This window comes from Musca vetustissima, unplaced genomic scaffold, assembly GCF_032173495.1.
Source record: "Musca vetustissima isolate MV318-11 ecotype Yass unplaced genomic scaffold, APGP_CSIRO_Mvet_v1 utg68223, whole genome shotgun sequence".
In the NCBI taxonomy this organism is placed as follows: Eukaryota; Metazoa; Arthropoda; class Insecta; order Diptera; family Muscidae; genus Musca; species Musca vetustissima.
The window spans coordinates 1-57,047 of NW_026884432.1; the positions used below are offsets into that span (position 1 = coordinate 1).

General features: G+C 33.8%; 1 protein-coding gene across 1 annotated transcript; it reads left to right on the forward strand.

Annotated features, from left to right (window-relative positions):
• The first annotated feature begins 2,357 nt into the window (after positions 1-2,357).
• LOC133331441 (headcase protein-like) lies at positions 2,358-48,360 on the forward strand. The gene is made up of 3 exons (XM_061539833.1): positions 2,358-3,168; positions 3,235-4,198; positions 48,357-48,360. Exons 1-3 carry the CDS (start codon positions 2,358-2,360, stop codon positions 48,358-48,360), a joined length of 1,779 nt encoding a protein of 592 aa, XP_061395817.1.
• Positions 48,361-57,047: the final 8,687 nt, after the last annotated feature.

Consider the following 57,047-nt stretch of genomic DNA (forward strand, 5'->3'; position numbering starts at 1 on the left):
CTTTTGGCTTCGATTTCTCAAAATTTCAAATGGGCTAATAAGATTACGAAATTAACTGTATTTTTCACCATATTAATTTTTGTTTTTAAGTCATTTTTTGTTTTAATAACTTTTGATCTAAATTTTTTAAATTTTGAACATTTTTTATATATTTTTTAATGAATTAATGCATTTATGATATGTATGAATAAAATACATACATATTTGAACATAAACACTGTAAAAAACCATGTCGTTCAAAAATGCCAACCTCTGTTCAAAGCTGCCCCCTGGGGGGGCAGTTTTGAAAACTTTGAGTTCGTCCATTAAAACAGTAATAAAATATATTTATCAAGCTTATAGTATGTCATATGTATATTCATTTTAAAGGTTACATATGTACCTATTAGTTAAAATTTATAAGAAACCAAAAATTATAAAATAAAAAATTTTATAAGGCTTGAAAGCAAAAAGTGTTCAAAGGTGCCCCCCTCTCCCCTACTTCATAAATTAAACCTATCGAAATCTAAAAAAAAAACTGCGTTAAGGTCAAAAAAGGGTACACATTGTTGATCAAATGAAATCTGACTTTATCAAATATTTGCACATTCTGATATTTTTACATATCTATGATTAGGTCTGATGATGTGACGACACGTCGTTTCATTCCTCCAGGTAGCACCCCCACAAAGTGTGAAAATTTAAAAAAAATTCTAAATCGCTTATCTCTTCTTTTTGAAAAAAAACCCTTTCCTTAATCTCAAGGTGGGATATATGGGTCCACCAAATAAAGGACACATCACAATAGTTTTACTAATCCTTTACCTTGTCTGAATATGGAATCCGGTGTTTCCCTCACAAAAGGGTCAAAGTTTTGACTCCAAAGTTTTTAAAACTAAAATATCAAAACTACAATTGTTATAATATATGTATGTAGACTTTGCGGACATATTCTTGTCGACAATGCCGAATGTAACATTTTATCAATCATGGTTAATGTTTTTGGTCTTAACTAGCCAACCACAATGATTAGGATCATAAGTTCTTTAAGTAAATCCATTTTTATAATCTTTAACTTTGAAACAATAAATTTTCAAATTGTTGCCTAATGTTTATTTAAATCAGTCTAGGTCGTACAATATTTAATATTTCATTTTGATTTCCGATATTTTAATGTACCTCGACTCAATTCCATTAAAAATAGCCATCCTTTGATATATAAAGTTCTTAGTAGGAGGGATAACTGCTCATAAAAATTATACTATCCACTATTTGGAATTGTCCTCATATTTTGGAAGTAAAGTCCAAATCGTTTATAACGACATCATTTGTAACGAAATATCGGTTATATAGACTTTCCCAAAGGCCCACAAATTAAAATGTTCCAAATTAAATAAGCGTAATTTGGCTATTTGGAATTTTGTGAGGTTAAACAACTCTTAAAATAAGTATTCAAATACCCATTTACAACATAGTTCCCATATAACGATAAAACCTGATTTTAATCTCCGCTTATGAATATCGAATATGTTGGTGTTTCTTTTTTAATTTGAAACATTAGCTACTTTATAATGCCCCTTAAAATTGTAAATAGAAATTTTAAAAACTTTTCGAAACCGGTCATACTCCTCATACTAGATCAACACACGTTCTCTTTCGTATTCCGCCCGAATTTCATGAATGGAGAAACATTTCTATGGTTGTTATTTTATTTTGTATGATCCTTTAAATTTTATTTTATTTTATTTTTTTTTGAACTTCTTTTGAAATTACAGTCGAAATCAATAATGTGGTGAATTATGAAGACCTACTAAAACACATTTCTTTTTTTGCAAATTAATATTTTAGTTTTATTAGATTTTTGATAAGATAGTGAAATTGACAATTTTCCATAAAAATTCAAGTATTAAACTAAAGTTCTACTCTTTCTTTGCAGAAATTAAACAATTTTCAAAATTTAAGACTTTTGCAGAATGAATATCATTTAAACACTTTTAATAACAGAACAAAGTATTTTTTTTTTTATAAAATTGAAATAGAAAAAACAAGCAGTGAAAATAAGAGCAATAAAAATACCCCCTTTCAATAACAAAAATAACAAAATTTGGATTTCATATTTTTATACAAACAACACAAAAATGTAAAAATAGCAACATTTTATCACCAAACAACAAAATGAATTAATAAAACGAGTTTTGCAACGACAACAATTTTCAACAACTCCATATTGATAAATAAAAAAACGAAGTAAAAACAAAAACCTACTGCATTCGTATTATTTTGATTTTGCAATAATTGTTTCTGCATTGAAAAGTCAACGGGAAAATTCCGTTTCTTCGTTATCGCCACACAGTTAGCCCCCCATTTAAATGCTACTTATGGCGCCACGTCGCAATCACAATACCAACAGCATTGTAACGCAGCAGCAAACACCGCAACAACAATCAACCGCAAATCAAACGTCGTCGTCATCATCCTCCTCAGCATCTTTGTCATCGGTGGTGGCAGGCGGCGGTGCGACATCTTCACCGTTTTTGGTGGCCAATTCTGGCACGGCGTCATCAGCGGCAACGACGCTTTTTAATAGCTTCTATACGACGTCAGCACCTACGCAACACAACGAGGAATCTGGGATTAGCAACAGCATCAGCAACAACAACGGTAATACGAATAACGGCGCCAACAATATGTCACCCATGCAAACCGCAATAACCACCAGCAACAACAATAATACATTGACTCCTAATCATAACAACAGCAGCAACAACAATAAGGGAGATCAATATGTTCGTTGTTGCCATCCTGGCGGTGAGTGCTTCAAATCCGATTCTCCCCTGATCAATTTGGATGATCTCGCCGATTGTGTGAAAGTGATTTGCAACAATGAGAATTGTAATGTGGGTCAGTATATGCATCGGGAGTGCTTCGAAAATTGGGAACAGTCCGTTCTACAATCCCTCAAGTCAATGGGTGGTAGGGCCCGATCATGGTCTGATAGGCAAAGGGCACAAAATCTATGGACTAAGAAAGGTTACGATTTGGTCTACAAGGTATGTGGCTGTAAATGTACTCGAGGCCATTTACGCAAGGATTTGGAATGGGTAGCACCCAAGCCTGCCGGTCAGCAACAATATTCCATGAATGGTGGCCAAAGGATAATGAATGGTAATGGTACCACAAATGGTGGATGTCAGGAGGATGATGATAAGAAGAAAAAGAAAAATAAACGGAATCGCCAGCAGCAGCAACAACCAGCCCAGCAGCAGCAGTCGCAGCAACAAACAACGCAAGCGAATAAAACTTTGGCACCTTTGCAGGTCAATGGTCAGCAGCAGCAGCAATCTCAACAGCAACAACAACAAATGTCCAATGGAGTTTCTTCCAATGGAAATAATTGTGCGCTGGAACACAAAACCACCGATAACAACCAAGTTGGTCATCACAATTCTTCTTCTTCTGCTACTTCAAATTCCACATCTTCTTCAATCACTAACAATAGTACACCCAATGTAGGTGTCATTGGTTCGGGTTTGCATCATCAGCAACAGCAACAAAATCAAATACAAAACAACACCCAATCTTCTTCGGGCCTAGCTGAGCTACCGGCCACCGTCATGTCCTCAATCAATAATCTATTGAATGGCTCCAATAATATTTTGGGTTTGGATTTACGCCCACGCACCAATAGCCTCTCATCGGCCAGCAATAGCCACAGTGGTTCCACCTCACCCTCGGCCATATCCTTCTGCAGTGGTGCTGGTGAACTAACCATGGTTCCAGCACCAACCACCATCACCATATCTTCCAACGGTCTGGCGAATGGCACCAGCGTCACCACCAATCAATTGGCCACATTACAAAATTTAAATTTAAATGGATTTTATCAACCTCAGGCCAACTTAAACAATCAGCAGCAGCAACAACAACATCAAACCTCATTAATGCAACAACAGCAGGCTCAATCATCTCTAACTAAAAATATTCTTAATGGATTACAATCGTCTGTCCTGTTGGGAAATGGTGTAGGCGGCGGTCTAGGATCTTCTAATCCGGCTACTACCGCATCAGTAGTTGCAACCACAGCTTTATTGATTAAACAACAACAACAGCAGCAGTGCTCTTCTGCCAATGGTCTCAAACATTTGTCACCATTCGAACAGCAACAATTGCTGTTGCAACAAAAAGTCAAAGAGGTGGAATTGTATTCGGAGAGAGTTCGGTAAGTGAAGACTTTTTTATTTTTCTTTAATTTTAGAATTTTTATGAAATGTTTAAAAACTAAAAACCTTCAATTTCCTATAGAAGACATTGTAAATGTCTTTAATAGAGGAGCTTCTAGTCTTTCTTTACATAGGCCCTTTCAAATGACTTATATAGAAAACTCTCGAAACACTCTCATCGAAGTCTTTTAAATGTGTGTCTAGTGTGATAATTCTTGATAATTCTTTCCAAAAAAAATATTTTTAAAAAATCCACGCCTTTTTCCAGAACATTCGTAAAGTGCGTACATACATTGAAGTAATCCCCGATCAAGTTCCTACTCTTATTTATCAACCGAAGTGGCTGTAATTTGGCATTTCGGGGTCTGATAGGATAAAAGACTTCCGGGCGAACAATCGTTGATATAGGTCTATGGTTTTTTGGCATATGAAGGTTCCAGACCGGTTTAAGGTATTTTGAAGGTCCTAGCCGAATTTTTTCCGCGGCTGCATTTTTGGTTTCTCAGAGGGTAAAATACCTCCCATCTGAAATATATGGAGACGATCCACTTTTGAACATAACTTCCTCCATAGTGATGGGTATAAAAACTATAAAAAAAAAATATTAAAAACTTCTAGAAGACCTTCTGAAAACTTCCATAGAATCGAGGGCTTTTGAAGAAAATATTTATGAAAATTCTACTAAGGAAGAGAACTATCTCTGTTTATTTTTAAGGCAAAGTCATTCTACACTCGTTCGGTCTTGTGGCACATTTAATTAAAATTTAGTTTCTGTTTTATCGTGTCATTCTTGTTTTTGTTTTTTTTTTTCAACACTCCCCATTATCATCTGCTTTAATTTTTGTTGTTATTTATTTATTCGTTGTTATTTTTTTCTTTGTTTATTGCCTTAATCACTCACCGAGTTCTGAGAAATTATGTTAATTTTATTTTATTTGCTTAATTAAAAATTACAAATTTCATTGTTTATTATGCATTTCCTTTTCGTTTGGGAGTGAGTGAGTGCAGAATTCGGTAGGTCAAGGTTGTTGTGTTTTATTTTAAAACATTTTTTTTGTTGGCATTTCGATAACAGGAAATTAAAATGCAAATAAAAATTCGACTAAAATTAAATAGATTATTTGTTGAGTGTATAGAGTAATTACACTCACCAGCTCGAAGGACCAAAACCAAACCTAAGGGAATCTGTGGTACACCACATTTTGGAATTAGGGCATACTTTTTTTCTCTATAATAGACGTTTTAATACAAAAATAATAGAGGTTAAACGTAAATATTTCGAACGCACAAAATACAATTGTAAAATAGAAATAGAAAATTTGGTCCTTCGACTTGACAATATTTAAAAAAAAAATTCTTATAAACATATGATCTATAAATTCGTTTCAAATTATCAATCACAAAACAGCTCGAAGGACCAACATTTTTATTTTTCATAACCCAATTTTTTTTTATTTTAAATACTTAAATTATGAAAACAGCTCGAAGGACCATAATTCATAATTTTTTTATTTTAAAATCTTAAATTATGAATAATATTTTTGCAACTACCAAAACAATAGATGATTAGAAATTATGTGGATACATTTTAAGCGTGTATTGTTTTTATAATTAGTTGTTTTTTTTGTGTTAAAAAAAAATAATATTCATAATTCCGGTTTGTTGAACAGCTGCTGGTTTTTTCGAGTGTTATCATTAAACTTTTGTTTTCGCGTAACATATTTTTATTTTGGCATATTTTCTCTTTTATGCAAGTTACTAATCGGGGATTTTTTTTTAATTTTATAATTTCTTCATTTCGTTAAACCGACAAACGTTTGTTTGAATACCAAAAAACACAACATTAATTTTTTCAAGGTTACTGCAATATTTGTGCTAAAATTAAGATAATTCATAAATTTCGATTTAATAAACTGGTTTTTAATAAACAAATAAGTCCGATAAAACTCGTTAAAATTGTATTGCAATGCATCTATAATAGCAGAAAATTTTTATTTTGGAATTCAAAAATCAATTTTGCATAATGAAGCGCCACACTTTGTGACAGTGGGAGGAGTAAAATATCAAAAATATCGATAATGAATACAAATCACGTAATTTAATAGGATTGGAAGAATAATTTAATAGAGCGGGTAAGAAATTATAGATTTTATGGCTGGCATTCCATTATCACATGAGACAAAGGCCAGTTAATTTGTCTGTGAAATTTAACTAGAATTTGGAATATAAAAATTTGAAACTTTCACTTTCTTTGTGACGAAGTTCTAAGGATTATTTCGATATTCCTCAGATAATTATTTGTATTCTGTATTTAGAAGAGATTAAATGCTATGAAAGAAGATATAACTTTGTATAACCTCTAGGAGAAGATCTTTTGAAGATGTTCAATGTATTATAGCCTATAGAACCTTATTCGAATACATCCTATACTTTACAATAACATTATAGGGTCCTCGATTTTAGAAGACGATGCTTTTTGATATAGGGCAGGGTCTAGTTTTCTATAGAAAATTATTTTCCGACTAAGGTTTTGTGAATATGTGTTTTGATGGTGTAACAGAACGATCGATATCCATAGATTTTTAGAATGTTTTGGATGGATAAAGAGATATTTTGGATAATTGTAGGTTTTCATTATTTTATTTTGAAGTACTTTTTTTACATTAGATTATTATTAATAATTTTAATGGATTTTCAGAGCTAAAAGACTATAGATTTTTACAGCTTCCACTATAATGTGGAGTTAATATTAGGTTGGGGGAAAAAGAAATCCATTATTTTTATGTGAACTTTAGGACTTTATTTAACGTGCTTGGGAATGTCCGATTTGAACCAAATATTCACCGTTTTGTTGCCATTTTAAAGGTAACTTCTCCGATTTTATTGACATTTTCGACGATCGGCGATTGTCGACCGGTATTTCTTTTCGCCAACATAATTTTTAGGGGATTAAATGGACCAAAAAATTAATTTCTGTCTATTTTTCTGGTCGCTCCAGAGGCCGCAATTATGGCCCGAACAAATCGACAAGGCCAAATAATAAGTATGGCTCTTTGCCCACGGTGAAGGGAATCTGAACAAGTAATTAGAAAGGCTGTACTGAATATTAGTAATATTGGGAAAATATGTCAGTGTAAGGAAGGTGTACTTTTGACCTCAAATCGGACAAGAGGATGCAACTATCACGAAATATGGCCCAGGCTTGGAATAAGCATCCACAGAAAGTTTGAGTTCCGTAATAGTTGTGTTAGGGTATCGTATGGTCGGCCCCGTCCGATTATACTGCTCCGCTCACTGATTTTTTTATATTATTGGAATGAATTAAAATACATTCTTTTCGTTTTGTGCTCATTTTACGAATGAATTTATGGCGATAAATTCTTTACTAAACGAGCATTCGCCAAAGAATGTTTCATATACACATAACAAACGAGTGAGAGCACACAACAACGATCGTACGTTTTATTTGGTGGTTGAAATTCTTTCTGACATTCTCTCACGAATGAAAACAAACATTCCCGAATTGTCGCGAATGCTCAAAACAGCAACAACAAACGTTCGTGAACTCAATAGTTGTTGGGCATGTGTATTGTTATTCCACACACTTTCTGTTACTCACACATTCATTTGTTGTGTGTTTTTATTTTTTTTATGATATATTTGTTTGTGGTTGTTTTTAACAAGCTCGCGAGCATTCGCGAACATTTGTTTTTTGAGTTTTTCAAAAGAATGTTCTTCAGTAACAAATGCTCGCGAACGAACGAATCGACGATGCTTGCAGCGAAATTTTATCGTACGTGAATTTGTCGTACAATGCGAACGTTCGCGAGAGATTGCAAATGCTCGTTAGAAAGAGTCTATTTTGATCATTCTCCGCACCCTGGTTTCTAGGAATATTTTATCTAGAATTGCCAGAGTAGTATTTATGGATTCTTTTTAATATTTTAAATTCTTTTTAATATTTTAATTGTTGATTTTTAAGATTTTTTTGTCAAGTTGTTGGCCTATAGCCTATATCATGCTACTTGGACAAGTATCATTTGGTATTTTGGACAAGTTTTCAAATCGAATTGGTTTTAGTTTGACATTTTGTTTTTTTATTACCAAAAATATCAATATTGATCCATTTTTAGGGTAGCCCTCCTAAATTTCGTTAATTTTAACAATATTCGCAGTAATTTCTTATTTTGGTTTCATTCGGTTTGGTTTCATTGTGAAACTATCAGGTGATCGAATTTCACAAAAACTCTACTGCAGACAAAAAAACATTTTTTTTTCATTTTTAATATTTTTTTTACCAGAAATGATAAAATAATTTTGTTGATGACGACATTATATTCTGTGTGATATTTATAGAATTTTCAACTACCCAATTCATTCAATACATAATTTTCATGTGTGACTCGTTAATATTTTTATTATTTTTTTGGTTGGTGTACATATTTTTTTATTTATCTGTCAAGATATGATTGCACAATGTTTGTATTGTATTTTTTTTATTATTATTTCAAGTGTGTAGTTCACTTTGTTTCCAAGTAAGAAAGTAAGGTAAAAATACCTACTGCCAATAGGTATTCATTCTTTAATGGTGTTGTTGTCAGTAATTTATTTTTTTGGCTAGCAATATTTACGTCGTCTGATTTATTCTTTTTTAGACCATGTGGCGTCGTCTCTCTCTCTTGTCTTTCGAAATTCAATGTCAAGGTTAATGGTGAAAATTATTATTATGGCTTTCTATCTCATTCACATTTCACTTTAAATGTATTCAGTTGTCATTTTTTTTTGTTAAGCTCTTAAAAAGGCCATTACCTGTCAAATTATTATTTTGAATAATTAACCACAAAATAATGAATTTATTTTCTATACACCATTTTCAATTACAAAAGTGTTAGAAGGCATTATTTGGTACTCATTATTATTATCAAAGAACATTAAACCCATTCTCCCATTATACACTTTTATTGACCTTGACCAAAAAAGTAATTTTTATTATTTCTTAGCTAATATAATTAAAGTGGCCAATTTTCTTGGTAATTCGTAAGCACTTCTCCTCCCTCTTTAATTTGTTATTTCTGATTTGTATAAATTATAAAAAATTGTATGCAAATTTGTTTCGCAAAAAAAAAAAAAAAAAAAAAAAAAACAGAAAAATCTCAACCCTCAATGATGGGTTTTCTTTAATGATAATGTGCATATGGTTGGCTGTATTTTTTTGCGAATAGCAACAAAAATTACCATTGACCATTAACGTTGTACCATTGTACCCATTGAAATCTGTTTTAAATATGCCCAGATGTTTGTTTATTCGCTTCCATCATCGTCATATAATAGTCACAACCATCGTCGTCATCGCCATCATCTTCATCATTTCATTAAGTGGAAATTGAAAATTGACTTAGTTTATTGTTGGGGTCAAGGAAAATTGCTTTAACTTTTTATGCGATATGCAATGATTGCTTTGCTCAAATGGAAATAAATATTGTTTTTTATATTTTTATTTGTTTATTATATATTTTATGTACACAAATAGTCGGGATAGAGAAATGATAAATTATGGCAATTTGTTTTTTTTTGTGTCGATATTTTAAAATGGGTTTTTAAAGTAAATGAAAAATCAATATTTGAAATTGGGCTTGGGAATTTTATTTCAAGGAGGAAGGTACTTAATGGAGATATAGAATTTTGTATAGGGTAAATGGAAAATATTTTCAAAGGACATTTCTTTTTCCGAAAACATTTTTAGGTGGTTCTTTTTATATCCGAAAACATCTGTATATGTTGTCTACAGATAGAAAATGATTTAATATACCTTCTATAGATAAAATATCTTGAGATATCGAGGGTCAACAGAGTCACATGCATGTATTTCATTTTAAACATTTTTGGAAGGACTATCAAAATCCATAACTTGTGTTTCTAATTATAATTTTACATGTTATTGATCATGATTTCTTAAGAATATTTCTTTAAGGACCCACAAACGATATCATTGATGTTTGAACATATTATTTTACGATTTTTTTCAAGGTCGAACTGAGCAGCCATAAGTCCTGATTTCTTATAAAAATTTATAAAGACTATAAAGCCATAAAGATGGATTTTTGAAAAATAGTTTTGCAAGGATCAAATGGTCCATTAGCGCTTATATTGAAATACATTTTTTAAGGACAAACAGAGCGTTATTTGTGAGTTGTTCAGGGACCACAGAGATTGGTTTTAAAGACAATATTTTTTAAAGAAAATATTTATTTAAAGGCCTAGGGGGTAAAGAAACTATTTTACAAAGGCCTAATGTTAAGATTTTTTTTTTTAAGAAAAGAAGATTCCAAAGGCCTATGATTTTTTAAAGAAAATAATTTTCTTAACGCCTAAATTTGTTGAAGAACATATTTTTTCAAAGCCTTAGGGCGTAGATTTTTTGAGAAAATATTCTTTTCAATTACCTATTTTTAAAGAAAATATTTTTTAAAGAGCATATTTCTTGAAAGGGGTAGATTTTATAAAGAAAATATTTGTTCAATGAACTAGGACCTACATTTAAAAAATATTATTTTTCAATGGCCGTTTATTAAAAAAAATATTTTTCAATGACCGTAGATTTAAAATAAACAAATGTCAGTCGGTGTTGCCGACAGATATATACATAATATCACCCTATGGATTGCGCAGGAGGTATTCGGAGTTTTATTTTTTTCACTGAAAATGTTGACCATTTGTGTGGGGGGTACCAGAAGGGGTTGACCAATGGGCACCATCTTCAAACTTGATATAGACTTGCTAAAGATAACAGGTTGTGCAAAGCTTCGTTCAATTCGGACATTCCTTTCGCCTTTGTGGGAGAAGTACCAGAAGGTGTGGAACAATGGGTCCCATCTTCAAACTTTATATATTATTGCTTATGATAATAGGTTGTGCAAAGTTTGGTTGAAATCGGGCATTCCATTCCCTTTATATTGGATTCGTAAATATGAAAAATTTAGGTCATTTGTGTGGGAGGTACCAAAGGAAATGGATCAATGGATCCCATCTTCGGACTTGATCTAGAGGTGGGAGGGGTAACAGAAGGAGTGGACCAATGGGTCCCATCTTCAAACTTGATCTAGGCTTGGTAAAGGCAATAGGTTGTGCAATGTTTGGTTAAAATAGGCCTGTTATTGGATTTATAAATATTGAAAATTTTGTTCCTCTGTGGTGGAGGTACCACAAGCAGTGAACTTATGGGTCCCATCTTCCTACTTGATCTAGGCTTGGTAAAGATAATAAATTGTACAAAGTTTCCTTAAAATCGAATAGTCCGTTTGCAAAGTTTGGATGAAATTGATTACTCCCTTCGAAAGTTATCGTGCGACGGACATCGGACGGACATGTGTAAATCGACTTTAAATTTTCTGAAACGTTTTTGGTCCAATGAAACATGGGGTTTAAAACCGAGGTATAAAAATATCCTCAAAAATAAGAAGTAGTAGAAAAATGCCCTTAAAATCTCCAAAAAAAAGTCCTTCCAAAAATACTTGCTGGAAGGTCTTTTTGTAGACTATGGCGTAGATTTTTAGGGCTGTTTTAAGGCCACTTTTGGATGGGCTGAGGCGTATATTTTTAAGACTACTTATATAAACTTATGGTCCTAATTTTGGAAGGATTAATGCATTCTAAACATTTCCAAAAGTGCTAATAGTTGTGATGGTTATACAAGATTTTTCTAATGACTGTCTGCATAGTATCTCTATTAATTTTTATTGTTTTAATTTAAAAAATAATCCATTTCAACATGTTCTGCAAGTTTGTGTTAATTTTTCCTTCTACCGTTTCTGTTCTATACGTGTGTACCCCTAAAAAAACCCTGACACTTTTTCATTTGTTTACAATTTATCATCTGGTTGGTTTCCTGTTGTCAATACCAAAAATTATTCCCATCTATTCACAATTCTTATGTTTGCTAAATTTAAATTGGTGTAGTTGTTGTTGTTCTTGTTTTTTCTTCATATAAACAAAAAAAAAAAACAAATTTTGCATTTATTGGCCCAGTTTTATTTTTCGATTTAATACAACAACAAGAACAACAAATTATCATTCCTGTTTGAAAAAAATATGAGTGTGTATACAGTCAAACCGGGCACAAACGAATAATTTATACTCTCTATATATAAAAGTTACGTGTATGTTCGTGATCGCTAAACTCAAAAACTACTGCACCGATTTTGACCAAATTGTATGTACAGGCACTATGGGGCGTGAGGAGTGTTTCTGTGTTGCTTGAAGTTCATCCGACAGATGCGCGCTATATAGTTTCTTTGCCTTTTGTCCGATTAGAGATTGGGTGCTAAATTGATGTAATTCTGATAGGGCAAAACAACATTTGTTTGAAAAAAAAAAATGTGAATGTGTTCACAGTCAAACCTGGCACAAACGAATAATTTATAATTTAATATAAATAATTATAAATGTAATATAATTAAGTATAAGGCTTCATTCATTATGGATTATATTGAACAGATCGAAGTCGATTTTCTTGCATACACTCTTGCTGACATTTTTACGAACTTAATACTCTTCCAATTTATTTTTTCATGTTGGATGGGAAGCATTCAAGCATCCAACGGAATAGCTTTCGATCTTAAAAAATGTAAGGTATGCTTTCACCATTGAATTTTATACCAATTCCCATCGACTCGTACTTCAATGGCGACAACGAGAAGTCGATTTTTTTATTATTATATTTGACTTCGGTCATAACGTATCCCCATAAAATTCCTCCTTCACTTTATGCGGGTCCCACTGTTCCTAAAAATTTATAAAAAATATATTTAATATTGAAGTATAAAAAACAACACGTGCTCACAATTAATTTGTTTATTATCTAGTTCTAATGTGAGTGTTACCCCCAAAATATGTTTGTCATTGAGTCCCTACCTCCGAGCGTACACTAAAAGCAAAAAAATGAGAAAAAGACAATAAAATAAATAAAACAATGCCCTGCCTTTGTTTAACCAAATTGCAAAAAAAAAAACAAAAAATATTTTTAACTGTGTTAATATATATTTTTTTTTGGGAAGGTGTTGTTGTTTTATTTATCTTTTCCGTTGTTTTTTTTAACCAAAAAACGGGCTTCATTGTTGATTTTGCAAAAAAAAAAAAAAAATGCCAACAACAATAACAAATTAATAACGTAAAAATTAGCGATAATAGGTGTTTATTTGTTTATTTGCCTTTTTTCAATGTTTTGCCTCTTTCACAATATTATTTACTTGGCAAAAATTTCATATTCTGTCGTTCTGTTTTGTTTTTCATGTTCAAGGTCATTACTTTTGTTTTCACAAATTTTAGCATATTTTTTTGCGTTTCGTTTGCATACTTTTTTGTTTGCAAAAAAAAAACAAAATTTTTTTGAGTGCTTTATTTACCATTTGGTATAAAACTGCAAACCAAAAAAAGGTAGATTGATGGACAAATTCTTGAGAAGTTGTCAAATGTAAAAAAAATATTAATTTTTTTATGAAACGACAGTGAAGTTGGTATCCACAAAACTAATATTAGCCGTACCATATCTCAGATTAACTTATTCCCTCTCTTCTGCACTCCTCGTACAAGCTAACAATGTCCCTCTCTCTCCATGCTGCATGGCGAAAGGATTAAATCACGTTTTCAAATTTCCTCTTTATCTTCTGGCTGCGTCGATCGTCTCAACATTGTTTCATCAACCTAATTAAAAATTCTCAACAAGATTTGCAATGTCTGGCCATGGCGCTGCTGCTTTACTACTCTTACTTAGTAGATGGCTGACTGCCACTGACTGTGCCCCGCTGAATTACTAGCTGCCAGTGCCTGCCTGCATATTTTTTCAGTTGCCTTTTGCATATTTAGTTTGTCTCGGCTCGTCTCGCCTCATTCGTTAATTTGTTCACAAATCTTTTTCAAGTTCTTTGCAATAACATAAATTTTGAAAAAAGTTTTTTTTTTCTCAAAGTATTGTTTGTGATTATTCCCAACGGGTGGCGTCGTCATAGTTACGCGTAGTGCACCATTGTCTCAAGATAGAATTGAAAATAGGACGTGAGTTGGAATTTTTTGTTTGAAATGGAAACGTGTATCATTTGAAAGTTTGTATTTTCGGATTTTGAACATTTGATATTGAAATTATTGGCTGAGAGGTGTGGTTTAGATTGGAAACGAACATTATTTTCTAAATTCAAAGTCGAATTTTGAATTTGAATCCTTACAAATATAAAACCCTTCCCACAAAATCCAAAACATTATGGATAAGAATAAATTAATACGAATAAGAAGAAAACATCGTAAAGTTCGGCAAGGCTGAAGTTTTTGTATCATCCACCACCAGGTGGTGCACTTTTAAAATACCTACTATAGTGAATTTTCCTCTAAGAGAAAAATATTAAATTACAGACTCTCAGGTTGGAAAATTGACCTAGACCTCAAAATATAAAAAACGGTCGGTATTATATATGAAACGATTTGACATACAAAGAAAGACCCAAATTTTATTTTCGATTCTTGTAAAAATGAATATAGAGAATAATTTAAAATGATTTTTCTGTCGATTTTGCATTTGGGTTTCCTGATATTGCACTTAATGTACTGTATCTACCGAATGCAAGAATTTAGCGGTGTCAAATTTTGTGCATATCCTATTTAGGATAGTTGCATTAAATCTGTAAACAGAAATTTTTTCTAAGATTGCGGAAAAAATTCGGGGCTCAAAGGGTTAAGAGTCCTAAATATTTTGCACGGAATATTAACTGAAATAATAGATATATAAAAAATATACAGTAAATTTCGTTTACCTGCATCGTTTTAGTTACACTATGACTTACTTATCAAATACCATTATAGGGAATATAACTATGGCACTCGTTTCATCGATTTTATTTAGTTCCCATTACGTATCGGCATTTAGGCATGCACAAATTTATTTTAGCTGCACAGTAAATATTTCAAAAGCTAATTCAGAACAATCTACAAGCATTTTCCAGTTTCGGGACTCTGTGTGGCATGAAATCCGTACTCTGTGTATTATCATCAATCTATTCGCATTATGAATTGAGACACATGACACCAAATCGGTTACGCAAAGCTCTATGGTAATCGTAGGCGTATGTAAAAATATCGTGCTGCCATAAATGGAGGTTCTCAGTGCTATTTTAAATATGTTGAATAATTTTCTATTGAGTAGCTCTGCATTTTGTTGTTTTTTTAATTACCTGCATTTCTTTAGTTACAATTATGTATTTGAAATTTATACATTAGTACCTTAAATACCTCGACGATTTATTTAATATAGCTGCAAATATTGACTTTAGCTGCACAATAAGTATTTGAAATTCAATTATAAACAATCTACATCTATTTCACAGTCTCGGACCTTGTGTGAAAGGAAATCAACACTTCCAAAACAATTTGACACCTAAGCGGCTTGGAAATCTCGGCTAATAAGGAGGTTTACATTGGTATTTTGAAAATTTCGATGTGTCGACACAGGATGCTGAGCTCCAATCGTTGGGCATTCCTCTAGCCAAATTGCACTAATCAGCTGATGCTACTCCTGACCAGCATCTGATCATTAGTCTTGAATAGTTCGGCTGGTAATCCATCGGTACCTGCTGCTTTATCCGCCACTATTTGTGATACCAGAAGCTTTTGAAAATGCTCCTTCCAGATTCTCAACACGTTTTCTGTATCTGTCGCCAGATTTCCTTCCTCATCGCCCCATTAGGATGTGCCTGCACTAAAGCTTCGGTTTGGTGTTGTACTCGTTAATAAATACTGACCTGCTCGACCTCCATTGAAATTTATTTTTTGCTTCCGATAATGCGTAGGATGAGTTGCGCTATGCTAATCGGCTTCAATTGACTATGTTAAACGTATTTCCCTAAATAATAGTTTTTAAATCAATCGTCGTGAGGAATTGCTAATCTTGGGAAGGAATGCAATTCCAGTCCTTATTTTATTTATAAAGATAAGCCTTTGTTAGTATGAGAGATCCCGATTTTTTCGTGGTGAATTAATTTAAGCAATGAATCCCACGATCAAGCCGGGCATAAAAATTCTTAAAGAACTTTCTTTGCAATGTTTATTTCAATCATTATCAATACATAATATATAAAATGGAAAACTATGAAATTTCCAAGATTTCCTTAAAAAAATGCATTCAGTCGCACTTTTCTTTATCCATCTAACTAACATTGTATTATGACTTCACATGTCAAACATATTCAACTGTCAATTCTCATGATATTTCAATACATTTGTTTTATTTGAAGAGAAAAAAAAACAGTATTTCCTTTTTTATTCGTGGCTTGGATTTTCAAGAAAAAACATATCATGAAAATATTAATCGTTTTTGCGGGAGAAGATCGGGTAAAAAGAAAATAACCCGCACAATACCCACGACTCCATCAGACACACCGAGACTTGCATCAAAAGAAAAACATCAATACGGTGGAGAGAGAAATGTCTGTAAAATAAAAACCCTACAACCCTGAACAAATAACAACAAACCGACAACAGCAACTACAACAACAAAAACGTCAGCAGCAGGGGGAAAAGCATTTTTGACATGTTGGCGTGTATTGGATGTTAAACATATTTCTTTGGCTTTTTTCCGTTTTCTTCAATATTTTGTTTTTTTCTCATTTTTTCTTTTTTTGTTGCTGTTGCTGTTGGTGTTTGGTGTTGCTGCGGCTGCTGCCCGACCCGACAATGTGTTTGTTGCTTGTCGTAACGTATAAATATTTTCTTAAGGCAGACAGCAGCCGACAACAACAATAAAAGCAGCAACAACATTGGCCCAGCAACATGCATGTTGTTTGTTCGCTTGGTCCGTCCCCCCCCCTCCTCATCCTTGTGTTCCTTCAGTCGATAATGTCGATTAAAGTAACAGAAATATGATTTGTTGTATGCAGCTGCAAATGCATCTTGCCAATATATATGGTACACCCAACAACATAGCACAAAAAATCAAAGCAGCAGCAACAACAACAAAGAAAAGCGAATGAAACGATTCAGGCGATTTTGCGTTTTTTGGTCGGTCATGTGTTCAGCTATAGTTCCTTTTTTTAACAGATTATTTTTTTCCTTTTGGTATGTGGTGGTGTTCCCTTTCTTAAAGCAAAATGTTTTCCATTTTTGTTTTTTTTGTTGTTGCGGATTTTTACCATGAACATGATTTTCAAATCAACTTTTTAGTCACTAAGGCATGTCATGTGTGAGAGAGTGTGTTTCTTTTTGGCTAAAGTAAACTAACCAAAGAATTGAAATGAAAAAAAAAAGAAATCTGAGAATTAAAAGCAAAAAAAATTGCTTCACTCCAAAAGGATGTAAAGTCGTCGTTCACCTATTTCGACAGATTTGGTCTTCAAACGGGCATTTTTGACAGCAGCATTGAGAAATCCAACAAGGAACAAAATTGTTATGACATGCAAAGGAAGCGAACAAAAAACTTTAAAATAAAATGCAAAGCAACAGTCTCAAGGAAATGACAAGAAATGAAATGTGGCATTGGAAGAGAAAAATCTTTATTTTAAACAAACACAGACCGAAGAAACAGACGCGTAGGAGGAGTGAGTGAGCTAAGGAGTTTGAACCGACGAACTCATTATGGAAAAGCTAAATTTTAAAATTTTTGTCGTTTTTTAACATATTTTTCTCTAATATAATCATTTTCAAAAAGCACAAATGCGTTGATCCTTGAAAAATGTTTCTAAAAATGAATCTTGTACCTAAAAAATATTCTTAAAAAGGATGATGTGCTGGACCTTGAAATAAAAACAGTTTCTATAATCATAAAATATATTTTCTTAAAAAATACATATTAAAAAATTAATATAATGTAGTGTTTGGCGGGTTATTTGGGATACCATTTGTATTTTGTTTTTGCAAAATAGTCAGGCTTAATCCCAGTTTGTTGTTTTTTATAAAAAACAACTATTTATTAGTGGGGAATGTGGGGTAAGGCAGGGAAGACTATAGTTTCGGATCTCGCCACTGATCCTCATCAGTTCCCTTAGTTTTTTGTTGGGATATTCTCCCCAGAAGCTATTAATAGCATTCTTTACAAAAAACCTTTCAAACCCAAATGTCTCTTGTGACAATTCGAAGTTCTTACGTTACCAGCGATACGATCCCAATGAGAAGTTCGTTTCGTTGGCGCCTGACTTCGTGGTCAACAAGGCATTTACAGACAACTACAATACATTTCCCACTGCTATGTGTCGTCACTTTGTGACGAATGCACATAACGTTGTTGTTGGTATTGCTAGTTAAAGCAATAAACCAAACAGTATGACCGTGCCTCGTCTACAACTTCAGTAGTGTTTGGCGGGTTATTTGGGATACCATTTGTATTTTGTTTGTCACAAAGTGACGACACATAGCAGTGGGAAATGTATTGTAGTTGTCTGTAAATGCCTTGTTGACCACGAAGTCAGGCGCCAACGAAACGAACTTCCACATCCGAGTACATACGACGCTACAGAATACAAATTTTGTATATTTTCACACAAAAGTAATATTGACCGATCTTGATCAAAACAGGCATGCTTATTCTTTGGCCTGATCGCCTTCTCCATGTAAAATTTCACGATGTTCGGACCATAATTGCAGCCTCTACAGCGACCAGAAAAACCGACAAAAATTAAGTAATTGGTTCCATTTCAATATTAACAGACCTTTACCAATAGCTGTGGCCTGTATCGTGTTTACAAATTATAATAGACATACGGACGGACGGAGGGACACACATGTCTAGATCAACTCAGCTAGTCGAGATATGATGATTGGTATACTTAAAAGTGAGTCTAGGACCAATATTTCGCGGCGTTACAAACTTTTGGGGCTGCACAAAGCTATAATACCCTGACAACATAGTTGTGTAGGGTATAAAAATTATGTTTTTATCTACAATCATTTATTCAAACGTCCTTCTTAAAATTTATATTCATACCTTTAGATTTCCTATAGAACCAAGTTCCTGATCCTTAATTCAGTTTTTTAATTCCCCACCTCCTCATTGCTGTATTTTCCATATTTTCTTATTAGGGAAATACTTTTTCTGGTAGCTATTTCCGCTTCCTTAGTTTCTTTTGTTGTAATATACTAAAAATAAGACAAAAACATAAAAATGTTTGTTTTTGAAATTATCTCATTTGTGGGCCATATATGTCTGTCATACCAATACATGCATACATACGAGTATAAAAACAAAAACTATTAAAAAATGTCGCCGCAGAAAATTAGTTTTTTTCTTCTGTTTAATGTATTTTTCATGAAATTTTATATCATTTTTGTCTCGCCATGTCAAAGCTTCCTCAATGCGGCCTCTAACTGTAACACAAGCAGCAACAATAACAACATAACACCTCCAACTAAATAAAGAAAAATAGAAAAGAAAATAACGCGGTAAAGACAATAGCAGTTGTGTTGAGTAAGATTAGTAACAGTCATCACACAACACCCTCTACTAAACACTTTATTGTCATCTTTATCGTCACTGTCACCTTATCATCCATCCATTGACAATACACACACACTCTCTATATTACCCGCAATTAACAAAAGTGGGTATCCCCTCAACCTGCTACAAGTCTCTGCATATGGTTAGACTAAACTAGCGTGGCAGCAATCAGTTACACTATAACACTACGTCACGACACCACCACCACTCACTCACTCAGCCCAGACATCGTGTCATATTATACCGCAATTCTGAAATTATTACACTAGGTTCTATCTACAACAAAATGCAAAACAAAAAATTCTAACCGACCTATCCCATTTCTATTCTATTAATGGGGTTTTTTCTTCTTTTGCTGTAATAAAAAGCTTGGAAATATTTTAAAAATCCCCCATCCAACACTCTTCCCTTCCTTAGAATTTATTCTGATTGGGGCGGGTGCATTGCTTTTCTGCTGTTTTTTTCTTCTTTCCTTTCTTTCTGTAAGTAGTGTATCATCAACACTTGTGTGCTATTGCATTTTTATTTGCAACAATTAGAATTGTGCATTTTTTCGATTCTACTCTGCATCTTTCTTTTTGCCCCACCCCTCTCCCTCCAGTTCAATTTTATTTATTTGTTGGTTGTGTTGTCGTGCCGTCTTAGTCATAGACAGTAGCCAGCCATCCCGCCAACCCATTCATAGTATGTTTAAAAATTATGGTGGCTGTTCATTTCGGTGGTTACCAAGAATCAATTTTATAATTCATTCAAAATGCTAGGCAGGCAGAACTCTAGCTAGCCATATGTTAGTCAGTCGGTGGGTTTAGTTGATTGTGTGTATCCCTCCTAACTATTGCAATTGAATGACTGAATATTTTAACTTATCGCCACGAAGTTCGCAAACATCTCAACCCCCCCATGGTCCATATGTTTGTTTGCTTGATTCTGTAATAAATACGAGAGCCAACGGACTAACGAGACAGTCAGCCAACCAACCGACCAATCAACGGCAATTGTGACCACAATTATTGCCGCAGACATGTATATTCATAAATCCCATATCAGAACATTTGCAGTGTTCCAAAAGGCGCAGAGGGGTGGTGTAGTCAGCAGTGTTAATATTTAATGAAAAATTACAAAATATTAAATGCTTTCAAAAATAAAAAAGTCTCGCCTCTTGAATGAATAAAAAAATGACAAGCCTTGAAAACGAGTCTTAAAAAATGTTCCGCCATTTAATTCCCTGCTCTATAACTATTCTTTACAACTATTAACAAATTCGACGGCCCTTAAAACAGTGCCTAAAAATGTCATGCCTTTAAAAATATTTGTAAATTATTTTAAAGAAAATCCAATAAAATTCCACGCATTAAATTGAAGTTTGGAAAATTATTCTGATTTTTTTAAAACTGTCTTCGTTTTGAAATATATTAAAAAAAAAACAGTGATCGGAGCAGTATAGTCGGACGGGGCCGACCATATGATACCCTACACAACTTCCACGGAAATCTGACTTTGTGTGGTTCTATATTCTGAGCTTGGGCAATATTTGCACCCTGTTGACCGACTAGAGGTCAACAAATATTATTAATATTCAGTACAGCCCTTCTAATTACTCGTACTTCTCCAGATTCCCTTCAAAAAATTAAGTTTTCGGTCCACTTCATCCGAAAATTATTATCTTCACCGAAAATTATAGTCGTTGTCCTGGACCATTACTGGAACCTCATGGAACATTTCAAAGCGATCAGCGCTATATTTCCGCCCTCTAGTGTGGTAATGGGTTACTAAGGGTCCATTTGACCCGCTAAATATTGGTCAATCTTTATCAAAACAGGCATGCCTATTCTTTGGCTCGATCCACTTTTCCATTTTATATTTTGCGATGTTCGGACCATAATTGCGGCCTCTGGAGCGACCAGAAAATCAGACAAAAATAAAGTTTTTAAACCATTTCATCCCCTAAATATTAACTGATCTTCACCAAAAACATTAGGGGTTTCCATTGGCCAGAACCCATCCTACATGCAACATTTCGTGAAGATTGGTCCATAACTGTGGCCTGTATCGCATTTACAAGTTATAATGGACAGACGAACGGACGGACGAACACACATGTCTAGATCGACTCAGCTTGTCGAAATATGACGATAGGTACAGTTTAAGGTGGGTCATGAACCAATATTTCGCGGCTGCACAAAGCTATATACTCTGACAACATAGTTGTGTAGGGTATAATAAAAAAATAAATATCTAATAGTCTCCAATAGTTTTATACCCTTCACCACACTACCACAGTGTGGTGAAGGGTATAAATTCGTTCAGGGTATTGAATTAGGTCTAGAATGACGTGTGTTAAGTTTCCTGAAAATCGGTCGAGATTTCGATATAGCTCCCATATATATTTTCGCCCGATTTAATGTAAATGGTACCAAAGTCCCTATATACATTTTGATTTGCACGAAATTTGGCATAGTGTACTGAATTAGGTCTAAAATGATGTGTGTTCAGTTTCCTGAAAATCGGTCGAGATTTAGATATAGCTCCTATATATGTTCGCCCGATTTTATGTAAATGGTGTACCAAAGTCCCTATATACATTTCGATTTGCACAAAATTTGGCACATTGTACTGAATTAGGTCTGAAATGATGTGTGTTAAGTTTCCTGAAATTGGTTCAGATTTAGATATAGTTTCTATATCTGATCAAATGAAAAATTTAGTATCGGTTGACATGTTTATGGACCCAATTTCATTTTACTAGCCCTTTAAAAATGCGACGTCGGTTAGGATTCATCTGTTGAAGTGGTGAAGGGTATCATATAGTCGCCCCGTCCGACTTTACAACTTTCCTTACTGGTTAATATTTAAAATACTATTTTATGGATATTTTTAAATCCTTCCAAGGCGTAGGTTTTTTTAAGAATAATTTTGAAGTCCCATCCAAGTGTAATTTTTTTAAGGTTAATTTTTTTTCAAAGTCTGTCATGGTGTAGATTTTTCAAAGGTTACAGTTTTTCAAGTCCACACTCTGTACTTCGATTTCTTTTTATATTGAAGTTTGTAAAATTTATTTTATGAAATTTATAATTGTGCTTGTAGTAAATTAATTCCACTCATTATTGTCCCATCCCTCGTTAACAATGTTTGCAAAGTTTGTTTTTTTTTCGTTATTTTGTAATACAATCAATTATATTGTTGCCTGCCTCCAAAACTCCATAAACCAGACTATTGGCACGTACTCTGTACGTGTTATGTAGATTGAGGGAGAGAAAAATGCAAAAACAAAAAAAGAACGAAAATTTAAATCCGTCTGAATTAAAGCGAAGAAAAAACGGTTATAATGAATAATAAGAAAATTAATACGGCGAACTTTACAGACTGTGCAAAAACGGGAACTCCCTACTTGACGGATGAAAATCATTTTATACAAAAATTACTACTATTTACTCCATATATCACAGACTTTAAAGGGTGAAGATTTGAAATCCGAAACAAAAGTTATTCCCATCCACTATATCGACTCTTCACTGTACTGCAGATTTTTTAATCCATTTTTTAATTCAATGTTCTTCATGTGGTGGTGAAAAATGGCAAATAATTACCGGTAATTCAAACCTATTGATTTACAGATTAGTATAGTATTTTTTTCAAATTAATTGCGTTTTAATGGAAATCAGGTGTTGAAAAATATGTTTAGAAAATTCCTTTGACAATTGTTGTTGCAGCATTATTTATTGTTTATTTTAGAATATTATTGTTTTAATAAAAATTACCTTTTGAATTTCAAACAGCATTTGCAATTTTTCTAAACAGGAAGTTGGATGAAATCAAACAACGTTTGATGCGGATATGTGGGCGGATGTTTCAGTTCATATGAATTTTTACCGGTATTAATTTTCTTTGCCATTATTGTTTTCTACGATTTCTAAGTGTTTTGTAATTTCGTTTTTGTCATCACTGTGCTAACGGAAATGTGTGGGCGGTGGTATTGTGAAAGGGAAATGTTTTAATTTTTTTTTGAAAAAAGGTAGTTATTTGGACCAAGTGCCTTCTCTGAGCGTAGACTTTTTAAATAATATTTTTTCAAATTGTACCAAGGAGTAGATTTTTTGAAGAATATTTTTTCAAGGATCCTAACAAGGCGTAGATTTTTTAAAGACCCACCAAGGCGTAGATTTTTTAAAGACCCACCAAGGCGTAGATTTGTTAAAGAATATTTTTCAAGGATCCCAACAAGGCGTAGGTTTTTAAAGAATAATTTTTCAAGTCCCACCAAAGCGTAGATTTTTTAAAAAATATTTTTTCAAGGATCCCAACAAGGCGTAGATTTTTTAAAGGATATTTTTTTAAGTCCAACCAAGGCGTAGATTTTTTAAAGGATATTTTTTCAAGTCCAACCAAGGTGTAGATTTTTTAAAGGATATTTTTTCAAGTCCAACCAAGGTGTAGATTTTTTAAAGGATATTTTTCAAGTCCAACCAAGTTGTAGATTTTTTAAAGGATATTTTTTCAAGTCCAACCAAGGCGTAGATTTTTAAAGGATATTTTTTCAAGTCCAACACAGGCGTAGATTTTTTAAAGGATATTTTTTCAAGTCCAACCAAGGCGTAGATTTTTAAAGGATATTTTTTCAAGTCCCACCAAGGCGTAGGTTTTTTAAAAAATATTTTTTCAAGGATCCCAACAAGGCGTAGATTTTTTAAAGGATATTTTTTCAAGTCCAACCAAGGCGTAGATTTTTTAAAGGATATTTTTTCAAGTCCAACCAAGGCGTAGATTTTTTAAAGGATATTTTTTCAAGTCCAACCAAGGCGTAGATTTTTTAAAGGATATTTTTTCAAGTCCAACCAAGGCGTAGATTTTTTAAAGGATATTTTTTCAAGTCCAACCAAGGCGTAGATTTTTTAAAGGATATTTTTTCAAGTCCAACCAAGGCGTAGATTTTGTAAAGGATATTTTTTCAAGGATCCCAACAAGGCGTAGATTTTTTAAAGGATATTTTTTCAAGTCCAACCAAGGCGTAGATTTTTTAAAGGATATTTTTTCAAGTCCAACCAAGGCGTAGATTTTTTAAAGGATATTTTTTCAAGTCCAACCAAGGCGTAGATTTTTTAAAGGATATTTTTTCAAGTCCAACCAAGGCGTAGATTTTGTAAAGGATATTTTTTCAAGGATCCCAACAAGGCGTAGATTTTTTAAAGGATATTTTTTCAAGTCCAACCAAGGCGTAGATTTTTTAAAGGATATTTTTTCAAGTCCAACCAAGGCGTAGATTTTTTAAAGGATATTTTTTCAAGTCCAACCAAGGCGTAGATTTTTTAAAGGATATTTTTTCAAGTCCAACCAAGGCGTAGATTTTTTAAAGGATATTTTTTCAAGGATCCCAACAAGGCGTAGATTTTTAACGAATATTTTTCAAGTCCCAACAAGGCGTAGATTTTTTAAAGAATATTTTTTTCAAGGATCCCAACAAGGCGTAGATTTTTAAATAATATTTTTTCAAGTCCCACCAAGGCGTAGATTTTTTAAAGAATATTTTTTCAAGGATCCCAACAAGGCGTAGATTTTTTAAAGAATATTTTTTCAAGGATCCCAACAAGGCGTAGATTTTTTAAAGAATATTTTTTTTAAGGATCCCAACAAGGCGTAGATTTTTTAAAGAATATTTGAAATTTGTTTTTTGAGCCTTCTCAGAGCTTTGAAATTTGTTTAATTGTTTTTCGAGGCCTCACAGAGCTTAGAAATTTATTTAATTTTTTTGAGGCCTCAGAGCTTTGAAATTTGTTTAATTTTTGTTCAGGCCTCTCAGAGCTTTGAATTTTTTTTAAATTCTTTTTCGAGGCCTCTCTGATCTTAGCTTCGAGACCTGTCCGAGCTTTGAAAATTGTCTATTTTCTTCGAAACCTCTCTGAGCTGAGCTTCGATGCCTGTCCGAGCTTCGATTTTTTTCTAAATTTCTTTTGAGGCCTGAGCCGCGAGGTCTCACTATCTGAGCAGACAGGCCTCGAAGCTCGAGCTTCGATTTTTTTTTATATTTTTTCAGTCCCATCAGGCTATGGATGAGCTATAAAAGGCGTCCTTCTATATAAAAAATCTGTTAGGTGGTCCATTAGAAGATATTCTTTGCTGCAGATATTTCGAGAAAACATATTTTTCTATTTCCTTCAGATCAAAATGAAAAGAAAACATTGATTTTGCTGCAATTTCCTGGAAATCAAAAATATACATTGAAATCTTGAGACATCTCAAGTCAATGCACACAATATTTTGTTTTATTTTATTTTTTTGCTTCTTCCGTGCTGCTGATGTATAAAGACGGATGGATGGGCAACAATACAAGTGTTGTATGTAACAGCTTTTCGTGTGCAGAGCAACAAAAAAACATTGAAAATGAAATTATGAAATACAGACATAGTGCTCGAATAAAAATGATGATGGTTGGCTGGCTGGCTGGCTGCTGGAATACAAAACAGAAACAGCAACACAAAAAAACAAAAAATATTGATTGCAGTTTTCTTTTAGCCAAGGCTAAAAAGCAAACAGGCAATCTAAGCAAAAAAATTTTGCTCGCCCTGTCAGTCAGTTATAGTCATACAGGCAGACAGACAGATAACCGACAATATGCTTTCCTTTACTCATAGTGTGTAGGCCTTTTTCTTTTGCATAATTTTTTTTCAATGCTTTTGTAGGAACCCAACTGGAGTTTCTGCTAAAGAATAGAACTTGGCAGAAAAAAGCGAAAGAAAAAAATACTAAAATCGGCGACTATACTCTACTGCATTCAGCAAATACACCACCACATGGCCATGGGAAGCCTTTCAAGTTGTCGATTTTATGTTTGAGTATTTTTTTACTTCTCTATATTCTTCCTTTTTTCGCCTCCACACATAGAGACTCAAAGTCAAGGAGACAATGGCGGCGGCTCCCCTTTTTTATTCAGCCAGCGCACAACAAGCAACGTCAATAGTAGGCCCTGTCAGGGTTATGGCTGCATTACAGCATCACAACAAGAACTGGCAGCCTGGCTAACTACCCACAATAGAGCCTGCGATAGAGAGTGAGCGGTGTGGGTGTTTGTTCTACAATAAAATGCATACATCCAGCCGGCCTGCCTGCCTGGGCAATTTCAGACAGTCATTCTGTCGGCTGGAGTTTCCATTATTTTTTGTTTTTCCTTCATGTCTACTTCTTTTTTTGCACCATTAGAGTTCTATGATCTCTGTGTTGGTGTTAGTTTTCAATGTTCCTCTGACATTGTATAAACACAGTATGGCATGGAAAATGTTTTAAACGAGAGAGAAAATGAAAAAACAGCACCGCACAATACTCGGAAGGCATTGGCAATGAAAAATCTTTTTTATGTGTGTTTCTTTGGCCTGGACTTTTTTTCGCCGACATGGCAAATAGATTCACTACTCTGGAGCCATACACAAACGTGGCGAATCGACCGACAGACAGATAGGCAGGCAATCCGACAGCCACATTCGCATTCAATATTGCTGTGGATCTACACACACAATAGCGATTTGCAATACTTTGTACACACAGAAAAAAGAAACCGACTCGAAGAGGGCCTATGTTGCAATGTGTGATGCCTTGGCGTTAGCGGTTGTGTGCAGTAGCCGGCTAGGATGATGAGGTTTGGGCCATGGCAACAAATACAAGAACAAAATAAAGTACTATTATTTTTTTGCTTCTTTGCTGAATGACAAAAGGAAAACAAGAAGGAGAAATAGATTTCATTAATGCCTTTTAATATGCAAACTCGGATGTGGGAGAGAATTTTGAAACTGAAGCTATTGGAAGAGGGTTTCAAATTCTACTAAGGCGTAGATTTTTTAAAGAATATTTTTTCAAGTTCTACCAAGGCGTAGGTTTTAATTTTTTTTAAGTTCTACCAAGACGTTGATTTTATTTTTTTTTTAAGTTCTACCAAGGCGTAGATTTTTTAAAAGAATATTTTTTTTAAGTTCTACCAAAGCGTAGATTTTTAAAGAATATTTTTTTAAGTTCTACCAAGGCGTAGATTTTTAAAGAATATTTTTTTAAGTTCTACCAAGGCGTAGATTTTAATTTTTTTTAAGTTCTACCAAGGCGTTGATTTTATTATTATTTTTTTTTTAAGTTCTAACAAGGCGTAGATTTTATTTTTTTTTTAAGTTCTACCAAGGCGTTGATTTTATTTTTTTTAAGTTCTACCAAGGCGTTGATTTTTTAAAGAATATTTTTCCAAGTTCTACCAAGGCGTAGATTTTTAAAGAATATTTTTTAAGTCCTACCAAGGCGTAGATTTTTTAAAGAATATTTTTTCAAGTTCTACCAAGGCGTAGATTTTAATTTGTTTTAAGTTCTACCAAGGCGTAGATTTTAATTTTTTTTTTTTAAATTCTACCAAGGCGTAGATTTTTTAAAGAATATTTTTTCAAGTTCTACCATGGCGTAGATGTTTTAAAGAATATTTTTTCAAGTTCTACCAAGGCGTAGATTTTTTAAAGAATATTTTTTCAAGTTCTACCAAGGCGTAGATTTTTTAAAGAATATTTTTTCAAGTTCTACCAAGGCGTAGATTTTTTAAAGAATATTTTTTCAAGTTCTACCAATGCGCAGATAGAGCGTAGGCTTTATAAAAAATATTTTTTCAAGTTCTACCAAGGCGCAGATAGAGCGAAGGTTTTTTGAAGAATATTTAGTCAAGTTCTGCTAAGGCGCAGATAGATTTGTGCTGCCCTAAGAAATTGTAACGCCGGGAAATATTGGTCCTAGCCCAACTTTTAAGTATTCCGATCTTGACATGTGTGTCTGTCCGTCTGTCCATTATAAAAAGGAATATATACTTGTAATATTTAAGTCCATACAATGTAAAGGATTTAACTTATTTAATAGTTTCCTGACATTTTACACAATATACTTCTATCTTCATGTTGACCCACGTTGGGCGCCAATTTTGTTTTTCATGTTTTCAGCCTGTTCTATAGCTGAATATTTTGCTAGCGTTCTTTTTTACGATATCTTTAAACTGAAATAAGTCGATATCAATGTTTTCAATAAACTAGAAGTGTTTTTTTTTTTAATATTTTGTATCGTACAAACATTTCACATCACGTTCTTTAGTGACGAAATATTTACCACAATGCCGTTCTTAAGCGCGACACATTCTTTTAAAGCCTCCTTCTTTTTTTTTTTTTGAGGAGTTCAAAATGACAAAAAGCGTAGTGCAGTAAAAAAACTTTAATAACGCTCTGAATAAAAAAGAAATAACAACAACAGCAACCGACAGCATCAATAAAACCGAAAAATAATGATTGCAATTTTTATGGCAACCAAATGTTAATGATGATGATCATGATTCGGTGACGATGAGAAAATTGTTGGTAAAAGGGGTACTGTTCTGCAGTGTTGTAGTGTGTGAGCGTTAATGACGATTATACGCCCAAAAATAAGAGCATCTCAACAAAAATACAGGCAGAAATTACCAAATTTGCAAATGTTTCTGTTTTTTTGTAAAACCTTCAGTCATCTCATAAAAATTTATGCAATTTTATGGCTTCTCTCTGTGATGGGAATGAAGAAAAAGGAAATTAAGAAGCCTGTGCGGACGGACAGTGATATCAACAGAGCCATATAGGAAAGAAGAAACAGAAGCATCTAAAATATTTAAAATTTAAAAGTAACGAATTTCTGGAATATTTATTTAATAAAAATTAAGAGAACGAGGATGCTATTAATATGTTGGACTTAGCTATGGTGTTGTTTAAGAAGTTAATAATTTGTCATTAAATTATATACTGACCGAGGAATTTTACATTTTGAATTATAGATATAGGTTTCCGAAACAAAAAAACTGTTCATTGATATCGAAATGGAGTGATGACTTAATATTATGCCCACTGTGCATATAATAAAAGGCGTTTAAAACCTCCTCACAACTTCGGAATATTTCGCCCACTGTGCAAAGTTTTAAAAACAACAAAATCGCCTTTACAATACGATCAATTTCGGGATGCAATGACGTCGTCGACGATGTTGATGATAATGACGGCAACGACCCCTTTTAACAATGTAATGAATTAAGTGAGATGAGTACGAAAACTTTATGTGGAAATTAGGAGTCCTCCCCTGGAAATAAAAAAAAAATAAACCGACATAAAAATTGAAGTGACTGACCGACCGATCCGACCAGCAAGTCAATTTTCTCTTCACCACTCCGACGTTGAGAAAGCAACGCAAGTCAGGCAGCCAGCCGACTTCATCTTAGTCATTTTATCATTAATTTAATTATGGCAATTCTTTAAATTTCTTTTCGCACAACAATTGACATTTTATGTATTTTTACTGAATGTTTTATTTTTTTATTTTGAAAAAATGTTTCGACTCCAAACGAACAGAAGTGGCTTAGGGCAATTCTTGTGTGAAATTGCAGTTAGTTGCAAATATCATTTCTCAAGGGGCAACAGCAGCAGTAGAACCAAAAACTGGCGTCATGGTTTTATGAAGAGATACCCTTTTGTGTTCGGATGCATGTGAAAGACAAGCGGCAGATCACCCCATTCCATCACAGTGGATGGATGGATGGATCAAAGGCAAATAATCTTAACACTTGATTAGTCTTAAGTGTTTGGGGGATCTTCTTTTGTATTTTTTGAAGACATAAAGATGAACATAAGTGAGATATTGTGTTCTTACCCCACACATGTACCCGTCATTCATCATTCCTAATTAAAAATTATAAAGTTTTAATGGATCATTTTCAGAAATTAAAAATAAAAAAACAGTGCAATTGAAAATGTCATCCGACAGAAAAATTATAAATGTCTACTGGAGTTGTGTTGAGTAATATTTCCGTTCTAAATTCAATACTTCAGTTTCCATATGGATCCAAAAAATATGGCGTTCTTCGATAGAATATGACAAAGGCCACCATTATCGATCAAAATATTAAAAAAAATGTTAAAAAATTTTAGTTTTCTTCGTATTTAAAAATAAGTCAGGACTGCTTTGGCATTTGAAAAAAATAAAATTAAAAAAAACACGCTTATAGCTGTTCCTAAACATAATCCTTAAAAAATTCACGACATAGGAGATTTAAAATATAATTTATGTTCAAAATCCACGGTTTTTCTTATAGTCTTTAAAAAATATGTTTAAAAAAATCCACACCTTTAACTTACTTACTTAGCTGGCTTGTGACAGAACTTTCGTTCCATAAGCCGAGCTTAGAAACGATTTCCAGCCGCTTCGGTGTTTTGCGCAGTTTTTCCATTTTGAAAGACCATTTTCGTCAATGTTGTCTTCGACTTGATTTTTCCATCGTATTCGTGGCCGTCCCCTTCTGCGTGAACCATCAGCTGGTTCGCTTTTATATGCCTTCTTGGCTGGGGCATCTTCATCCATTCTCACAACATGATCTAGCCAACGTAGTCGCTGCAGCTCAATACGTCCTAACAATGTCGATGTCGAGAATAGCTGGTACAACTCATGGTTCATTCGGCGGCTACATTCACCGTCAATGCAGATCGGCCCATAGATCTTTCGGAGAATTTTCTCTCAAAACACTCCAAGAGCTGCCTCATTTGCTTGCCTAAGTACACATGCTTCAGATCCATATAACAGCACGGGTAGTATCAGCGTCTTGTAGAGTGTGAGTTTGGTCTGGCGGGAGGTGGCCCTGCTTTTGAGTTGTTTGCTCAGACCACAGTAGCATCGGTTGGCCATCACTATCCTTCTCCGAATTTCAAAACTGATGTCATTCGTTTTTTTTATGGCGGTACTAAGGTATATAAAATTTTTGACTACATCGAAGATGTAGTTCTCAAGTTCTTCCACAGTTGGTCCGAGTCTACTGAACGTCTTGCGCGTTGATACCATCAGCTTGGTCTTCTCGCCGTTTACTGCCAGACCCTTAATTTGTTCAAAGGTGGCTGTTACCGCTCTCAATGTTCCACCCATTATGTGGATGTCATCAGCGTAGGCCAGTCACATGTGTTGTTTGGTGTACAGAGTGCCATTTCTGTTCACTATTGTCTCTCTCGAGCAGGATGTTGAAAAGGTCACACGACAAACTATCACCTTGTCTGAATCCTCGTTCGGTATTAAAGGGCTCCGAGAGGTCTTTTCCGACTTTAACTGCTGATCTTGTGCCTGTTAAAGTTATCCTGCATAGCCGAATTAATTTTGCAGGAATGCCGATTGCAGACATGGCTTTATACACCTCTGAACGGATAGGGCTGTCGAATGCGGCTCTATAGTCGACGAATAGGTAGAATGTGTCGATGTGTTTTTCGTGGGGTTTTTTCATGGATTTGGCGCAGAGTGAAAATCTGGTCAATGATGGATTTGCCAGGTCTGAAGCCGCCACATTGGTATGGTCAAACAATGTCATTGACCATTGTCTTTAGTCGTTCACAAAGTACGCTGGATATCACTTTATATGCGATGGGAAGGAGACTTATTCCTCTATAGTTGGCACATATCGTCTTGTCTCCTTTTTGTGTGCACGGGACACAGGATGCTGAGGTTCCAATCATTGGGCATGCATTCTTCTAGCCAAATTGTACTAATCAGCTGGTGCATGCTCCTTACCAGCATACCAGCGTAACACACCTTTAACAGTCTTTGAAAGAAATATTTTTATATAACCCATGCCTCAATAGTTCCCAAAAAATTATTATTTTTAAATCCAAACCTCAATAGTTGCTGAAAAATATGTTATAAAAAATCTAAACCAAGTCTCAATAGTTTCCGAAAAAAAATATTTTTTTTATAAAATCCAAGAATCAATAGTTCCCAAAAAATATTTTTAAAAAATCTACGCCTTTAATAGATTAAGGAAAAAAATATTTTTAAAAAATTTACGCCTTTAATAGATTAAGGAAAAAAATATTTTTAAAAAATCTACGCCTTTCATAGATTAAGGAAAAAAATATTTTTAAAAAATCCACGCATTGGATGGATAATAGTCCTTGGAAAAAATTAAATGATTTTTCATCTGAAAAATATTATTTTCTGTGGTCCCCCTTTTATTTCTTTTAACTGGACTCTTTGTCGCTCTCTTTTTTTTAGTCAATTTTTTTTTTCAATAACTAAACCTATAGTTTCACATTTCAATATCATATGCCATAGCCAAAAAATTGAGAAAAATATGAATGCATATTTGTTCGATAACTAATGGCCCAGACAAATTGTTAAACACACACACATTCACTTACACACATATGTAACTCACATAATGTGCATAGGACTACGGCATGTTGATACATGGCTTTTATTACAAAGTGACTACAGAATTGCATTTATTTCAATAATGGCCAAAGGCGACGAAGCAAAAACAAAATGCAGTCGTCTACCAATGCATTATAACTTTCACAGGACATGCAAAAAAAAAAAAAAAAAAAAAAAAAAGAGGAAAATAAATCTATGACTCCTTTTGTATTTATTCATACCACACACAGGATATACCATACGAGTTTATTTTTTCCAGTGTTCCATTATAACATTGTTAGGCAAACAATGTGTACTATCGTTACACCCTAATATTGCAAATTTTGTCTACAGAGACCCCCCAATTCATCTCCTCGACAACAATATGACAATATATTATGATCATACAACTAACCAAAGTGCCAGCCAATTTGCTTTTGCAGACAGACACCAAAAACAAAACAACAGCAATACCAACAACTACAACAATAGTAGTCATTTATCGAACACAGACTAATAATCCAATAATAATAGCAACAACAATAGAGTCATGTTTTTGATGTTGTTGGTTACATTGTTTTGCATCATTAGTTAAAGTCTGGGGGGCATGGAGGCTGAGTAGAGTAGCAGAGGAGCATGGCTAAGTGCATATCTGGATATTTGTAGCAAGGATAGTTTATTTTATGCCATAGAACGGACAAATTATTCATTTAAATGCAGTTTACTTACTTGTTGTCTGAAACAAACAATATACAAATAGCAGACAAATTTTGCAGCATGGGAAGTAGATAAAGCAACAACAATTAGTACTGGGGACTGGGCGATGACAAATTTTGTTAGACTACATTTACCATGGACAATTTTAGTATGAATTTTCAAAACTTATTTTTTAAATAAAAATTTATTTTGTCCCCAAGACCAAAATAAAGTTTTCTTTGGATTTTGAAATTATTAATTGGCATCAGTCATTTCCTGCAAAAATTGCATACAAAAAAATTAAGCGGTTTGTTGTTTTAATTTGTAATTTGAAACGGAAATGATGATTTCGGTGTTCGTTAATTATATTTTTTGTTTGGTCAGGCTGCCTCTAAATGATATGCAGAAGAATTTAAACAAGTCATCTTGCACTTATTGAATTGTCAACAATTATTTAAGATTATTTGATATTCCAAAACTCACAATCACTTGATTATTAAATAAATATGAATCATATCAAGGCATGAGTAATTTAACACAACATTTTTTTAAGGGATCCTAATTTGAAAAAATAACAGAAGAAATTGTAAATGTAATTTAAAATGTTTTTAAATATATAAGCATGGATTGCATGGTTTTTACTAATAATTTTAAGGACTAATAAGGCCACAATCGACGCTTTAAACTATTTTTCCAAAGCCCAGCACAAGCTTGAATTTTATGAAACGACTATTACCAGGGCGGATTTTTTAAACAATATTTTTGTCGAGATTTTTTTATTATGCCCTACACAACTATGTTGTCATTTTATTATGCCCTACACAACTATGTTGTCAGGGTATTTTAGCTTTGTGCAGCCCCAAAAGTTTGTAACGCCGCGAAATATTGGTCCTAGACCCACCTTTAAGTATACCGATCGTCATATCTCGACTAACTGAGTCGATCTAGACATGTGTGTCCGTCCGTCTGTCTGTCCATTATAATTCGTAAACACGATACAGGCCACAGTTATGGACCAATCTTCACGAAATTTTGTATGTAGGATGGCTTCTGGTTAATGAAGACCCCTATTGTTTTTGGAAAAGATCGGTTAATATTTAGGGGATGAAATGGACCAAAAACTTTATTTTTGTTGGTTTTTCTGGTCACTCCAGAGGCTGGACAAGTGATTAGAAGGGCTGTACTGAATATTTTTAATATTTTTTGACCTCTAGTCGGTCAAGAGGGAGCAAATATCGCGAAATATTGCCCAAGCTCAGAATATAGAACCACAGAAAGTTATAGTTTCGTGGAAGTTGTGTAGGGTATCATATGGTCGGCCCCGTCCGACTATACTGCTCCGCTCACTGGTTTTTTAGAGGATTTTTTAACAAATAGATTTTTTTGATGAATTAGAAAAATATTTTTTACAAAGATTCTTTAAACAAAATATTTCTTTCGAGGATTTTTTTATATTTTTTGAAGGACTTTTCCCAAATATTCTTTTAAGGACAGCAACACTTTTGTTTTGCAATGCATGACTTTTTAAAAATGTTTCTTCTGGGACTATAACTAGGTTGGATATTTTAAATGACTACCTCTAGTGTGGATTTTTTAATATTTTTTTTCAAGGACCTATACCTACGTTTGTATCTAACAAGTGAAAAAGCATTAAGTTCGGCCGGGCCGAACTTTGGATACCCTCCACCATAGATATACTGACAGGTACTACAAATGAAAATATAGAAATGAAATAAAAGGGGACCTATACCGACATTTCTAAAAACGGATTATGTAAGCCATAATACAAATTTCAGAAATTTGTAATGGATAATTATACTCCCAGCCTTATAGCTAATGGGGGTTTATACAACTAAACACGGTGAAAATGTGCCTCATCAAAATTTCGATTCTAGACCCCATGTTTCTTTTGACCAAAATGTAGATTTCATCCAAACTTTGCCCATCTTATTATTTCTTCCAAACTTAGTTCAAATTCGAAAATGGGGAGTATCGGTCCACTCCTTCTGGAACCTCCATACAGAGTCTGGGTCTAAATGCGGCTATCGAACCTTATGAAACTAATTTTTTATCTCGCTATCCTCCGCAGGTGAAATGATTACAACAGAGTCTTAGAACCAAACCCAAAACGCGGAACAAATCAGATAACTATTTCAATATAAAAAGGGGGGTTATATGGGGATTACACCAAAAAAGGGGCGAATATTATTAATTTTTGGTAGGGAGATTTTTTACCATATACGACTAGAAAATACCAAGTTGTAGCGAATTCGGTTGAAAAACTCTCTCAAGAACCCCATAATACCGCAAATTGGAAGTATCCTTAAATGGGGGCTACCCGAAAAAATGGACCTATATTCATAATTTTTTGTGGAGAGATTTGGAACCTATTGAGAACTCAAAATACTTAATTATAGCCAATTCGGTGGAAAATTGCGATAAAAACCCCCAAAATACTGAAAATTAGGGGGTACCGTTATATGGGAACCTATTAAGAACTCAAAATACTAAATTATAGCCAATTCGGTGGAAAATTGCGATAAAACCCCCAAAATACTGAAAAATTAGGTTGTACCGTTATATGGGGGCTACCAAAAAAAGTTGACCTATATTTATAAGAACCCAAAGTACTAAAATTCGGTTGAAGAACGCGCTCAAAAACCCCAAAATACCGAAATTGGGGGTATCCTTATATGGAAGCTATGCCTAAACGTGGACCGATATATCCCATCGAACTTCGAACTTGACCTGCCTACAGACAAAAGATAACCTTATGCAAAATTTCAGCACCCTATCTCAATTCCTTTAGAAGATAGCGTGATTACAACAGACGGGCGGAAGGACGGACATGGCTAGATCGTCTTAGAATTTTACCCTGATCAAGAATATATATGGGCAATATTGCCAATTTTTTAACATAGCTGAAGCCGTGGTTCACACCTTTATAACTCGGGAACTACTTAAGTATATGAAAAAAAGTGAATAGTTTTGGGTTAATTGATCTGTCGTTGCAAACTGCTCATGATATTGACCTCCAAACTTTATTTTAGTGGAAGCTGTGTCTACTTTAATGTAAAAAAATGTGTAAAAACAGGTTGAGGCGAACTAGTTTTTTTATGTTCTCTATCGATTTGTGACTAAGCCACTCATTGCACGGCCTTCGTGTCAAAATAAAACTAGAAGCCAACAAAATGGGGACTACGCCCCTTATGTATCATTTTTCAAAATTTTAACTGCATCTACCTTTAAATGATGCTGACATTTTGAAGCTCGATTTTGAGTGTTTTTTGAATTTTAGTTCTAGCATTAATACGCGAACAGGAATTTCTAAAAATCGATTATACGATTATTGTAGTCGCGAATCTGCGTAATTTGATATGTATTTTGTGTATGTAGCATGCACAGCTTCAGAGTAATACTCATCCGAAGGTGCGAATTTTGTGCGATCAAATTTCTAAAAAACCTATTTTTCGGGCCAAATTTTTAGATCTGTCAACTGAATGATATGGGTACCCGCGATCAATAAGGTTTTTTCCGTTTCGGATGATATAAAATCTTCTTCGTGAAAATCCATCTACTAGAACGGCGGGAACTGGCCTTCCAAAAACACGAAATTTGGCAAAAAATGTTTTTGAAAATATCGCGGATTTATTTGCGTTTTCTGTGTATCATTTCCGCTTCAATAAATGACCTCATACGGATTTTGATCTTTTTCGAAAAGAGAACTTTAAAAACTTCAGCCGAAAGAGAGATGTACGCAATTTATCTCAAAAATAGATTGTGATGGCACATCCATGGTTCTTAATGGACCACATTGAAATCGGTATAGATCGATGTATTTTTATAGGGTGCACACCGAAATCGGATGCGCGTTAATGACATATGGAGTTTTCGGAAATTATTCGCGTTTTACGGTTTTTTGGGTACTTCAATGTAACGTGCGGCACATCTTAGCCGTCAAATGAAATTTCGCAAAATATATATGGATTGGAAGATAAACTTCAGTACTTCCTGGAAACCGCATGCGCATCAAATGATTTTGAGAATTACGCGACTTAGACGCAATTTAACTCAAAAATAGTGTGAGCTGGCACATCCATGGTTCTTAATGGACCACATTGAAATCGGTATAGATCGATGTATTTTTATAGGGTGCACACCGAAATCGGATGCGCGTTAATGACATATGGAGTTTTCGCAAATTATTCGCGTTTTACGATTTTTTGGGTACTTCAATGTAACGTGTGGCACATCTTAGCCGTCAAATGGAATTTCGCAAAATATATATGGATTGGAAGATAAACTTCAGTACTTCCTGGAAACCGCATGCGCATCAAATGATTTTGAGAATTACGCGACTTAGACGCAATTTAAAATGTATATTTCATAATATTATTTTATTTTAAGATTTATTCCTATTTAAAGAACCCTAAGATTTATCGGAAGGGTCTTGATATAATCCGCAAGGCGTATACTTATACACAAAAAGTGATTATTATATATGTCAATTTTTCAGCGAAATTCGGGTAAAATAGCAGAATAACCCCAACATTTTTTTCTGAAATTTCTTGTATACAATTATAAAAATAAATGTGATGACATTATTTTTTCGAACCAAAAACAAATAATTTTCCTCAATATCTTGTTTTGTTGTCGCTGTGATTTACAAACAGCTACACGGACTTGTGTGATTTTGATATCATTTGATTCATCGTGGTGTTTAGATTATGTAGATATTTTTAAATTAATTTTTAGGTGTGTGTCATTAATATAGGTGTCATTAATATAATGAAAATATTTACGTAATCTCCTATATTTTCATTATTTTTCTCATATTTCGCGAAGATGTGCAACTTTTTCGCGATTTTTATAATATATTTATATTCTTATTTTACGGAGGAAGATATATATCAACGTTTTTGGTCAATATAATAAACGGCGTAATTTTAAGATTTTTTTCTTATGCCCAAAATTAAAACCTCGATAACTTTTGCGCGCATCAACCAAAAATTTGATCGCGAACGGTTTCGGAGTCAGAACATTTTTCTCTATATGTGTACCAAAAATCATTGATGTGCCACAAAAACAAAAAAGCTGATTTTTTGAAAATGGAATATTAAAAAATTGGCAATATTGCCCATATACTTTATGGGGTCGGAAATGAATATTTCGATGAGTTACAAACGGAATGACAAAATTAATATACCCTCCATACTATGGTGGAGGGTATAAAAAAGCGGTCAACGACTATTACACACGTCTGTTTTAAAAATATTTTTTCAAGGACTACCAATATCCTTTTTAAAATAATATTCAAGGATTTTTAAATATTTTTGTCGAAAAATATTGCCCAAGCTCAGAATGTAGTACCACAGAAAGTTAGAATTTCGTGGAAATTGTGTAGGGTATCATATGGTCGACCCCGTCCGACTATATTGCTCCGCTCACAAGTTTTCAGATAAAAACGTAATTTCAAATTTTTTTGTGGATATAATCTAAATTTTTTTTTAATCTTACGATTTTTTTTAACATTACGTTAAAACATATTTTTTCGAAGTCTTCAATTCTCAAACAGGTCTTCTACATATATATAGGTTAAATAAGTGATTTTTATCCCCCTCATACATAGTTATCGTCCTCTTTCTCATACAAAAGTTTTGATATTCATAGAACCCCTGTATAAAATCGTCGATTCAAATATATGGGTTTCCTTAATAGAAGACTTCTGTAGAGTAAATATTGACTTTGTTGCCCTAAAATTAAAAAAAAACCAAATCTCAACTGTAAATATTGTTTTTTAATTTTATGTCAAAAAATTGAGTGACTAAATCTCGACATATCATGATCATCATCGTCACTATGATTATGGCAGGATTATAAAAAAATCACATTAAACAAAATTGTCATTTGTGATTTGTCTGGATAAAGGAAAAGCTAATCTGACAACAGAGTAAAGAAGGGAAAACTAAAAAAAACAACAAAAAATTAACGATAATGGATTTTTAACGATATTAAAAAGCCAATAACATTGATTGTTCACTGAAAATCATTCAGACGTGAGATATTAATTTCAGATAAAGGGATCGAATCTAGACGACCAAACAAGAAAATCGATAAAAATCTAAATTTGTTGCAAGAGCAGCAACAAAAACAGCGGCAGAAACAGTAAAGATGAAATGCAAATTTGGCAATTATATTTTTGCAACATTGTAGCAGAAATAAAATGAAAAAGAAAATGGCACAACCAAATAAGGCAACAGTGGCTTTCAAAAAAGGGAAACTTAAAATTTTCGTGGAAATCGTAAACGAATACACAATTTCAAATGCAATAATTAAAGATTGGCCACTTATCAAATCATAAAGTTAACTATTTTTTCTTTTAATAAATTGAGAAAAAACACAACAAAAAAGTTTTCAAAGTAAGCGCCAGCTTGGCTTCAAACTTTCACTTTTATTGACAAATTTTTTTTTGTGTGAGTGTGTGGCAGCAACTTCAGCCATAGTTAGTGCTTCTGCAAAACTTCAAAATTTATGCGATGTGTACTGGAGAGTTCACGAAAAAAAATATTTATATATTGGCAATATAAAAGCCAATACATGTTGCAGTTAATGGCCAATTGGATAAAAAAACGAAGTAGTAGAAAACGATAAGAAGCCAATGAAACACACAAAAAACGAAAAATACAACATAAATAAAAATCTCATTCATGAAATATTAGCCATATTTTGTCTTTTGCCATTGATTGCGAAAAAAACAAGGAGCCATCTGTGTGAATCTCAAATTCAATTTCAATTTACCACCATTGGCCATTAAACTCCTCTTCTCCCCTCATATTGATTCAGTTTTTGGAAGAGCTACTGTTTGTTTTCTGTGTGTGTGGGAAAGCCAGGCACCATCAGCCATCCTTCTCCATGGTTTGCCTTTTAGCTTCGTAGCCTAAAGGTACCCAACCAAGCAAATACCACAATTAAGTGAATGATGTTATTAGTCCACAGTTGACAGCAGTTTGTGTTTTGGGTTGGTGTAAGTGGTGCAGCAGAGCCTTCATCATTGTAATCTAAAGTTGTTGTTGTTCGCCGTTAATAGTTGTGGAGCAGAAAACTAGACCATATGGATTTAAAGGAGAAGAAAATACCAGGAGCTTCCATCGTAGACACCAGCCAGTTAGTTAGCTGCCTGCCTGCCATTTATGGCATTTGATGATAAAACACCAACAACAACATATTAACAAAATATGATTATTGTTTAGCAATTTACACTCCCATAAAGTAGCAACATACGCTGGGAGATTTTATTGTTGTTTATTTCATTTTACACTGAGTGGAGTGCCACCGCTTTCATTTTGGCGCCAATACCATAAATGATAATGATTGGATTATTATTATTTTGTTAAACCTGTTAGTGGTCATGTGGGTCCACAACGTCCCAGAATTACAGCAAGTAAAAGCGCCATAACGGTTATCCGACCGCATTTTTTATATCCTAAACCATAAGGTGGACATTCCGAATACCTATAATCAATCGAGACTATCTAGTGTGTGGGTGGTTACTCAACGGCCCAGAATTAAAAACCTCGTTATGTCCATTCTGGCCAATTTTTTGTACACCCTACCATCAGGGTATGTGGTGACAATTTGAAAACACCTAAAATTTAATGTCATAATAAATTAATGTCAAAAGAACTTACTACAGACTCTCTCGTTGGAACTATGGTCTAGGGCCTTAAACATAACGAAATGACGCATAAAGGTTGAACAACATTTTTTAAATCCTCACCGAATATTTAAGGCATTGTTATTTGGAGGCTCTAACAGATCGCGGACATACATTTATAATTTTTGGGCGGAAGATTTTGACACACGATGGGACCCCAAATTTTTAAATTACAGGCAATTTGATTGAAAATGTCCCCTAAATCCACAAAATACCTTATAAACGGAGATCATTAAGGTATATCTGTTATCCTGAAGCTTATACCAATATTGACAATTTTTTGTAGGAAAAAGATTTACTACCCAATGAGAATTCAAAATATAAAATTACACCCAATTTGGTTGGAAATACCCAAATACCCAATAATGGGGCATACCGTTATGTTGGGGTTACTCTAAAAAGTGAAACTGTCGGATTTATCCGACTTATTTTCTAAAAACATATATCGTTATGTCGAATACGTAAAATGACATAAATCGAGGAAAAATAAATCGGGTTTCTAAATTTTGAACCGTTAAAAAGTCAATTTCGAGGAAAAAAGACCCGGTTTTCTAAATTTTTTGAACCGGATTTTCAGATAATAAAATCAATAATATATTCTCTACTTAAGGACAATCCAAAATATAAAATTACATCCAATTTCGTTAAAAAACACGTTCATGCACCCTAAACTAAGGAAATTTGGGAGGTACCGATATATGCGGTATATCGATAATTTTAGTGGGAAATTTTCTATCCAATGCTAATTCGAAATATTAAATGATAGCCAATTCCGATGAAATAAGTTCCCAAAAATCCGAAAAATGGGGCGATCCATTACATGGGGACTACCCTGAGAGGCCCTTGCTGAGCCATCGGACAAAAATATATATGAGAGATAATATCATAATCTTTACCGATTTCAACAGAATTTATTACAAGTCATTCAAAGCTATATTTAATCGACGTATAAAATTTCGTGTCAACCAAACAAAGGTAGGGCCGTTGGTGTGGTCATATATACTCAATCGACAGAAATTTTATATGGGAGATATATCTAAATCTAAACCGATTTCATAAAAAATCTATTAAATATCATTCTAGATTCAATTGGGTATGCTGTGCAAAACTTAGCAGCAGTCTAGTAAATGTAGGATATTTAAATGAAATCTGTCGGAAATATGTATAGATAGGAGCCATATCTAAATCTGAATCGATTTTAATAAAATCTTATATTTTATCAGTACTCAATGCTAAATAACGAGCTACAGTTAACTATTCACCGATTAGCCCAACAAGTATTACACTTTATTGTGTAATATGCTAAATGGTACAATATGCTAAATTTCGTAGCAATCTGACAAAGATTGCGTATTTGGTGCTCCACTTATGAAAAATCGATTGAAAGTGCCTATGGGAATTACGGAACCGATTTTCGGAACAAATCAACAAAAGAGATTTGTCCTTTCTAAAAAAATATGTTTAAAAACTGATGTCATCCTTCATTTGATCCTTAGAAAAATATTCTTACCTCTGTAAACCCTTGAAAAATATTGGTCGTTGAAAAATTGCCTTTAGAAGGGCCAACCCTCATTTCCGTTAGTAAAAATATGATCCCAACAAATCTAGGCTTCTGTTAGTCCTTGGACGAAATCGAATCTTTTAAAAGTATACGCATCTGCTGGTTCTTGGAAAAATATTCTTTAAAAATAGTCACTTTATTTGGTCCTTAGAATAAATATTATTCAGGCTTTGTTAGTCCTTGGAAAAAAATATTCTTTTTTTCTAATCGAAGCATATTTTCTTCCTTATTTAGTAGATAATTTAAAACATTCGTTGCAATAGTGTTAACTAAAAATTGAAACCAAAGTTCTGTGGACTCAACTGTGAACCTACTACAACTATCTCAAACTGTCGACAATTCCGTAGTGTTTAAAATTCGACATATTTGTTGTATGTGTTGTGTTGAAACACTCTAACATTTATGAGATAAAAAATATATCAAAACAGCAGTAGCAAACAACAGTTAACCCTTTCAGTGTTTTTGTCGAATATATTCGACATTTAAAATTACTCTCTTCCTTTGCAATTTTTCCGTTATCCTATGTACCGTTACAATTGATGTCTTTGTTTTTGCTGAAAGACAGACAAAACCGTCCGTGGGTTAAAATAAGAATTGCTTTTTTTCTAAACTCTGTGCCTTCGTATGATTTTAAGTACAAAATTTTAGAATTTTATTCCGACCAAAAAAAAATTTTGACACTGAAAGGGTTAATAAAACACCACTCCCCAATACAACTGCTGGAATTAAATATTGAACCAGCGTTCGAAAATAAACATTATGGTACCGTTCCATAGTGTTCTGTACCGTACCAAGGTGGATGGGTACACTAAAATAACGTACTGTACCGGTACACAAACACTAAAAATATTTTTAGCGTTACTGTTCCGGAGCACAACGAAAATCTTAGCGTACCTGCTGCGGTACACTAAAAAATCGTAGTGTACCGACAGCGGTACACTAAAAATCGTAGTGTACCGACTGCGGTACATTAAAAATCTTTGTGTTCCTCTGGACGGAACACTAAACATGTTAGTGTTCCGCTTATCGGAACTCTAAAAATCTTAGTGTTCCACTTGCCGGAACACTAAAAATCGTAGTGTTCCGGCAGTGGTACACCAAAAATCGTAGTGTTCCACTGGTCGGAACAATACAAATCGTAGCGTTCCACGTTCCACGTCTGTTTTTTTTTTTTTTTTTGAGGTAAAATTAGATCAAATAATAAAAAAGTAATACTGAATATAAGTTTACTTGCAATAAAAAAAGTGAAAATGTCCATTTGAAATAGGTATTTTGGCCAGTTTTTGTGACAAAATTATACAGCTTAGGATAACATTTTCATTAATTTACACAACGAACATATTTTCCATAATATTGGGAGATCTCCTTGTAAAATGCTAGTACGAAATTTTTTTTCTTAAAACAATTATACCTGCATCCATCTATGATTCATACTTTTAGGAAATTTTAGCAAAAATATTCAAAATTTGGTGATTGTACGGGTATGAAAAAAATATTTTTATGATTTTGGGATAAATGTTGCAAAACCACATATTCTTTATGATTTTTGCACAGGTAGTCTTATGCAATACATTTTTCCGATCAGCGCAATCGATTATCAGCGAAAATGTAATCCAATGGAATTTTCAGTTGCGAGTTGGCATCAGATTGAATTTTCACTCGACGACCTTTTTTAGTTATAAAATATTTATTATGTTAAACTGTAGATGCTAATAAAATATAAACAAATACAAATTTAACAAGTTTTCTATTTATTAAATCTATTGAAAAAAATATATAAATTTTATTTATACAAAAAATAAAATATAATTAATACATCTTTTTGTGTTCCGACAAATGGAACACTACGATTTTAAGTGTTCCGCCAAGTGGAACACTACGATTTTTAGTGTTCCGCCAAATAGAACACTACGATTTTTAGTGTTCCGGCCAGTGGAACACTACGATTTTTAGTGTTCCGGCAAGTGGAACACTACGATTTTTAGTGTTCCGACCGCGGTACGCTACGGTTTTTTAGTGTTCCGACAGCGGTACACTACGATTTTTAGTGCTCCGACCGCGGTACACTACGAATTTCGTTGTGCTCCGGAACAGTAACACTAAAATATTTTTTAATGTTTGTGTACCGGAACACTAACGCTAAAAATTTTTTAGTGTTTGTGTTCCTGGTACGGTACACTACGATAGTGTACCGTTTTTTTGCGAACACTGTATTGAACACAAAAGCAACAACAACAAACAATATTGGATTAATCATTAGAAATCAAAAAATATTAATTGAATTGCTCAAATTAAGGTTATGCGAGGGGGGCCGCCGCAATTAGTTTGTTGAGCTCCCCTGAGGTATTATGACACACATGCGTGAGTAGTTCATTGGCATTATCAAATGGGAATAAATATGAAAAGTTTCGATATTTATTATCAATATATTTGATTAATAGCTATGAAAATGAAATTGTCGCGAGAAGTGGGGGATCAATGGGAAACAATTATGATTAGCTTTTAGATTAGTCATGCGAAGTATTGAGGGACATTTGTTTGGTAATAATAAGCTTTAATAGTTAAAATATAAATCCTCTAAGTTTGATTTTTCTATTTTAAATTTCTTAATTTTTTAATATTGTCTTATATCCCTATATCTTAACTCTACTCCATCTATGAACCCCTCGTGTTTCTTCCGAGATAGATATTTTTTCTTTCCCATTTCGAAAATGATTATATTTCTGCAGTTATAATAAACTACTGTCAAATTACTTTTACCGATATAACAGCAACAACAACACAACTTATACTAACATAACAAGTGTCAATTTAAATGTTCACATAACCGATACTTGTCTACGTTTCACTTCGATTTTTTTCTATTTCACACCATCAAACCTCCAGAGGAATTCAAGTGCCAACATCTCTGGTTTTCCAAGCATTTTGTTTCACACCAAGGCAAGATAAAGAAAAAAAAAATCTGAAATAAAAGGGAGTAAAGAATTCTTCTCCTACCGATGCAGACTAATCAAGTGCGTGTGGTATGTTGCTCCTTGTTATTCCATAGTTACATATGTAGCAACAACATCACATCATAATAAGGATACAACATTGATGAGAGTGTGGTTGTTGTTGTTTCCTCTGGCATCGATTGATACACCAGTTACATTTGAGAGGAGATGTTGGTGGTATCATCATCTGACTGTCTGTCATCATATCAACATCATCGTCATCACTATTGCCATTCCCATTGTCATTACCGCCATCATCTTCACCATCACCACTCTTCTTTTCTTTTCTCTTCTCTTCCATCTGTCTGTCTGCCGTATTTCTACTCTCATTATTATCGTTCAAGTCATTGGTTTTTATGATTATTGGCGTGTTTAAGAGTTCTTTAAGCTTATTGCAAAATGTGTATTTTTTCTATTACTTGTTGTTGTAGTTGTAGTTGTTGGTGTGATATGTTTGTTATGTAGTGTTTTTTAACCTTACACAACTATGTTGTCAGGGTATTATAGTTTTTTTTTTTTTTTTGCAGCCCCAAGAGTTTGTAACGCCGCGAAATATTGGTCCTAGGTCCACCTTTATATATACCGGCATATCTCGACTAGCTGAGTCGATCTAGACATGCGTGTCCGTCCATCTGTCCATTATAATTTGTAAACACGATACAGGCCACAGTTATTGACCAATCTTCACGACATTTTGCATGTAGGATGGGTTCTGGCCAATGAAGACCCCTATTGTTTTTGGTAAAGACTGATAGAAAATTTAGGGAGAAAGGGGATCGGGCCAAAGAATAAGCATGCCTGTTTTGATAAAGATCGGTCATTATTTAGCGGGTCAAATGGACCCTGACCTTTTGTGAAAAATTACAAAATTTGTATTCTATGGCGTATATATTTACTCCTGAAGGACATAGGCCCTAGAAGTTGATAGAATATCCAAGAGAAGTGGTTGATCTTAAATTAATACCAATTATATTTTCGAATGTACTCTTATGTGGGCGTTACACTTAAATATTTACACATTATTTAGTAAACCATTAACACAATAGAGGACGGAAATACAGCGCAGATTGTTTTGAAATTTTCTGTGATGTTCCAGTTATGGACAAGGACAAAATATAGATGTTCGTTGATGTTCAGATAATAATCTTGGAATGAAGTGGACCGAAAACTTAATTTTTTGTTTTTCGGATCGATCTATAGGCCACAATTATAGGCCGAACATAACAAACCTTCCCACGGTGAAGGGAATTTGGACAAGTAATTAGAAGAGCTGTACTGAATATTAGGAATAATTGGAAAATATGTCAGTGCAAGGAAGAGGTGCTGTTGACCTGAATATCACAAAATATTGCTCGGAATAAACATCCACAAATAACTAGAGTTTCGTTGGTCTAAGGATAAATGTATGAAAAAATTCATTTGATGTAGGTCTTTGGGGAAAATATTATTTAGCAATTTTCGCCCTAGTTGGCCTTTGGGAAACCTATTTTATCACAATATTCGTTTTTGCTACGTTACGGGAAATTGTTTTAAAAAATACTGGACAATTGTGGGTGCTTAGAAAAATATGTTCTAAAAATCTAGATCTACGCAAATTTTAGACCTAGGAAAGGCCAGGCAACCTTTTGTCCTAGGATACAATTAAAAAAACTCTCTACCTTCGAAAATACTACGCTTCTGATAAAAAATATTTTTGTTGCTGATTAAAAACCTATGAGTAAAGGCTTATCTCTTCTGCTGGCTTGTTCTTTTAAAAATGCAATTCATTCAGGAGTTTTTTTATTTTTAATCCAGCCTTATGTTGGTCCTTTGAAAACGATGTGTTTTAAAACGTTTCTTTTGTATACTAAAAATAAAAAAAATTCTGATAGTCCCTGGTAAACTATTCTTAAAAATATCAACGCTATTTGAAGCCATTCAAAATTAATTTTTGATAAAAATAGGCTTAATTTATTCATTGAAGTTTTTTAAGTTGATCCTTTGAAAAATTGTTTTAAATAAATTCAGGTTTTGCTTGGTCCTTGGAAAAGTTGGTCCTTTTGAAAAGTATTTCTCTAAACATAAAACAAACAAAAAATAGTCTTCTATTCCACGCTTCTGTTGATTTTTTCTTAAATAGGCACTTTTTTAGTTCTTAAAAAAATTTTAAGGCTTCTGCTTGTCATTTGGTTCAAAATATTTTGTAGCCTCCTTTTTTTGAAATATATTTTTTCAAGGGTACAGTAGCTTGGATTCCTTTTAAGATTATTTGTTTAAGGGCCAGTTTCATCAGAAACATTTCTCCAATGTTCTTTTCTTACTCATTTCACTTTCAATCGCTTCTTAATAAAATTTTGATTGTAAATACCCATTATTTTGTTACTCATCTGTGTAACACTGATTTCTATCAACATAGTAATAACCATCGATTCGAATTTTCCATCATATTTGAAAAAAAAAAAATATCCTCGAAACATATGCTTTCATGTCGATACTAAAATTTTATATTTATTTTATGAATTTTTATTAATCATTTTCTTCTTATCTTTTCTTTTTCTCTTTTTAGGTAAGTGTCGTCTGCATAATAATAATTATTATTAATACCATTTAAGTTTGGTAAGTTTTTGCTTTGAAATTATAAAAAAAGACAAATACTAATAATAATAACTCGAACACGAACAAGAAAACTAGCTGCCTGTCAACGCCAAATCCTCAATGGTCTTTTTAAAACTCATAAAACAAACACTTAAGCTCAATTTTATGGTTCAATGGCATTTCATGAATATTTATAAAGGAGTTGGTGTGGAGTGGTCTTTGAAAAGTTGTCGCCTTTTGCCAAGCAGCATTGTAATGTGTAACAAAAACATAGAGCGCGAACGCGTAAACCACAAAACTTTAAAATGTTGCTGGCATCAACGTGTTCTGCGAACACCAACCATAGGACGTTGCATGTGGTGCATGATGTTGGTGTTAAAACAATCATCCTCCCAACCTAACTTAAGATTTTACATATTAAAGCACATTTTTTTCTTCTTGGCCAGATATTCAGAGCAATTCGCTTCGTTTTGTTGTTGTTGCTTTGTGTGATGTGCACTAACCAACAACAGCAACAGCAGCAACAACAATAATAAACAAACAAAGTAATTAAACTTTTTCTTTTACACCCAACCGACTAAGTCAGCCAGCCAGTCAGCCATCCAGCCAACCGTTTAACCAAGATGCCAGTAGAATGTTCGTTTTTTCTTTCTTTCTTTATCATCGTCGTGGTCTCTTATTTTCTTTTTTGGATCCTTGTTGTCTGGCATTATTGCCACAAGTCCATGTTTCATTATTTGCCTTGGAAAAATATCTTCAAACGTGCGGTTAGTTGTTGTTGTTGTTATAGGGTATGAACTTGTTTGCCATGCCGTATGATGGTTGTTGGTTGGTCGACGGTTGCATTCTTTTCATTTTCATTAAAAGTGGGAAAAATAGCGAAGCTCTTGAGTAGAACGAAAATTATATTCTTAACCAGTATTTCTAATTAGCTGCATTCCATAATATTCGTGGTTGGTTTTAATACCAATGGAGGGGTGCGATATTAGTATAGAGTTCTACATTTAGATCGGAAGGCCCTGTATGCCTGTTGTGGTAGCTGCAAAAAAATATTTTTATAAAATCCACACCTTTTCTACTTGAAAAAAATATTTTTATAAAATTTACCCCTGTTGTGGTACCTGAAGTAGTTGTATAAATCCACGCCCATTGATACTTGAAAAAATATTTTAAAAAAAATCAACACCTATCTGTGATATTTGAAAAAATATTTGTCAAAAAATCAACGTCCATTTGTGGTACTTGAAAAAATATTTTTAAAAAATAAATAAAAAAAAAAACAGAGAGCGGAGCAGTATAGTCGGCCGGGGTCGACCATACGATACCCTACACAACTACCACGTGACTCTAACTTTTTGCGGATTTTTATTCCGAGCCTGGGCAATATTTCGTAATATTTGCACCCTCTTGCCCGATTAGAGATCAACAGCTCTTCGGAAATATGTCAGTGTAAGGCACTGACATATTTCCGAATAGTTCTAATATTCGGTACATGTCCATATTCCATTCCCTGATGTTCGTCTTATAATTGTGGCCTATATATCGACTCGAAAAAAAACACAAAAAATTAAGTTTTCGGTCACTTTATCCCAAAATTATTATCTGATCATCACCGAAAATTATAGGCGTTGGCCTTGACCATAACTGGAACCTCATGGAATATTTCAAAGCGATCAGCGCTATATTCCGCACTCTAGTGTGGTAATGGGTTACTAAATGATATCTGAATACGTAAGCACCTGTAAATATTTAAGCGCAACTCCCACATCTGAGTACATACGATAATATAATTGGTATCAATTTGAAGGCCAACCACTCTTCTTGAATCTATTATCAATATCTCGGCTTCATGTCCTTTAGGAGTAAATATATACGCCATAGAATACTAATTTTGTAATTTTTCACAAAAAAGTCGAGGTCCATTTGACCAGCTAAATATTGACCGATCTTTATCAAAACAGGCATGCTTACACTTTGGCCCGATCCCCTTCTCCATGTAAAAATGTTTTTGGTCCATTTCATCCCCTAAATATTAACCGATCTTTACAAAACACAATAGGGGTCTTCTTTGGCCAGAACCCATTCTACATGCAAAATTTCGTGAAGATCGGCCCATAACTGTGGCATGTATCGTGTTTACAAATTATAATGGGCAGACGGACGGACACACATGTCAAGATCGACTCAGCTAGTCGAGATATGACCGGATCGGTATACTTAAAGGTGGGTTAGGACCAATATTTCTCGGCGTTACAAACTCTTGGGGCTGCACAAAGCTATAATACCCTGACAACATAGTTGTGTAGGGTGTAAAAATCCAGGCATATTGGTGATACTTGAAAAAATATTTAAAAAAATCATCGCTCTTGGTGGTACTTGAAAAATATGTTAAAAAATCGATCTCTGTTTGTTGTATTTGAAAAATATGTGTCAAAAGATTCACCGCTGTTTGTGGTATTTAAAAAAAATATTTTTAAACAATCCATCCCTATTGGTGATACCTGAAACATATCTTTTTAAATCCACTCCTATTCCTGGCACTTGTCTACTCCTATTTCTAAAGTCTAAGCCTTTGGTGGTACCTGAAAAAATGTATTTAAAACAAAAATCCACTTTTTTGTTGGTTCTTACTCGTGGTCTCTTTTAAAAAACTTCGGGTCCCCCACAAATCTCCAAGGCAATTTTACATTTCCCTTTGAACTTCTATTTGTTTCTGACAATGAACACGTTCCATTGTATTCTTTTCTTTAAATCCATGTCTCAAATTTTGTTTAAAGTTTTGTCAACAGTTTTATCCTTAACCTTTTATTTTGTATTTCGTTTATCCGTTCGCCGTTTTTTTCCTGAGTTTTCCTTTTTATGTGAATTCTAGGCAGTAACCATTGCTGCGTCTCATTATCTCAAGAAAAAAGTCGCGTAGTTTTGTATTTCTTTTCTGCTTCTTCTCTTTACTTTGTTAGGACGTTGTTGTTATTTTTATTGTTGTTGTTGAGGAGTATTATACAAACAATATGTTGCCATTTTTTAAGCAGCTTACACTTGAGGCTTTTATAAAAAACGAAGAAAAAACTGAGACAATACCTTGGATTCGTTTGTCCCTACCATTCCAGTGGCTATGCGCCAAGATATGCGTACATTTGCATTGTTTCGAGTCGGAAGAGGGAGGGAGTGGGGCCAAGGATAACTTCATGGCACACACAATCACCGTAAATGGGGAATTAAACTTGGAATAGTGTTTTCCATATTTTTTTTTGCAGTTTTTTTATTTTTCTCATTCCTTCTTTTACATACTTGTGTTGTAAGTATTCTTAACAAGTTGCTGTTGTTTTGTTTTTTCTTTAGTTTGCGGCAAGGTTGTTCCCAACCATTTAATCACTTAATTCTCAGGGTAAATGTTCCGGGATGAATAGAATGCATTCTATTTAAAGGGATATCTGAACTATCTTCTTTGTAATAAGTTTCAGGTAAATTTTCTTAGATTTTTTGTAGTTCGGATTGGATCAGGATTCAAGATCAGGATTATACCGTAATAAGGATTGAACATCATTTGTTTAAAAATTCCACAAAAACCCACACATCCTTTAAAAAAATTTAAACCAGTGAGCGGATCAGTATAGTCGGACGGGCCGATCATATGATACCCTACACAACTACCACGAAAAGCAAACTTTTTGCGGCTCTATATTCTGCACCTGAACAATATTTCGTGATATATGCACCCTTTTTACCACATGTAGATCAACAACTCCCCTTTCTAAGCTTAGCATATTTTCCAATTTTTTTTTCATGAAGTGACTTTTTACGCCTTAAAATAAAAAAATGGTCACAGGTTTTGATTGCGTTGAGCCTCGGAATATTGACCGATCATCATCTAAACAGCCGCTCTAAGTATTTGGTCTGATCCCCTTCACCTTGTAAAATATGTGATGTTCTGCATATGATAATTGCCTATAGAGCGACTAGAAAATCTGACAATTAAAGTTTTCGGTTCATTGCACGCCCTGAATGAAATCTCAACTTCACCGAAAACTATATGCGTCCTCCTTGACCATAATCGGAACTTCATGTACAATTTCAAAGCGATCAGCGCGACATTTCCGTCCTCTAATGGAGTAATAGTAATTCTATGCAAATAGTTGCATTTACCTAATTACGTATAACTCCCACATCAGAGTACATACAGTCATATAATTAGTATAAATTTAAAGGTCAACCACTCCTCTTGGCTATGCTATCAACTTGTCGGGTATATGTCCTTCAGGAGTAAAGATATAAGCCATAGAATTAAAATTTTGTCATTTGTCACACAAAAGTCAGTGTCCATTTGACCCCCTAAATATTGACCGATTTTTATCAAAACAGGCATGCTTATTCTTTGGCCCAATCCCCTTCTCCTGGCAAAAATTCGCGGTGTTTGGGCCATAATTGCGGCCTCTGGAGCGATCAGAAAAACCGACAAAAATAAAGTTTTTGGTCCATTTCATCCCCTAAATATTAACCGATCTTTACCAAAAACAATAGGGGTCTTCATTGGCCAGATCCCATCCAACATGCAAAATTTCGTGAGGATTGGTCTATAACTGTGGCCTGTATCGTGTTTACAAATTATAATGGACAGACGGACGGACACACATGTCTAGATCGACTCAGCTAGATCGGTACACTTAAACGTGGGTCTAGGATTTTCGCCAATATTTCGCGGTCTTACAAACTCTTGGGGCTGCACAAAACTACAATACCCTGACTACATAGTTGTGTAGGGTATAACAAAGCTATAATACCCCGACTACATAGTTGTGTAGGGTATAAAAATGCACGCTTGTGGATAATCCTTAAAAAATCCACGCTTGTGGATAATCCTTAAAAAATCCACGCTTGTGGATAATCCTTAAAAAAAACCACGCTTGTGGATAATCCTTAAAAAATCCACGCTTGCGGATAATTCTTAAAAAATCCACGCCTGTGGATAATCCTTCAAAATATTTTTAAAAAATCCACGCCTGTGGATAATTCTTCAAAATATTTTTAAAAAATCCACGCTTGTGTTGTTCCTAGAAATAAATATTTCTTTAAAAAATCCACGCTTGTGTTGTTCCTAGAAATAAATATTTCTTTAAAAAATCCACGCTTATTGCCCACATAACTTTAAAATATTATATTATTTAAGGGTACCCTCCCATTCTCGATTTTAATTTTTCAAGATTTTCAATGGGCTGGTAAATCAATACCAATGCTTGTTAAGGTTTGTAACTTTACACATATATAATTGAAGATTTAAAATAGAAGAAAAATAATTTACAAAAAAATTTTGTTGTTGTTTTTTTGTAATTAAAGAAAAGTCCTTATTTTTGATGGCGGGCACGATAACTCCTCACTGGAACATCGGAATCCGAAAATTCCAACGGTGTTAGAAAGAGTACATGTCTGGCTCTCGTATGAACTAGGATTATTGACTTCGCTCTAAAATTAGCAAAATGGTTGGCCTTTGAAAAAATATTTTTGGAAAATCGCCGATTTTTTTACCAAAACCCAAGTTAAAAAATAAGGAAGATCTTCACCGATTGGCTTTATCCTAGTTCATACGATAGCTAGACACTCACAGAGAAACGTGTAAGAATTTGAAATCGATTGGGTTATTAGTTTTTGAGTTATCGTGCCCGCCATTCGTAAAAAAATGTTTAGAGAAAAACGCGTTTAAAGTTTGAGAAGCCCTTCAGCCGTCACTTGATGCTGACACAATAAATCGGCTATATCTTCAAGAGTTCTTTAGATTTTCATTTGAAATTTTGTAGGCACATTCTATAATTAGTGTAGATTCGAATTATATCAACAAAATGTTTGACCCCGAGAATGGGGGGGGGGGGGGCGTCCCCTAACATTAGTCCTCAAATTTCAAATTTCCTTCTTTTGATATAATTATTCTTTTTTTATCCATAACCCAAGACCTTCCTTTTTACTTTGTCGCCATTTATTATTTATGATTATTTAATTAATAAACAATTTAGCGAATTTATGACCAGACCAGACAACAATAACTGTTCATTTTATGCTTTTCAAATAGCTCATAAAATAATTTTGTAATAAAATGAAGGGGTTATGCAGCAAGTTCATAAGGTGCCGGTGCCTTGGAAGGTATCCATCTCCTCAACATTTTTTATTACAAATTTTATTATCATATTTCCCCTGCATTGTTCTGGGCTTGGTATATAACTGCATACTTTTTTTGCCAGATTATCCCCAGACAACTCAGCTCAGCTTATTGTTTAATATTTTAATTTTCGACATCAAACTCCATTAACTCTAGACAGGCAGACAAAAGCAACAGACTGTCATCAAAATTTGTGTGCATTGTTTTAGGAAACCAGTCTGTGTTGTGTCATTCCTGTATTTCCATCATCACTATTTCCCTTCCATAACACTTTCCCTCACCACCCCTGAAAAATACAAATTTGCAAATAAACAAAACAAAAAAAAACTTTTCTTGGCATTGGCTGGCTGCCACTGACCTAGACATTGTTGTTTATGGCTTCCAGTTAATATTCCTGCATCAGGAATTTGTTCGGATGATGAGTTTTTTTTTTATTCCTGCAAGACAACGACGACGACAACAGCATAACGACATATCTATAACTTTTATTTTTCAATTTAAACTCTTTCTTTCATTTCATAAGAATTTCCCATAACCAGTCTACCCATAATCCTCACCCATGCCCCTGGATTTTTTATAGATTTTTTTTATTATATTCTATTTTCCTATTGTCTAGTCAAGTTCTGGTTCGGCTTCTTCCATCCTTACTACTTGTCTTCCTTGGTGTTGTTCTGTTTTGTGTAATTTTATGGTTAGTTTGTTGTCATTGTCATCATCTGAGGAGCAGGATGACGACGACAATGACAATGGCTTGTTCTTCTGCTGCAGTTTTTTTGTTGTACTTGTAGCAGCTTGTCTTGGATAATCTTTAGTTTATACTAAATGATGATGATTGTAGTGCTGCAGTCAAAACATGGACAATTTAAATTATTTTCCCCTCCCTACATTTTCTTACTCTACTGTTGTTTAATTTTCAGAAGAAAAAAAATCTTATATCTAGGGGGTGATATTTCAAATGAATCATAAATTAATTTCTTGAATTATTAAGGAAGACAATTGAAGACTTACAATAGACCGAAAAGGCGCCTCAATAGGTACAAATAAACCCAAAAACTGATGAGTTTGTCCCGAAAAATATTTTGAAAAATCGATGAAAATTAATATTTTAAAAATCCATGTAAACAAAAAAAAAAATTGAAAAGCGCATTTTTATCTTTGAAAATTGCAATAATATCTTCAAAAAATCCATAGTTTTCGAACAATATTTCGAATTATTTTGAATTTGCCGAAAAACATTTTTGAAAAATCAGTAGCTACAGAAAATTTTTCAATAACGCGATACTTGTATTGGTTCTTAATTTTTATACCCTATACAATACATACATTTATACCCTATAGCTTTGTGCAGCCCCAAGATTTTGTAACGCAGCGAAATATTGATCCTAGACCCACCTTTAGGTATACCGATCATCATATCTCGACAAGCTGAGTCCATCTAGGCATGTGTGTCCGCCCGTCCGTCTGTCCGTTTGTCCATTATAATTGTAAACATGATGCAGACCTCAGTTATGGACCAATCTTCACGAAATTTTACATGTAGGATGGATTCTGCCCAATGAAGATCCCTATTGTTTTTGGTAAAGATCGGTTAATAATTAGGGGATGAAATGGACCAAAAACTTTATTTTGTCTAATTTTCTGGTCGCTCCAGACGCCGCAAGTATGGTCCAAACATCGCGAAATTTTACATGGAGAAGGGGATTGGGCCAAAGAATAAGCATGCCTGTTTTGAAAAAGATCGGTCAATATTTAGCTGGTCAAATGGACCTTCACTTTTGTGTGACAAATTATAAAATTTGTATTCTGAGGCGTATATATTTACCCCTGAAGGACATATACCCGAGAAGTATATAATATATCCAAGGGGAGTGGTTGGCCTTTAAATTGACATCAATTATATTGTCGTATGTACTCGGATGTGGGAGTTACACGTAAATATTGACAGGTTTTTACGTATTCAGATATTATTTAGTAATCCATTACCCCACTAGAGGGCGGAAATATAGCACTGATCGCTTTGAAATCCTGATGAGGATCCTGGTACAGTCAAGAACAACGCCTATAATTTTCGGCGATAACAAAATTGGGATGAAGTGGACCGAAAACTATTTTTTTCGAGTCGATCTATAGGCCACAGTTTAAAGCCGAACATAACAACACAACCCACGGCGAAGGGAATCTGAACAAGTACTTAGAAGGGCTGTACTGAATTTTAGTAATATTTATTGACCTCTAGTCTAGTCAAGAGGATACAAATATCGCGAAATATTGCCCAAGTTCAGAATGTATTACCACAGAAAGTTAGATTTTCGTGGAAGTTGTGTAGGGTATCATATGATCGGCCCCGTCCGACTATACTGCTCCGCTCACTGGTTTTAATTAGCTCTTGTGTTGAAGCTCTCAAAAATATTTTTAAAAAATCAGCGCTTCTGTTTAAGCTTCAACATATTTTTTTATAAAATCCACGTTGGTCCTTGGAAAAAATATTTTAAAAAATTTACGCCTAAAAATATT

Bases quoted from the DNA above. Each gene is read 5' to 3' on its own strand.
- LOC133331441 (XM_061539833.1), top strand. From the start codon at position 2,358: ATGGCGCCACGTCGCAATCACAATACCAACAGCATTGTAACGCAGCAG. The intron at 3,169-3,234 runs GTCAGGAGGATG...AGCAACAACCAG, and splicing joins TGGTACCACAAATGGTGGAT to CCCAGCAGCAGCAGTCGCAG.